General features: G+C 46.2%; 2 long non-coding RNA genes across 5 annotated transcripts; both read right to left on the minus strand.

Moving 5' to 3' along the window:
- Window positions 1-17907: 17907 nt before the first annotated feature.
- Window positions 17908-21028, minus strand: LOC122229897. 2 transcript variants are annotated; one of them, XR_006207172.1, is made up of 3 exons: window positions 20875-21028; window positions 18579-18724; window positions 17908-18346 (listed from the first exon to the last, which is right to left on the minus strand). It is a non-coding gene; the product is annotated as an uncharacterized LOC122229897 (long non-coding RNA). The 2 variants fall into 2 exon arrangements; XR_006207171.1 differs by having other exon boundaries at window positions 20868-21028.
- Window positions 21029-22330: 1302 nt separating this feature from the next.
- Window positions 22331-57694, minus strand: LOC122229898. 3 transcript variants are annotated; one of them, XR_006207175.1, is made up of 7 exons: window positions 57612-57694; window positions 44000-44171; window positions 41056-41131; window positions 40026-40154; window positions 32818-32894; window positions 27261-27365; window positions 22331-22496 (listed from the first exon to the last, which is right to left on the minus strand). It is a non-coding gene; the product is annotated as an uncharacterized LOC122229898 (long non-coding RNA). The 3 variants fall into 3 exon arrangements; XR_006207173.1 differs by lacking the exon at window positions 41056-41131; XR_006207174.1 differs by lacking the exons at window positions 41056-41131; window positions 44000-44171.
- Between the last annotated feature and the right edge of the window lie 14395 nt (window positions 57695-72089).

Here is a 72089-nt window from a genome sequence, read left to right on the forward strand (position 1 = left end):
CCAACTATCATCTGAGCATTCAGCAAGTCATAATCTTTTTGTTCACAGAGGATCTTCCCCAATGTTGAAGGCTGCTGATTGATCAGAATGGTGGTCGCTGAAGGTTGGGGTGGATGTGGCAGTATCTTAAAACAAGACAAAATGAAAAAAAAAAAAGGATGCCTGGGTGGCTCAGTCAGTTGAACACCCAACTCTTGATTTCAGCTCAGGTCATGATCCCATGGTCCTGGGATTGAGCCCAGCGTCAGGCTCTGTACTGAGCATAGAACCTGCTTAAGATTCTCTCTCTCTCTCTCTCTCTCTCTCTCTCTCTCCCTCTGTCCCTCTTCCTTGCTGTTGCTCTCTCTCTCTCTCTCTCAAAATAAATAAATAAAAGTAAACAAGACAGCAATGAAGTTTGCCCACCAATTGACTCTTCCTTTCACAAATGATCTCTCTGTAGCATGCACTGTTTTATAGCATGTGGCCCACAGAACTACTTTCAAAATTGGAGTCAAGCCTCTCAAACCCTGCTGCTGCTTTATCAACTCAGTTTATGCCCTATCCTAAATCCTTTGTTATCATTTCAACAATCTTCACAGCGTCTTCCCCAAGAGTAGTCTCCATCTCAAGACACCACTTTCTTTGGTCATCCATAAGAAGCGACTCCTCACGTGGTCAAGTTCTATCATAAGACGGCAAAAATTCAGTCCCATATTTAGGCTCAGCTTCTGATTCTAGTTCTCTTGCTATTTCCACCACAGTTGCAGGGACGTCCCCCACTGACATCTTCTGTGAGGGTAGGAAATCAACTTCCTCCAAATTCCTGTTAAGGTTGATACTTGACCTCTTCTCATGAATCACAAATGTTTTTAGTGGTATCTAAATTGGCGAATCCTTTCCAGAAGGTTTTCAATTATGATCCATCAGATCATATCTATGATCCATCACTGGATCACATGGATAAATAGTGATCCATCACTATTTATGGCAGCTATCACCTTATAAAATGTGTTTCTTAAATAATAAAACTTGGAAGTGAAATTTACTCCTTGCTCCGTGGGCTGCAGAATGGATATTGTATCAGCTGACATGAAAACATGCGTCTTGCTATACATCCCCATCCGAGCTCTTAGGTGACCAGGGGCATTGCCAATGAGCAATAGGTCTCAACAATAGGCTTAAAATATTCAGTAAACCATGCTGTAAACTGATGAGCTGTCATCCAGGCTTTGTTGTTCCATTTATAGAACAGGAGAGTGGATTTGGCATAAAGTTTTAAGGGCCCTGGGATTTTTGGTGTGGTCAACGTGCATCGGTCTCAACTTGAAGTCACCAGCTGCATTAGCTCCCAATGAGAGTCAGTCTGGCTTTGAAGCCTTAAAGCCAAGTATTGACTTCTCCTCTCCAGCTATGAAAGTCTTAGATGGCTCTTCCAGTAGAAGGCTATTTTGTCCACATTGAAAATCTGTTGCTTATTCCACCCACCCCTGTGAATATTCTCAGCTAGAAATTCTGGATAACCTGCCATAGCTTCTACATTCACACTTGCTGCTTCACCTTGCACTGTTGTGTTATGGACACAGCCGCTTTCCTAACATGTCAGAAGCCAACCTCTGCAAGCTTCCAACTTTTCTTCTGCAGCTTTCTCACCTCTCTGAGATGTCATAAAATTGAAGAAAGTCGGGGCCTTTCTCTGGTTTAAGCTCTGGCTTAAGGGAATGTTGTAGCTGGTTTGACCTTCCTCACTGAGCTCAATCATTTTTAGCTATGATTTGAAGCGAGAGATGTGACTCTTCCTTTCACTTGATCACTTAGGGGCCATTGCAGGGTCATTAATTGGCCTAATTCCAATAGAGTTGTGTCTCAGGGCAGAGGGAAGCTTAAGGAGAGGGAGAGGGGTGGGGAATGGCTGGCTGGGGGAATCAGGACACACACAACATTAAATATTCCATTCAGTGTCTTATACGGCGGGGGTCTGTGGTGCTCCTGGACAATTACCATAGTAACATCAGTGGTCACGGATCACGATAATGAATATAATAATGATGAAAAAGTTTGAAATAATGCAAGAATTACCACAGAGACACAAAGTGAGCAAATGCTTTTGGGAATAATGGCACCAACAGACTTGCTCAGTGCAGCGTTGCCACAAACCCTCATTTTGTAAAAAATGCAACGACTGCAATAAAATGAAGCTCGATAAAGTGAGGTATGCTGCACGCACATGATACTGTTTAGCGACCCGTGATTTACAAAACACTTCCCATGCTCCATCTCTAGATTTTATGGCAGAATCCATTTCAACAATGCAACAGGTATGCACACACGATGCTGTGCAGTGATTTATAGTTTACAAAACACTTCCCCATATGCCGTCTAGCATTTATAGCAGCCAACTTATAGTTGACTCACTTCAAAAATGCTGATCATTACAACCTCTCCTCTCTTTTGTAGATGTTGCTCCTGAAAATGTTCTCCCCTTTCCATATTTGCACAGGGAGTTTGAGTGCAGCTTCGTTAAGAAGCTAACCATGTGACATTTCATTGTGCAAGGTTCCGATCATCACTTGAGGCTATCAGGATTCTAACAGACATCCCTTCTTTCTCTCCTGCATGAACTTGAATCACCACAAGACAGCAGAGTCCTATAGTTATGACTGGGCAATGGAATTGGAAACACTGGGTTCAAATTTTGGCTCCCCTCCCTTTATGATCGTGGACATATTTCAGTTCTTTGCCCGAGTTTCCTTATAGAAGAATGGGTTCATTATAAGACCCATCCATCATGGGAACTGACTGAGATCATCCTGTACAATGCTTAGCATGAAGCCTGGCAGATGGCTAGAACGTGTTACTTGTCCTTACTCTTGTTGCTGGTGGTGATATTTTGGATGTCATTGGTTTCAGTTCCCAGAGGACTGGTTGAGAATATTGAGGACAGCACATCAAGAGAAAATTTCCCCATGGAGACATTGATTCCTTTACCAGTCATTAACCATAAAGAGTAACTTCCCTAACTTATTTGTAAATGACCTATCTCTTTATATTTCTCTCATCTACAAGCTTAGTATAATGTCTTCTTCCTCACCCTCTTGAAAAATTTCACATTGTTTTGTTTCCATCACAAACTCACAACCTACTAATGAAATCCTGAAATAAAGCTGTCCTACAAGTTGTTTTCTTTTATCATGACAATCAAAATGGAGCTTCAGTCAGTAATCAATTATTTGGTTCAAAATGTCTTTGTCAAAACGTGAACATGTGAATGAGTGAAGGGAAAATGAACTCATTCTTCGATCTAACTGCCATTCATCTTCACACGCATTGAGCGCGTTCTTCCTGGTTGGAATGATGACTTAAAAATCCTTGGGGCGCCTGGGTGGCTCCGTCGGTTGAGCCTCCGACTTTGGCTCAGGTCATGATCTCACGGTCCGTGATTTCAAGCCCCGCGTCGGGCTCTGTGCTGACAGCTCAGAGTGTGTTCGCAGTGGACAGAACACAATGAAGCAGGGACAGCTCGCTCTGCACCGAAGATGTTGACCATCCTAATTCCAGAAAACTCTCAAAGCTCTGACACAGCTGCCATTAGGCACCGCATTTACCCAGAAAGGACAGGGGGGATTGTGACCCTAAAGTTGAACTAGACGTGTTATCCCTTTACTTTACCAGAAGTGCTGACGTCTCACTGGTCGGCTCCACACGGCCGACGGGTCAACAGCGTCTAGACTGAATGACGTAAATAACTGTAGCCAAATTAGCTGGGAAGTCTGCTTCAGAACACAGACTTCAGTGTTGACTTCGTTTGCACTCGTGTTGCCATCATTTCTTACGACGGTTCCTCCCCAGCACCTCAAGCCTGGAGGTCGTCTCAGCTCCCCAATGCTGTTGCTCCAGAGTGTCCCTCTGTCCCCCAGCATGTCCTTTAACTTGCCTTGTCATTAGATGTCTTACTGAAGTGTCCTCAGTTGCCCTGCCTGAGCACATCATCTGCTCCCTTCTAGGACTCTGACTGACACAGCTTCCCCATCTCTTTCTTCTAATAACACAGAATAAAGAGGAATAAGAAAATAATTGTAAGGCACGGAAACACTCCGTTTCATTAGGAGCCTCACTAAGTGGATGACTCACTAAACATGATGATAATCGTTATGAGGAGGGCCTATTGAGTGGTGGCTTAGTTATGCCACTTAGACTACCGCCTGTAAAAAGCACCTACTGGAAATAATAGGAAGCGTTCTTTCGCGGTGCAAATGAGTTCCAGGAATTTGAGGCAGATGTTTTAAATCAGGTAATTGTATTCAAGAGTGAGAGAGAGAAAGCCTGAGACCTTTAATAAGTGCTGTGGAAAATGGATGCGGAGGCAGATATTATGGGTGTCTAAAAGTAAACCTGTGTGCCCATAAAGTCTGTTTCGTTTAGTTAACGGTGATGTTTCCGTGTTGGTTCCGAACGCACCGTGCTAGCATGAGACGCTGGGGGAGGCTACAACTGGGTGAGTGATCTCCAGGGGAAACACTCTACCCTGCCTTGGCAACTTCTCTGTAAGCCTAAAACTCCTTCAAATTTTAAAGATTTACTTGTAATGAGAAAACCAAGTCTGCGGTAAAACTTACAATTTTAACAATTTTTCTCATAAATCATTTAACTCACACTCACATGTTGATGTCTAAGAAAACAGTCTTCTGAACAAAATTGAATTTAAGAAAGGTCATTCTTTTTTTAATGTTTATTTATTTATTGAGAGAGAGAGAGAGGCACAGAGGATTCCAAGCAGGCTCTGTGCTATCAGCACAGGGACAGGGCTCGATACAGGACTCGACCTCACGAATCAGGAGATCATGACCTTAGCCAAGATCAAGAGTCAGACCCTTAACCGACTGAGCCACCCAGGTGCCCCCGGAAAGGTCTTTTTTTTTTTTAATTTTTTTAACGTTTATTTATTTTTGAGACAGAGAGAGACAGAGCATGAACGGGGGAGGGGCAGAGAGAGAGGGAGACACAGAATCGGAAGCAGGCTCCAGGCTCTGAGCCATCAGCCCAGAGCCCGACACGGGGCTCGAACTCACGGACCGCGAGATGGTGACCCGAGCTGAAGTCGGATGCTCCCCAGGCGCCCCGGAAAGGTCTTTCTTAAGAGCATGCTTCTTATACACATCCATCAATCTTTTTTTTTTTTCTTGCTTTACTTTTAGGCTGCTTTTTAGGTTTTAAACACATATTACTCTTATAAGAAAACAATGATGTTAGAGCTTATGATAAAATTCACCTCAGTTGTAGATTAAAAAATCCTACCAGCTTCTCATGGATCAGTGAGGGTCCATCGCTGGGCACACCTCCACACCCACCTGCTCCGTCAGTCCTATCATTATGGTCTCATACAACCACATCAGAAGTCATCTCCCCCTTCTCTCTCCAACAGAGGAAGCAGAATGCAACTCCTTCCTTCCTTTTAAAAAACCCAAAACAGCACAACCAGTTGAACATACAAAGATATAGGACGGGGCTCTTCCAATAGCGAGAGGAAGCTCGAGCATCACGCGTGCTTTCCCGCTGGCCACGGGCAGCGGTCATCATTGGCCTTCGCTCGATAATTCCAGCCCTCTGATTCCTGTGTGAGAGATTGACCGCACTTTCTTGCCTCCTCTTGAAGCTACGTGTGGTCACGTGACTTCAAAAGCCACGTGTCACTTTCAGATAGAGGCTTTAAGAACCCGTGTTCTTTTTCCGGCTTGAGCTACTATGGAAGCACAGAGCTGGAGCTGTGGCGGCCAGCATGTCCCAGTGAAACCAGTGTGCACAGAGGCCCCAGATAAATTGCAACGGACACACAGTGGAAGCAAGAATGAGCCTTTGTGGTTTCAGTCCCTGAGATCTTGGGGTTATTTGTTCCTGCAGCTTTGCCTACCCTATCCTGGCTGATATATCTCTAAGGCTGGTCTATCACCCAGCAGGTGGCAGCGTGTTTTAAAGAGAAGCAAAACCTTCGGTCGAAGATGGTCACCGAAGAAATCTCAGGCTTCTAGCGTGTGAGATGCAAAGTCTGAAAACTGTCTGAATTATTCCTAAGAGGCATGAAGGAAGAAACGACCAACTCTTTGGAGACCAGTGCCCGGCAAGAACAGCATGGGAATGGGAGAGGACCACCATCACAGTGCCTGTGGTCAAGAGGCGTGAGGCAGAGCTGGAATAAACGGAAGTTTCTCCACCATGCTATTCGTGGATAACCTGGGAATCCCTGCACCGAAAGTGACAGCAGGCACAAAGAGAGAGTTTGGATCGTGGGAATCCCTTTGAGAGCTGCCTTTTCTTCCACATATATACAAGTCATACCCCAGATGCTTCCAAAGTCAGCCCGTGCATATGGTTGGCACCCTTCTCATACTCCGTACTCCACCTGGAGTCCTTTCATGACCTCCCCAAATGCTTCGGCATATTCCTGGCGGCCACCCGGGGAGGCTGAGTGTGTCTACATATGGCGGATGGTGAAGATAATGACTTTTACCGATCTTAGACTGAACACCTAGTGGGTAAGCGTTGTCTCGTGTTCAGCATACAGAGGATCTAGTAAATGTTATCGAACGACTAGCACAAAGTGCTTCAGTTAAGGATTTCAGGTGAGATGTAGAGTGGAATTGTGGGGTTTTTTTTCCTCCGAGCTCACTAATGCAGCCTGTGACATGGGTGGCTCCAGCTAGAAAGTCGGAAATCATATGCGTTAACGAACGGAGGTAGGAAACCTGAAATATTAGGTTGAATCATACGAGACGGCCAATGTGCATCATTTCTAACCCATATAAATGACAACAACTTTTACCACTCAACCTTATGCTTGATCAAAATGATTCGCCCAGTGGATCTGGAAACCATACCTGATGACTCCTGATCTACCAGTTGCCGCCATAACTAATGCTCAGTAGAGGTCTCTAGGGGCTGCCCGAGACATGCACTATGGGAGAAGATGAACCTATGGCCCCATCTCCAGCATCTGTGGGCCTCACGGAGACGTCGTCTGAGGTTTTCCATCCCTCCCGCAGCTGCTAACCAGGCTTCTGCCCGTGAAAAGTAGCTCTTCCCCCAGGAAGACTGGGAACCCTGCAATGTACATAAGGCATGAGGAAGTCTATAGTAAGCAAGAAACACACTGGTTAGCTCCAGAGTGTGGGGAATGGGTAGAAAAGCAGACCGCGGGGCTCACAGCCAACATTGCAGAGTGCCGGCCAGCTGCTGTACCAATGCTAACGATCATCCACCAGCAACCCTGTGAAATGGATACCGCTATCACCATCATCCCATTTGACAGATGAGAAAACTGAGGCACCGAGAGATGAAACGGCGGTAAAGCCAGGAGCAGGGAGCTCAGCTCTAAGACACCCTCTCCTCACTTCTGGGCTATAAAGGAGGATCATGCCCAGTACCTGAGGGTGGGCTATGTGTCTCTCCCAAGGCAAAATAAAATAAGACCGAAATCAAAGAAACGTTTTTCAGTTGCTAAAAATAGCATATGCCATCTTACTTAGCTGCTCTGAAAGAACAGGAGTTCATTAATTTCCATTGTAGCCAGAACATAGTGTTCGCTTTTAAGGTACCTCTTTGACAGTCTCCGAATGTGTTATATTCAAACATCTGTAGAAAAGCCTCTCTGGCCATTTTGGAATCCAGCTTTCTCCCCACAGTTCGCAGCGGTTTCCCCTCCTGTTTTCCCTTGCACGAGAACGGAATCCCAGGGTCGGACCCTCATTGTTATGTCTCAATTCCCAGGCAACCTGTCACGCGCATTGTTTCTCATCCCACCACCGGAGTAGAGGCAGTAGGTCCTTCTGGCAGTTCATCTTGCGCAAAAGGGCAACTGGTTTACGATCTGGAACGAAATTGTCCAGCTTCAATCTTACGATCAGTCAAATGATGACGAAGTAGTTTCCGCTTTGCATTTTAAAAGGGAATCGTTGGCTGCTTCGTCCGGCCTCACCTCCCTCCACTTCTCCACGTGAAATTGCCTGGAGCCCCAGTCCGTAAATCCCGACTCCCAAACCACAGCCTGCTTCCCGGGTCCTGAACCCCTCCCGCCACCCCCGTGCAGCCCTGCCTCGACCCTAGTGCATCCCTGAGTCGTATATCTGAATGCCTACCGCGATTATCGCCTACGTTCCTGCCTGTGTCTGTGTGTGTCTGTGTTCTTCACAACCCTGAACTGAAGCCTTGTGCTCGTTTACCCTTTTCTGAGTTCCTAGGGCGAAACCTTTGGATTAGGCCATAGCCCTAACCCCCCTGGGGTTTTACCCATTCACTTCTGGATCCTCAGCACCTACAACAGGTTCCCAGGATTGGAAGTTACAATTGCATTCCTCAAATGCTGCGAGGAAATCCAAGTTTGAACATTCAAAACGCATTTGAAGTTCAATCAAGGAGCACTTTTCCGAGGACAGGAGTTAGGGTGGCAGAGAAGTATGGGGACCCTGAGCTTGTCCCGTCCCTGAAATGCAGCTCGACCAGCATCAGATCGTTTCGAACACCTAGGAAATTTACCTGAGAGTTAACGCAGCAGTCTGCGGGACTCGAGCCACAGAACTCGGCAGGTATGCGGTGCGGAGAGGCGAATTGGGGGACAGCAAAGCCGCAGAGCTGCAGAGGGTAGGGGACCGTGTCCACGGAGAGAGGACAGAGAGAGAAAGAGACAGGAGGAGAGGGCGGCACGTCGGGATCATGCATGAAAAGCACGCACCCCAATGTTTATAGCAGTGCTACTGACAACAGCCAAATTGTGGAAAGAGCCCAAATGCCCACTGACAGATGGATGGATAAAAAAGATGTGGTATATATACAATGGAACATTATTCAGCAGTCAAAAAGAATGAAATCTTGTCATTTGCAGCAATGTGGATGGACCTAGAGGGGATTATACTGAACGAAATACGTCAGTCAGAGAAAGACAGACATCATATGATTTCACTCATGTGTGGAATGTAAGAAACACAACAGATGAACACGGGGGAAGGGAAGGAAAATAAGATAAAAACAGAGAGGGAGGCAAACCATCAGAGACTCTTAAATACAGAGAACAAACTGAGGGTGGGTGGAGGGGTGTTGGGTGGGGAGATGGGCTAAATGGGCGATGGGCATTGAAGAGGGCACTTGTCGGGATGAGCATTGGGTGTTGTATACAAGTGATGAATCACTTACATGCATAGGTAAGGGATGAATCACTAAACTCAACTCTTGAAATCATTATTACATGATATGTTAACTAACTTAGATTTAAATAAAATTTTTAACATTTTCAAAAATTTTAAAGGAGCACTTTTCCTAAAGTAAATATCTCTTCCTAATTACACATTCTTAGATAAAGAAGTTTTTCCAGACCTGTCCATTTTCTATTTTCTTGTAGATATTTTTTGCTTTATTGTCCACAGAGTGAGATTGAACCACCCACAAGAGGCAATTATAAATAACAATCAAAAAACAAAAAGACAAAAGAAAAAAAGAAAAAAACAGAGTGGGAAGGAAGTGAAAGTACAAGACAGAAATGGAAGGAAATGATGGTGCTCTCTCCTTGGACAATCCAGAAAACCCGCCACGAAAGAAAACGCAAATGGTTTTCCACCTTGTGGTTCAGAAACGCCTGTATGCGTTTGCTCACTGAACTGATTCGGTGTTTTTCTTCCTGTGATTTGGAAATCAAACCAGGAAAGCAACTTTATCCTCTCAATTTACTAATGTTGCTTCTTCACCACCATTTACAGTGAACCCAGCAAACAGATTAATTCCGTCATTTCATAGTAGACGGGCAGCAGCCATCCTTTGACTAGGACGCCAGCCATTTTCCTCAGTTGTGTAAACAACACCCAGCAACTGGCCTGTGAGCCCAGACCTCCTCTCTCCACTGCTTCGTCTCTGGATTTCACTCGCCCACCTTGTCTCTAGCGTACGATAAAAGCTCGGGTCATTTCATCTGCCTCCTCTCTTCCAAGGGCAATGGCAGAGTCACCACCTACACTGAGGCTGCCTCATCCAGGGTGTCACCGTCCCCTGCGGGATTACTGCCACAGCCTCCTAAACGGTCTTCCTGCTCCCACCTTGTCCTGAGCACCAGTGAGCAACCGACTGTATCCCACACAAAATAGAGCATCCTTTTGAAACCCGGCTCATACCTGTTACTTCTTGACCCCAATTCTCCGCAGCTCCCCATTTCACTCAGAGGAAAAGCCATCACCCACCCACTCCCCACCAGCCCCTCTGGTCTTGCCGCCCCGGCGCGTGCCCGCCACACTTGCTCCTCAGGGCTATTGTACTTGCTCATCCCTTTGTCTAGAACATTCTTTTGGGGGGTTTTTTAGAACAATCTTCCAGACGTCTGTCTGACTCTCTTCTGCATTTCCTTCAGGTCTTTATTCAAATTATGCCTTTTCCCAGGGAAGCCTTCCCTGGTCATCATATTTAAAATCGCAGTCTCTCCCCAGACCCCAACAACCCTACCTATTACATATTCCAGCTTGGGTTCCTCTCCCCACTGGCTTGTAAGATAGATGAGTGCGGGACTTTTTTCTGTTTTGTTTATTACCATGCCCCAGTGCCTGACTCTTGGTAGACAGTCAATATTTGTTAAATGAATGAATTATATGAATGAATGCATGTTGGCTGCCTACATGGATAACAACCATAATAGCTCCTGAATGGCTTTTCTAGAACCGTGGAAGAGGACATGTCCTCATTTCTCTCGGGCATATACCTAGGAGTGGAATTATTGGATCATATGATAATTCTATGCTTAACCTTTTGAAGAACTTCTAGACTGTTTTCTGAAGCAGCTGTACTGTTTTATATTCCCACCAGTGACCTCTGAGGATCCAAATTTACCTACAGCCTTGCCAATATTTGTTACCATCTGTCTCTTTTCTTATAATCATCCTAGTGGGTATGACGTCATATCTCATTGTGGTTTTGATTTGCATTTACCTACGAACAGACATCTGCCAGGCGGACATCAAGGGGACATAGAAACATAATTGGGACAGCTTTGAGGATCCTGGGCTCACCTCCCACAGACTTTTGGCCAGAGGGAAATGCGAGGCGAAGCTGACCGTGGAGGGGTCAGAATATAGCCCCTGGTTCTCTTCCCTGGCATCCTGAAAAATCACCAGTGAAACATAAAGGAGACCCAACCAGCGTGGCAGGGCCCTATCTCTGTTCTTTGAGGCCCCATCTCCTGCTGCTGATTGCTTAAGGGCCTTCCAAGGAATAGCTCCTATTTGGATGATGGGAAGAGTAAAAATTTTATTGGAGACATCATCTTACAAATATCTTGAAGATCTCTCAGCCTACGAAAGTCCAGTCTGTCAGTTGTGTTTGGCCTGGCCAATCTTGCCAATTGGTTGGAGGTTATCTTCAATGAACATTGAGCACCCGATCCGGGCCTTCAAAATTAAGCCCATAAGAGACTGAAAATTAAAACTGCTGGGGTTAATATCCCAATTGGGCCCCCATGCTGCAGGGCATTATAGCCTCCCTTGCCCAACAATTGCTTAACTATTGAAAAGAGCCAGCAGGATTACCTATAACCTCTGTTGGCTAAAGAAAACTTGGTCTTTTCCTTCCTGGTTGATAGATATTTAGTGTCTTTCTGCTCCACTGAAGCTAGACCTTGGGGAAGGACCATCCAGCCAAGATGGTAAACTGACTGTCCCAAGGGGAGCTTTCCGGATCTCCCTGAATGAGTAGATGCTTCTATAACAGGCAATGGCAGATCCCTCCCAACCCTGTCTCAGCCTCCCCGCTGTCCTCTACAAAAGGACAGGAACTGAGAAAAGAGAGTGAACCGTAAGAATGAGAATGAGCATTACGGTCTTATTTGACACTTGTTCTGGAGATCAGTTCAACCTGTGAGCCAGACCAGGATGACGATGCTCCCGGATCCTTGTAACTCTGTCTGTCCCTTCATTTTCCTAATCATTACACCCCACTGTGTTTCTGTTTCACTGTTCCCGGGCCAGCGTCTTCTCTCCATAGTGAGCTTGGAAACTCTTCAGGTTTTCCCTATCATCCAGACGTCTTGTCGTTCCCTGTTTTTTCCCTCAGAGTGCCCACCAGACCCAGCGCCAGCTTCCCGGTGGGTGTTCAGCGGACCCTTGGTGAATTAAACCTACCAGTGCCATCCACCTTCCCCTGCACACCTCTACTCCTTCAAACCCACCCACGACGTGTTGTAGAAATATGTAGGAAAATATGTAGAGCTAGGGGCAGCCTCTTTTCAAATGAAGCATATGAAATGAATGGGGAGCAGAGGTCGTGGATTATTCCACGTTGGATGGACAACAACCTGGTTTGCACTAAGCTCTGGCCCTGGAATCTTTTCCATGTGGCCATTTTCTAGACACCTCTAAGCATCCCTTTGCTCAGACAACAACGCAAGATAAGTTTCCGTCTTCTTGTTTTAAAGAAATGGATCTGAAATTCACAGAAGCCACATTCTCATCTCAAAAAACAGCTTAATTTGAGGCTGGCACAGGTTTGTAGCCTCCCCATTTCAGGCCTAGATCCCTGCACCCCACTATTGTAAAATATTTTATTTAAAACAAAAATAGTTCTATTATGCTTTTCAAAAGTCTAGCTCGGTAATCAACAACAACAAAACCGCTCAAAGATGAGTAAAAGACTAAATAAACATCTTTCCAAAGAAGCTATACAAATGGCCAATGAGCACCTGAAAAGATGCTCAACAATACTCATCACCAAGGAAATACAAATGAGAACCATAATGGGTTATCACCTCACCTATTAGGATGGCTACTATTACAAAACAGAAAATAACAAGTGTTGACAAGGACATGGGAAGACTAGAACGCTTACGCACTGTTGGTGGGAATGTAAAATGGTGCAACCACTATGGAAAACAGTATGGCAACAGTATGGCTGCAAAAAATTAAAAATAGTCACGTTAAAGTTGTATTTTTATTTTTGATAAATGGAATTGCTTGATCTTAGGGCAATACCGTACAGTCAAGCAATTCCATTTCTGGGTCGATACCCAAAATATTTGAAAGCAGTGTCTCAAATAGATATTTGTGCACCCATGTTTTTAGAAGAATTATTGACAACAGCAAAAATGTGGAAGCCACCCAAGTGCCCCTCAACAGATGAACGGACACGCCAAATGTGGTATACACGTACGATGAAATATTATTCGGCCTTTAAAAGGAAGGAAATTCTGACATATGCTAAGATATGGATGAGCCTTGAAGACATTATGTTCAGTGAAATAAGCCAGTCCCCAAAAGACACATACTGATGATTCCACTTATATGAGTTACCTAGAGTAGTCAGGACCATAAAGAAGAAATTATAATAGCAGTTGCCAGGGGCTTGGGAGAGGGGAACTGGGGTAGTTAGTGTTTAGTAGGTATGGAGTTTTAATTTCACAAGAGGAAAAAATTCCCAAGATGGATGGTGGTGAATGGAAGTATTCAGCACTATTGAAGAGTAACTTAAAAATGGTTTAGATGGCAAATTTCATGTTATATGTATTTTACCACGCATAAAAAGAGAACTGTAACTTGGTCTTCAAAGCTGTCTCTTTCCTGTTCACACGGAAACCCCTTTAGATCGGCATTCTGTTAGCAGACCCATGGAGTGAACTCAGTAAATATGTTGAACACGTAAAAGCTGCTGGAGATCCTGAGTGATTCACAAATTATTCACGACAGGCAAGCACAGTGCCCCGTGTGCCCGTGACAGTGGGCTGGGCCCCGGCAGGTCAGATGAAGCAGCTGTCTTCATGATTTACTTTTGTCCTTCACCATCCTTCAAATGTATTCTCCTTCTCTAGTGGATATTCTCCCCCTTATTTCCCATGTTTTCCTTCTTGGGGAATTAAATTGCACTCAGGTCCTTGAATCGACCACCTGTCAGGTCATAAACATTTTTAATTTCTCAGCCAGGTATACTATTGCTGAGAGCCTGTTTTAAACAGACATTCAGTCTGGGTCTGGGCAAGAGGCTGCTGGTGGTTTCCATGGAGCCGGCGGTGTTCTGGACCCCAGAGGCCACGGGAGCCATTTTGTTTTACACTCAGTCAAATCCCTCAGCAGAAAATAAGCAGGCCCTTCACCCTGGCCATCCCTGCCCTACGCAGCGGTCCTGTGTCCCCAAGTTCAGAGCAGGGTATGTGTGCAAAGGAGTAGAAGTCAACTGGAAGGGGAAGCCAACTGCAGCTCCATTTGAAGGAGTGGTTTCCCAAGTGGAAGTTCATGTTAGGGTGGCCTCAGCTTATCACTCAGAAAATCCGTGGTCCCATGACTGAAGCAAATAAACTGCATCCCGCTTGTGAGTTGGACATCAGTTCGGCCATTGTGCAAAGAAGATTGGAGTTGGCTCTTTTTGTCACTTCTCTGGGGAGATGTTAGGGTGAGCAGCATTTTCGAACCACAGTTCTATTGTTTCTGAATCAGGACTATACGCATGGTTACGGTAGAAGAAGGCTCGCCGGTTATAAGCTACGTCCTGAAGACTGGTTCACCGTGCACCAGTGTTTTTCTGAACCTACCCAGTGTTCCCAAGCTGGCTCTTTGATGATCCCATAAGCCTCTTACACCTCAAGCAACGTGTTTCAGTAAGAATGCTTTCTCCCATCTACAAACTGTAACTCTCTCTCTCTCTCTCTCTCTCTCTCTCTCTCTCCAGCCTGCCAGTAAATTGCCTGTTGTATTCAGCTTTGATAATAACTTGTTCTTGATGCGAGGTTCTCTCCATGACACGTTGAGCACCAACAAGAGTGTATACAGGACAACCACTGAGCCCCAGCGTGGCTAGTCCCTGGATGCGATGTTTCAGACCACAGAATGGGTGGTTTCACCACATCTGACTTTGAACTGCGGGCTGTGTGTTCTGCAAGAGGCAAAATTCAAAACTTTTGATACAGGTGCAAAAGCAATTAAGTGGAGGAAGGATAGTCTTTTCAACAAATATGCTACAACAACTTGGGTTCAATGGACAAGGGAAAATGAACCCCAACTAAAGTTCACGCCACATGCAAAACCTAACCCAAAGGGAACATAGGTTTAAAGGTAAAACGTGAAACTAGAAAACGTTTAGAGGATAAGAGTAGAAAATCTCCATGACCTAAGGATATGCAAAGAGTTCTAGACATGATGTCAAAAACACAATGCAAAAGAGAACAAATCAATAAAATAATCTCATTAAAATTCCAACTTTCTTCTCTGTGAAAGTCCCCATTAAAATGATGACAAGACAAGCTGAAGTCTGTGAGAAAAACATCCACAAACCACACATCCGACAAAGGGCCCATGTTTAGAATATATAAAGAACTCTCAAAAGTCAACAGTAACAAAGCGAACAATCCAATTGGAAAATAAGCAGAAGACATGAAGAGACATTTCACCAAAGAGACCATAGAGATGGCAAATAAGCACAGGACAAAATGTTCAATATCATTAGCTCGCAGGGGAATTCAAATTAGACCAGGACGAGGTATCACCACACACCTGCCAGCATGGCCAAAAGAAAAAGTAGTGACAATACCAGGTGCTGGTGAGGATACGGAGAAACTGGGTATATCATACAGTGCAAGTGAGCATATTAAATGGTGCAACCATTCTGGAACATAATCTGGCAGTTTATTCAAGAATCTGAATGTACGCTTCTCCGACAACCCAGCAGTAGAACCCCTGGACGTTGAAACCAGAGAAACGAAGAGTTGCATCCACACAAAAGCTGGCTGTACTTGAATTTTCATAGCAGTTGTATTTATAGTAGCCCCAAACTGGAAACCGCCAAAATGTCCCTGAATAAGTGAATGGTTGAACAGACTGGTAGGTCCATCCACAGCATGGAGTACTCGTCAACAATTAAAAGGCGTGAAATGTGCATACAGGCAACAACTTGGAAGGATCTCAAGGGTGGGATGCTGAGTGAACACGGCCAATCTCAAGAGGTCATATGCCGTATGGTTTCGTTTGGGTAACATGCTTGAAATGACAAAATCACAGAGGTGGAGAATAGACTAGTGTTTGCAGGGGTTATGGAGGGGGGAGGGGAATGAGGTGTAACAATAAAGGGATAGCATGAGGGAGATCTCTGGGTGGATGGAACAATTTTGTATCTTGATTGAGGTGGCGGCCACAGGAACCTACACATGTGATAAAACAGCAAAGGACTGCACACGCACAGTACCGATGTCAGTTTCCTGGATTTGATATAGGACAACAGTTATGTAAAATGTCAGCATTGGGGGAAATTGGATGAACGTTATATGGAATCTGTCTTCACTGTCTTTGCAAATTCCAGTGGACCTATAGTTATTTTAGGGACGCCTGGTGGCTCAGTCATTTGGGTGTCCAACTTCGGCTCGCGTCATGATCTCGTGGTTCGTGAGTTCGAGCCCCATGCGGGGCTCTGTGCTGACAGCTCAGAGCCTGGAGCCTGTTTCGGATTCTGTGTGCCCCTCTCTCTCTTCCCCTCCCCCACTCGCGCTGTCTCTCTCAAATAAATGAATGAAGGAATAAATAAATAAATAAATAACATCAAAAAATTTTTTGAAGAATATAATTATTTTAAAAATAAAATCTTAAAAATAAGTAGGTCCAACCTCACTATTTAGTAAATCTCGAAGCCTCAGGGACCTCTGAAAACAGGCAGGAGCGTACAAGGAATACGTCAATACTTACCTTGCCTTAAGAGAACATTGGGATGTCAAAATGTAGGAACTCTTCTGCTTGGAGTCACGCAAATTCTGAAAACACTGTCCTGCTCCACTAAAGAATGACTGAGAATGTAAAGTTTTGATTTATGGTGTTCATAAATCCAGCTCTTATGTTCATAGCTGTGAGCTGCAAGCTTCCATAGGGTTGCTGCAGTCTGCCATGACCCTATCTGAGTTTCCAGCACCTGTATGGCAATGGAGGGGAGATAACCTGGCCAGGTAGAGCTGCGTCCTCAACAGGGACATGGGAAGCGGTGAGTCAGCTGGAGAGCGGAGCTCCCATCACTGAGGGCGTTGGAGCCAAAGCTCCCGGGAAAGGAGAGAAATGGAGACAACTGAATTTATCAGACTTCTTCTCAAAATGACTGACATGCATGGCTGAAAGGGGTCCTCACCCAGGTGTTGAGGGTGTCGTCCCAACCTCACACCATACCTCAAAATAAATTCCTGGTCAAAAAGAGTCAATAATGAAAAGCCTGGGGGGAACAAATGTACCTGATCTTGTGATAAAAAAGTGAACTTCTGAGCTTAAAAAAATGATGAGAGATGTCAAATTAAAAAATATATATATATATCTTGAGGCACCTGGGTGGCTCAGTCAGTTAAGCATCCAACTTCAACTCAGGTCATGATCTCGTGGTTCATGAATTTAAGCCCCGCGTCGGGCTCTGTGCTGACAGCTCAAGAGCCTGGAGCCTGCTTCACACTGTGTCTCCCTCTCTCTCTGCCCCTCCCCTGCTCACGCTCTATCTCTGTCTCTCTCTCAAAAATAAACACTAAAACATTTTTAATTACCTCATGAGAGTTTGAAATGTCCCTATGTCCAAAAATAAGCAAAATGTTAAAGGACAAGATGCGTATCAGAAATATCACAGGTAAAATAGTGATACTTTGAATCCATGACATGTTTACAACCCGGTGCAAAATGGGCAAGAACAGAATCAGAACTAGAAACATACGTGAGTAATTAGCCTGAAATGCTTTGTGCCTCACTCAAATTGAAACATCATTATTCATCTATCAAACTAGCAAAGTTTCCTTCAATAATAATTTTGACTTGGTGAAGTCGTGGTAGAGTAGACATGCTTTTACATGGAAGCTTCTCCCTTCCAGGGGAACCAAAACAAATGCATTGACCAATAGAATTGTTTCAAAGAGAATTTTTGTAATTTTACGTTTGGAAGAAACACAACGGCATTTTTCCATCATGTGTGGCACGTGGTGATGCCACCCCCAGTTGAGGATGTCAAGACAGGCTCATCTCATTGCAAGGACAGCATGGTTTGAATCCTAACAGGCAGGGTTTCCTTGGGCGCTAAGTTGACCTGGCGGGTAATTGCATCAATAAGTTCACTGTTCTGGATCTAGTTTTCAGAAATCTGGAAAGGTTCTTTGCCTGGAAAAGAGCAGATCCTGGGCACGTTGGGGAAATGGTCTTCCACTCAGTGCATAAATTTTCACTCTAATGAACCTTCAAAATCAAATAGAAAAATTTCAACCTCACAGCAGAAGCTCATAAATTTATTCATCCTCCAAAGACTTTGTTAACAAATGTTCGGAGAAGTGATGCTCTTGGTCATCAAAGCGACTTTTAGTTTACAATCTGTCTGCTGGGTTTCCATTCTTATTCTGATTGCCTTAGGAACGTCATTAACCCTGACATAGGAGATAAATACAAAGGCAAAAACAGGGTTGAGAATGTGAGAATGCAGAGGCACAGAGGAATAGAACTGGTTAAAACAGAGAAAGCAATGAGAAAATGACAAATTGTACTTGGATGGAATCGTAGGCAGACTTTCTAAATAGACCCCCCAAAGTTATCTTATCTCACTTCCCAGAATCTGTGAATATGACAAGATGACCCCATCATAACATCATGCCATATTACCTGGCACAGCTGAGCTTACAATTGGGGGCGGAGGTGAGGGCAGTGTAACCCCGTGAGCCCTTAAAAGTAGTGAGTTTTCTCTGGCTGGTGGCAGAAGGCAGAAGGGCTCAATAATCATTGCCGTCTTGAAGGTGGAGGAAGGTTACCTGAAAAGAAATGCAGGTGGCCTGTAGGAGCTAAGGACAGTCACCGTCCAACAGCCCGCAAGGAAATGGTGACCCCAATCCCATAGTCCCAAGGAACTGAATTCTGCCAATAACCTGAAGGCAATTGTCCCCATCCCCATAGTCAGTTTTTAAAAGCTTTCCATTTACTAGGTAGAGGAGATCTTAATATTGATGGTGGGACCACAATGTATACATCCTTTGTCAGAAGCATTGGACAGTTGGGACACCTGGGTGGCTCAGTTGGTTAAGCGTCTGACTTCAGCTCAGGTCATGATCCCACAGTTTAAGTTTGAGCCCCACATCGGGCTCTGTGCTGACAGCTCAGAACCTGAAGCCTGCTTTGGATTCTGTGTCTCCCTCTCTCTTTGCCCCTCGTCTGCTCGTGCTCTCTCTCTCTCTCTCTCTCTCTCTCTCAAAAATAAATAAATGTTAAAAAAAGAAGAACCATTGGGCAGTAAGTTTTAAGGTCTTTGACCTACCAATTCAATGGGAAAATATTTAAATTCAATATAGGAAAATACTTAAATTCAAGGCTCATCAGAAAGTTATTTTAAGAAGTCAAAAAAATTAATTGACACATCTATCAATAAATCACTAGTCACATATGTCTATAGCCTTGCTTCTCAAAGTGTGGTCCATGGACCAGCTTCAGGATCATGTGGAAGCTGCATAAAGAACCTGCAGCCCCAGACAAAAACTAGTGAATCAGCATGTCTGTGTTAATCAGATCCGAAAGGCGTGTAGCCACACGCAAGTTTGAGAGGCACTAACCCATAGACTAATCTATAGGCAATGGAAATCGGGCTGATTTTTGTTAACACGTCATGAAAAAATTGGTTTATTTGAGGAATGCCAATTTGGTTTAACAATTGAATGTCAACTAATGTAATCAACTACATTAATAATTTAAAAAATACAATCATCTCAACAGATGCAGAAAAAATGTTCAATGCATGTAATACCAGTTTGTTTAAAAAAAAACATAGCAAATTAGAAAAAGAAGAAGGCATCTGCTTTTCCGATAAAGTGTATCTGTGAAACCCCTAATATTAAAACACTGTACGCCTTGCTCTGGGATCCAGATAAAAACAAGTGGACACAATTTCTATTTAGTGATTTCAGTCACAGTTTCTACTCACCAATGGGGATATTATGCATTATATCAAAGCAAGAGAAAAAAATGAAACTTTAAGAATGGTATAATGAGAAACAAAATCCTCAATAACCACAGATAATAAGATAATATAAGTAAAAAATCCAAATAAGTCTACAGACAATTTAATAGAATTAGTAATACTTTAAAAATGTGTTGGAGAGGGGTGCCTGGGTGGCTCAGTTGGCTGAGCGTCTGACTTCGGTTCAGGTTGTGATTTTATGGCTGTGAGTTTGAGCCCCGCATTAGGCTCTGTGCTGACAGCTCGGAGCCTGGAGCCTGAGAGGGAATTCTGTGTCTCCCTCTCTCTCTGCCCCTCCTCCACTCAAACTTGGTCTCTCTCAAAGAGACCTCTCTCTCTCTCTCTCTCTCCCTCTCTCTCTCTCTCTCTCTCTCTCTCAAAAATATATAAACATTAAAAAAATTGTTTTTTAAATGTGTTGGAAATACATATATATGTGTGTGTTCATATATGTGTTTATACAAATATATGCGTGTATATATATTTCTATATATAGTGTAGATATATAGATACCCATAATATTTCTATATACCAGTGACAAAGAGTTTCAAAATAAAATTTAAATAAATTATCAACTAAAAAAATCAAGTATCCAGAAATCTGCCAAAAAATATGCAAAACCTCTATAGGCTGAACCAATGGAAAACTCTAAAAATTCCAGAAAGACACAGACACCATCCATGGCTATTGATTCACATCAGAGGAGGCAGAAAGAGGGAGAGTAGGGAGCTTAAAATACAGCCACCTATCCATGCAAAAACAAATGCAATTGGACCCTGCCACGGAAACACAACGAAGGTTCTCCATATCGTCCGGATGTTACCTCCTCTACCTCTGGCCGTTCTTGGTTTTGTTGGTTTGCTTGGTGGTATAATTGCTTGATCTTCTAGTTTTAAAATGTGTCTTCATTGTCAGGAAGACAGAAGATAAAGAATGGGCTAACTTACTATCTACCTTCTTGGTCGGTGTGCTTCGCAAGGTGAATGTGCGATGGAGAGCAGCTGACGTCGTTGACGACCCCCCCTCCGTTCAGCTCTTTGCGGGCCCTATCACAATGGAGTTCAAGTGATCTTGTGATGTCGTATCGTCCTTGAATCGGAACAGTTCTGGAGGCGAGAAGTCAAAATCAAAGTGTCAGCAGGGTTAGTTGCGCCTGAGAGTGGAAGAGAGCATTGTTCCTTCCTCTCTCCTGACTCCTGGGGGTTTAGTGGCAATCCTTGGCATCCAGTGGTTTGTAGAAGCATCACCCCAACCTCCGCCTGCATCCTCACATGGCACCGTGTGCTTCCAATCATGCTCGTTTGCAAAAGATATCCGATGACATCAAAAAATTCTCAGAACGTAATACTAAATTTAAAAATAAGCATACAAAACGGTTGTAAGATCCCAATTTTATGAAAATAATGATGTGTATGCATGTTTAAAATATGAAAGTATGAGCCACCAACTGGGTGGCCCAGTTGGTTAAGTGTCCGACTTCGGCCCAGGTCATGATCTCACGGTTCGTGAGTTCAAGCCCTGCATCGGGCTCTGTGCTGACAGCTCAGAGCCTGGAGCTTACTTCGGATTCTCTGTGCCCCTCTCTCTCTGCCCCTCCCCTGCTCATGCCCTGTCTCTCTCTGTCTCAAAAATAATAAAAATATTTTTTTAAAAAATAATAAAATAAAATATGAAAGTACAATAAAAAACAGAGCTCATGCGTGATTTTTTTTACACTTTTTCTAATTTTCACTGAGAGCAAATATTATTTTTACAATATGAAAGTAAACAAACATAATCAACGAAGGAAGAGTGGACAGAAATCTTTTATTTAATTTTTTTTAACTTTTTTTTAAATTTTTTTTATTTTTGAGACAGAGAGAGACAGAGCATGAACAGGGGAGGGGCAGAGAGAGAGGGAGACACAGAATCGGAAGCAGGCTCCAGGCTCTGAGCCGTCAGCCCAGAGCCCGACGCGGGGCTCGAACTCACGGACCGCGAGATCGTGACCTGAGCTGAAGTCGGACACTCAACCGACTGAGCCACCCAGGCACCCCCAGAAATCTTTTAAGTAAGAGGCTCTGGTATGTGTGAGGGATATAAAGAGGTTTCTCACTTCATAACAACAACCACAACAATGAGCGTGTGCTATGAGCCATGTGATGCTCTAAGAACTCTGTGTGTATCACTCGGCAAGGTCCTACGAGGCCAACACCTCTTTTATGCCCATTTCACGGATGACGAAAGAGCTAGATAGTCAGCAGGTCCAGGCTGGTTCAAGGGTTAAGGTAACACCCTCAAGTTCTGTCTACTTGCTCACCTGTCTGGTTCAATTCAGTTTTTCAAACATGGGTGGATGCCAGCACAGTTTCATTTTGTTTGGGAATGGGGAAGGGAAGGACCCGGCGGGTTAGCATTGTTACCTGTTAATTTCCATGGGATCCAATAAATACTTCATCTGTGTTTTTCACTTTTCAATCTTAAAAAGCCTTTTGTTTACTGCTGCTTTGCTGTTGTTTCACACGAAAAAAATCACGATGGGTACCATCAAGCAGGGGTTTCAACTCCACTCCAGCCCACGGCCTTCCCAGCCCTTCCTGTGAAAGAAGGCAATGGAGTGGCGGGAAAAACCAGCGCTAGTCCTGGAACAGGGCTCCCGTCCACTGCAGCCCCGTGGGGAGACCTTACTCTACATTTGCTCCATCTATAAAGTGAGACATCTGTGTATACCTCCACCAACTCCTTTCTGAAAGCCATGGCTGGTGAGTGGTAAAGTTGAGCTGGACCTCTAGCTCTCAACTTTAAATCAGACTAGAATGCAAGCTTGTTCTTCCTTCTGTGAAGGACAAGACCACAGTGTTTCTTTCCACATTGTGCCATAACAGGGCCTGTTCACCAATTAGGATTCCTAAATCAGCTGTCCTTTTGGTCACTCCCTGAAGCCTCGCATAAAGAGCCTACTGATGGCTTGGTGTCTGTGTGCACCTGCACCTTTTGGAGGAACCATGAGTTCTGGAACACTCTGCAGATGTCCACTGCAGTCACCTCTCCTCCCAGATTTCTTTGTGGCCTTTAGACTCAGTGCAGAAACCCAAACACCAGACTTGCTGCCACCACTCATGATTCCTTCTTTTACTTATTGCAAAATATAGACCATAACCCATGAAGTGAAAGTTGCAGTTGTTGGGCAAAGTCTTTAGAATCTCAAGTCACCCTTAGAGTCTGCTGCTTTCTCTAAACCCAAGAGGGCAATCAACAGAAAGATATCGGCTGATGGCAACTCAGGGGCTTCTGGCCAGACCCCAGACCCAACCTCATGGGGTAAAGAAGTGAGGGAAACATGGAGTAAGAGTGAGGCAGAGAGTGTCACAGGAGGGGAGAGTGACTTTCCAGTTGTGTTGGGTCCCAGAACCAGGCACGGCAAGTGATATATGGGATTTCTATGGAAGATTGAAGGAGAAACTGTCTGGCTTGCCAGCATAGACCTCCCTGAAAAAGCCATGCTAAGTATAGTGAGTAGAATTGTGTCCCCAAAAAAGATTATGTTCAAGTCCTAACTCCTGGTACCTATGAATGTGACCTTATTTGGAAGAAGGGTCTTTGCCGGTATAATCAAGTTAAGGTGAGGTCAAACATCCCATGCGCATGGATTAGAAGAATAAATATCATTAAAATGTCCACACTACCCAAAGAAATCTACACATTCAATGAAATCTCCATCAAAATAGCACCAGCATTCTCACAGAGCTAGAGCAAACGATTCTAAAATTTGTATGGAACCAGATAAGACCCCAAATAGCCAAAGTAATGTTGAAAAAGAAAACCAAAGCTGGACACATCATAATTCCGGACTCCAAGTTATATTACAAAGCTGTAATCATCAAGACAGTATGGCACTGGTTCAAAAACAGACACATAGATCAATGGAACAGAATAGAGGACCCAGAAACAGACCCACAAATTTATGGCCAACTAATCTTTGATGAAGCAGGAAAGACTATTCAATGGAAAAAAGACAGTCTCTAAAGCAAATGGTGTTGGGAAAGCTGGACACCACATGCAGAAGAATGAACCTGGGCCACTTTCTTATACCATACACAAAATTAAACTCAAAATGGATGAAAGACCTAAATGTGAGACAGGAAACCATCAAAATCCTAGAGGAGAAAACAGGCAACAACCTCTTTGACCTCAGCTGCAGCAACTTCTTACTAAGCATGTCTCCAGAGGCAAGAGAAACAAAAGCAAACTTGAACTACTGGGACCTCATCAAAATAAAGAACTTCTGCACAGTGAAGGAAACAATCAACAGAACTAAAAGGCAAGTGATGGAATGAGAGAAGATATTTTCAACCGACAAATCAGATAAAGCGTTAGTACCCAAAATCTGTAAAGAACTTATCAAACTCAAAACCCAAAAAACAAACAACCCAGTTAGGAAATGGACAGAAAATATGAATAGACACTTTTCCAAAGAAGACATTCCGATGGCTACAGACACAGGAGAAGACGCTCAACATTACCCATCTTCAGGGAAATATAAATTAAACAATGAGATACCACCTCACACCTCTCAGAATGGCTAAAATTAACAGCTCAGGAAACAACAGACGTTGATAAGGATTCAGAGAAAGGGAACCCTCTTGCACTGCTGGTGGGAATGCAAGCTGGTGCAACCACTCTGGAGAACAGTATGGAGGGTCCTCAAAAAATTAAAAATAGAACTACCCTACGAGCCAGCAATTGCACTACTAGGCATTTATCCACGGGATACAGGTGCGCTGTTTCGAAAGGACACATGCACCCCCATGTTTATAGCAGCGCTATCGACAATAGCCAAAGTATGGAAAGAACCCAAACGTCCATCGACTGATGAATGGATAAAAAAGATGTGATATACGTACAATGGAATGTTTCTCAGCGATCAGGAAGAATGAAATCTTGCCATTTGTGACAACGTGGATGGAACTAGAATGTATTATGCGAAGTGAAATAAGTCAGAGAAAGACAGACATCATATGATTTCACTCATATGTGGAATTTAAGAAACTCAACAAGTGGACCTAGGGGAAGGGAAGGGAAAAGTAAGATCAAAACAGACAGGGAGGCAAACCATAAGAGCCTCTTAAATACAGAGAACAAACTCAGGGTTGCTGGAGGGGTGTTAGGTGGGGAGATGGGCTAAATGATGACGGGCATTAAGGAGAGCACTTGTTGGGATGAGCACTGGGCATCGTATGTAAATGATGAATCACTGGACTCTCCTCCTGAAACCATTATTACCCTATATGTTAACTCACTTGGATGTAAATAAATAAAACTTAAAAAAACAAAACAAAACAAAAAAGATGGACTGGGGTGGGCTCTACTCAATTGCCTGGTGTCATTACAAGAAGGAACTTTGGACATAGCGCAGACACCCAAAGGAGGAGACCTCCATGAGAAGACAGAAGTAGATGTTGGGATGATGCATCTTCAAGCCAAGGAATTCCAAAGATTGCTGGTAAGCACCAGAAGCTGAGAGAGGCATGGAAATGGGTTCTCCCTCAGAACCTCCAAAACAGCCCACCTGCTGACTCTGATTTTGGACTTCTAGCCTCCCAAACTGTCAGAGAATACATCTCTACTCCTTTAGCCACCCATCTTGTGGTAACTTGTTCAGCAGTTCTAGGAAACTAAGACACTGAGAGTGAAGTCCACTCTAGCAGCCACCTTCCGGCCCAGGGATCGTGCCTGTCCTGTTGGCGATAAGCCAAGGTGTCCCTGTGCCTTTTTGCTTAAAGATCATTACATCTGGACAGCTCAATCGTTGTCAAAGTCTTAGTCCAGAGCCAGCAAACTGAAAGTATCCACACACACACCCATCCCTACCCTGACTGTAAAAAACTCTACAGCCAAACCTTCTTTTGTTATTATTAGTATTGTAGAGAAAGAACACGCACATGTGTGAGTGGGGAGAGGGAGGGAGATAGAGGGTGAAAGAGAGAGAATCCTAAGCAGGCTCCATGCACAGGGTAGAGTCCTACACGGGGCTTGGTCCCATGATCCTGGGATCGTGATCTGATCTGAAATCAAGAGTTGGATGCTCAACCATCTGAGCCACCCAGGCACCCCCTATAGCCAAACCTTCTAAGGCAGAGGGCTGGGATCCTATGTTGAGAGAACTTTCAAGATCAGAATTCCCAACCATCCTTAAAGATTCTTTCCAGTCGTTTCCAGAGAAACATTGTCCTTCAGGCAAGTTCTTCCTTAAACCCATCACTCACACCCATCTTCCTTGCAGAGGCACAGGAGACAGCGGAAGGTAGAAGGAAGCCGTTTCTCCTCCAGCTCCAACAAGCTCTGACCTCCTGAGCCATACTGAACATCCCTTCCTTCAAGGTGGCTAAAGTCCCTGAAGCTACTGGCTTTCCAGACCCCCTTTTAAATTCACCTCATTTGCTGAGACCCAGCATAAAGCAAAAGGGGATCATAAGATGAGATAATTTGCAAAGGACTTCAAGAGGAGAAAATGATTTTGTTTTAGAGCTAGCCATCAGATTCATTGTTTACATCGGCAGCTCTTTTTTCCACAGGGTAAAGAGAAAGCTGAGAAATACTGAGCTGGAATATAGATGTTGGAATTGAGCTGTTTGTATTAGGCTCAGTTTGTTGGGGGCGGGGGAGAAAAAGGAGATGCTGACGGCTTCTTGGCGATGCTCCTTGTTTTCCAGTAAAGGCGAAATGGGGTGGCCCGCCTTACGACTCAGTGATATTCAGAACCCAATCCTAAAAAAGTGCATCCAAACTCCTTCCCCCGTTCTGGTCCCAGATGAGCTATTTTGCAACCTAAAACCTGGTACTTTGGTCGTATGCTTTTAAGAATTCTCATAGTATTTGACACAGTGATAACTAGACGTCTGTCTCTTCTCTTAACTTCAACTAAGGCTAACTGAGTTGGAAACAACATGCTCCATGGTGAGGAGAATGATTTGTTTTGGACTGAGATTTAGAGAAATGGCAGGTCATGGGGGAACGTGTTGTGCCACGTCATGAAAACCAAAACAGAGTGAATCTAAGAATACCATTTTCGTTCTAGACCCCATGAACTTTATCTAAACCAGGTCTTGGCAAACATTTTCTGTAAAGGCCAAATAGTAAATATTTTAAGACTTGCAACCACGTGATCACTGTAGCAACAGTTCAGCTCTGCCACTGTGGCCAGAAAAGAGCCATAGATGACAACCTTTACAAGGAAGGTGCTGGAATGAGAATCACCAGTGCAGGAATGAGATGACTGCAGAGCCAAACGATCTGATGGAGAATAACGAGTTCACCTATGGAGAGTGATTAAACACTCAGTGAGTGTTTGCTTCTCTTACCTTGGCCAATAAGGTTAGTAATATGGCTGCCTTACAACGTCCAATCTTCGGAAAACACTATTCCTAACCAGTTTTCGGTCACAACGCAATGGCCCGGTGAAGATACTTGAAGACAAACAATAGAAGCGATTGTTTATTTTTCTCATATTTCGTCCCTCCAATCAGTTCAGCAAATTTAGTTCTATCATCTGTGATAGGCTGAGTATTAAAAAAAAGAAGTTGGTATAGTATCCCACAAATAGATATGATGATACAACTTTGGATAATAAGCTAAGCATTGAGAGTTTCTTTTCTTTTCTTCTTGGTTTTCCCTCACTGTAAAGAGCAATGATTTAGGTGAAAGGATATCATGCAATAATTTGAGAAATTGGAAAGTGTCACCTTGTTGCCCAAACAGTGCTTCATACTATATGATGTACTTATAGATGATTGCAACCTAATGTGGTCTTTTATGTGATGGTAATCAATCTAGAAACTATTAGCATGTAACATTTTTATTGATGAATCATAATCTCAACTGAAAGAGGCTAACTCTTCAGCTCTTGGAACTCATGAGTCTTTATAGACGGCTCAGAATGTTAAGTAGAATTCTAACAATTATGGAGGAGAGCCAAAAACAAATCAAAGGAACCATTTACTGCTTAATGTATTTATCCAACCCTTCTACCAGAAATATTTTCAGTTTTGAGAGGAAAACGTCCTTTGGCATTAACTAAATACCTGCATTCATTTAAAACATTCTACTAAGAATAAATCACATTATACAACCATTAAAGGACTAGATCGATACATTATGGTTAGTGGTTGGGCTTGATGTAATAAAGCATTTTAGTACATTTGACTATAGACACATAAAACTATTCAAATGATGAGAAATTTAATTATATAACCAGTACTCAATGCTTCTGCACCCTCTGGAAGACAAGGCACCCATGGTCACTTTGGCAGTAAGAGGCAGGCACCAGCTCTCAGAAGTTTTGGTCTAGAACCGGCATTCATTACTTCATCTTGCAACTTATCGGTCAGGAGCTCTGTCCAAGTGAGCACATGGACAGTTGGTGGGTAATAATTACAAAATGTGATGCTGTAGAAACCAGTTAGAACTGCAAAAGACGTTTAGCAGGTGAATTTGAGTCTGGGTTATTGGAGAGAGATCAAGGAGAAACCAGTTAAAGGGGAAGAGAAAGAAATCCATTAAAGGGGAGGGAGAGGGAGGGAAAGAGTGAGGGACAGAGGGAGGGAGAAAAAGGAAGAGGGAAAGAAAAGGGGACAAGAAACGAAGAGGGAGTGGGTGGGAAAGGTAGAGGGGGAGGGTGGGGGGAGAGGGGAGGGAGAGAGGGAGAGAGGGAGACGATACCCAAGCTAAAGCCCCAAACCTGACCACCAGCCTGAATTTCATTTGGGAGACAGGCTTAACAGTAGCAATGAGAATTATAAAACAAAACCTACAGGTCTTGGGAGCTTCCAGACACAATATGAAGCATCCGAGAATACATTTTAAATTAAGTTGCATCCGCAGAATTATGTTTTTCAGAAAAGGGGGACGATAGTCTGTTCTCTTCTGGTCTGTCCAAATTACAGTCAGTGTACTATATTCAGATCTAAGTAACAAGGGGAAACAAAACTGGGAAATTCTAGAATATATGCAAACTGGATACATCAGGCCACAGCACTGCCCTTCTCTTTGGTGGCTTGGAATACAGGGAGTGTGTGAGAGTGTGTGCATGTGAGACAGCGTGTGTGCGTGTGTGTGTGTGTGTGTGTGTGTGTGTGTGTATCCTAGGTTACCCGTGTCTTTGTTTTAGTTCAGCAGAGGAGACGTGAAACCTTCCCTACTCTTCCCCCGTGAGAAACACAGCCATCACCAAGGGGAACATAAACCTAGCGATTTGTGTGGGCTGCTGATCGTAGTCAGAGAGCAGGGAATCCCTCACATATCCTTCAACGATAGCACCATTCTCAGTGCCTACATAAATAATCTATTGGGTGAACCATTTGGTTCTGATAGAAAGACATATGTCTCTCTCACGCAGTAACGGTATTTTAACTGCTAGAAGTTAGTCCCGGTTTAGTGGACTGACCTTAGCTGCAGGCAGAAAGCAGCTGTCATGAGAGCAAGTAGATCCTTGGCTTGGTTTTGCAAGCTCGGAGCCCAGAAGGCTTGCAACCAGCCTGGACGTTTTCCAGAGGAGCGACTGCCTTGCCACTCACTGTCTCCATCAATATCGTATTCTTCTGTCAGATTAACTATTGCTCATGTAATTTTCAACGTAATACAAGTTAAATCGGAAGGGGTAATCAAATTCAGTATCGTCGAGCCACGGACAGAAGGCAGTACATTTTCTAAAAGTGACTAAAAACATAGACTTTATTGGAAGACCACATATGTCACCGTTGAGATCGACTATACGTGGAACTGATGTTGATCGCCTGCACAGCAGTCCTTTCTGTGTCCCTTCCCCTTGTTGGCGGGTGCTGCCTCCAGCAAAGAGGCTACAAGTGCCAGAGACACCTTCTCGGCCAGGATTGGGTTTATAATCCAGGTGCTCTCAAGGAGAGCTAAGGGAAATTCTGCAGGAGAGGATTTTAGGGGGGAAAAAATTCCCCCATGAAGAGAAAACGAAGTAGAAGGGCTACTATACTCTACTGTTACGTTCTTAGTATTTGTTTTTATTCATTTTATCCTAAGTGCACACAGAAGATGTTCTGGGTCAGACTCAGGTTTCTTAAGAAACACTTCGTAGTGGGGGGCGCCTGGGTGGCGCAGTCGGTTAAGTGTCCGACTTCAGCCAGGTCACGATCTCGCGGTCCGTGAGTTCGAGCCCCGCGTCAGGCTCTGGGCTGATGGCTCGGAGCCTGGAGCCTGTTTCCGATTCTGTGTCTCCCTCTCTGTCTGCCCCTCCCCCGTTCATGCTCTGTCTCTCTCTGTCCCAAAAATAAATAAAAAATGTTGAAAAAAAATTTAAAAAAAAAAAAAAGAAACACTTCGTAGTAAAGAATACATGTCTGCCCCTGCCTCAGTGCTGAGCCAAGATGCAGCACGGTGACCGTCTATGGGGAAGCTTTCCTGCACTCACGGCCTGATAGCCCATAGAAGGGGCACAACGAGAAAGGATTTTTCCCTGTTAATGAAGAAAAGGAGGCAGCTCCGCCTCCTTAAATGATCCCTCCAACTCCAGCCCTTGGTAGATAAATAAAATCTCTCCCAGAAGCCAGATAACCCCAGGCGTGTCCCTGCATTTAAGACCTTGGGGGTGTTCCAGGGCTCCTTCCCCTTGGAATATAAAACCTAGGCAGGTGGCATCTCCAGTCTTCCTAGTACCCAGGGAGGGCTTACCCTAGACTCCTACTCTGGGCTGTAACCACTGGGGTGTTTGAGGAGAAGAAAAGTTTGAAAATCCCTTTGAGTTTTTTTCATTTTCTTTTTGTGTTTTCATCAGATGATCACATGTACCTACAAGGTCAATCAGAGCCGCTATGTGCTGTTATTCCACAGCCGCGTGCTGTTTGTAGCAGCCAAAAGCTGGAAACAACTCAAATATCCATCAACAGTAAGATGTATGAAGTTGGTATATTTATACAGGGGAATGATACACAGCAACGAGAATGGAGTGTGGATGATCTCACATATCTGATGCTGAACAACATATATGTTGAAGCCAGATGGAAAAGGGTACATTTCTTGTAATGATATCCAAATGAGGGCCAAATTAGAAAAAAAAAAGATTTATTAATTAAAGATACTGGGTTTCAAGGTGTCGGGTAAGTATTGGCTGAGAAAGGCGGGAAGGTTGCTTCTGAATGCTAGAAAGACTGTCCATTTTTTCTTTCTTATTTCTTTTTTTTACCACGGTTAGAACACGTAATACGAGCTCTCCTCTCTTAACAAAGTTTTCAGTGCACACCGTATGCGGTTACGGGGAGGCACCGTGTGGTACAGCCGATCTCTTACTCATCTTGCTGAACAGAAACTTTGTACCCGTTGAACCCTAACTCCCGTTTTCTCCTCCCAGAAAACCCTGGTAGCCACCATTCTGCTCTGTTTTCTGGGGGTATGACCACCTTAGATACTTCACGTGCGTGGAATCGTGTAATATTTGTCCTTCTGTGGCTGGCTTATTTCACTTTATATAATGTCCTTAAGGTTCATCCACGTTGCAGCAGATGGCAGGATTTCCTTCCTTTTTAAGGCTGAAGAACACTTTATCGTAGGCCTCGACCACATTGTCCTTATCTGTTCATCTATCAACAGCCATTAGCCAGATGGTTGTAGAACCCATTGTCCAAATTTGTGAAGAGTCTTAGGAGGTCAGACTTTACATAGGAGCACTGAGAAATCCAGGGGAGTTTTACTTCCCTACACATATCTTCCTACTTTTAGACATTATTTGAGGATGTGCTATGCAGACTCCAACAGCTGTCTGGCAACCACAGTGGGGAACATTCTTGGCACTCCGGGCTTCCACTGTCACAGATGGTAAATGTCATTTCTTGAAGGCACTTTGAGTCGAATGTGTGTTATCCACAGCCAAAAAGTGTCCTGATTCATATAAAAATTACAGGAGAAGGTCTTCTCTTTCTTCTCTTTCTGCCTTAGGTTGTTGGTGTTGTTGCCAGTGAGTGCTCAGGGAGTCATTCACAAATCACTTGATCCCTGTGGAAAACATCCCTAAAAGTGGACCCCAGAAATCTGGGGACTTAAGGAGAGTCTGGCATCATAGGAGGCTAAAGACCAGAGATGAATGGGAGCATTCTGTGATGGTGGTCAGATTCATGACCTTTTGAGGCCCCTGAGGCCAGCAAGGGAAGCTGAGAATTGAGCTCCGCCCCTGCCCCCACGTAGCCAACACCCAATTCAAGATCAACCCTCAGCAGATCCCAACTGGCCACACCTTTCCTCAGACTTGACCTGAGAACACAATAAACATATGGTGACAGGTGCCTCTGCCCACCTCAGTCCTTCAGTCCTAGGCATAGATGCTGGGATGGGCTGACAGCAAAGCATGCAGGAATCCTAAGGACATCGGGACCACTTTAAGGTGCCATTTGATTCCATTTGCTTTTTAAGAAGGTGACACTCTCTACAGGAAAAGATCCAAGGAAGGCAAAAGTAGATTCCTTCACATTTCTGATATTTCCTATGAGGTGTCTCATACCCGGCCAAAGTGTTCAGGTAGAAAACGGACCTAAGAAGCCATCCAAGGTCTTAACTTTTCATTAGAAACTAATTTGGGGGCACGTCAACTGCCAACTCTCTAGAAAGACTGCCAGAATTTTCCGTTGATCAAGCAAAGCCAAGTTTATTACCAAGTGCAGTGAGGAAGGGCGCCATCTTGACAGAGTAAAATGTGTCTCAGAAGGGCGAGATCACACTGAATATTTATAGGGTTTCAGAGTCTGGACTCCAGAGGTTTCAAGCATGTCTTCCTATGCAGGGATTTAACTGGGATTGGGCCAAGTTCACAGTATATTCGTTTAGGATTGGAAGCACAGCTCAACCAGGGTTTCAAAGCAAGTCTCAATAGGCAAACTGTGGGATGATAAACCAGTAACTTACCCTGCTAGATGATCCAACACCCAGAAAGGGGGCTGCTTGAGGTATCTGGTGTTTGGATAAATTGATCTGGGAAATTCCTGAAACAAATAACAAGGTTATTTACTGGTATAGGTTTCTCCCACTGAGAAAGAATTTCCTAGAAGAAAAATAAGGTATGTTGATATAACCATCCCTAGATACCCCTCTTGATGGTTAAGTTATGTGATGTAGAAGGTCTCCATTCTCAGGTGTCTGACACATTCTGCTCATGAAACTCTACACCGTGTGATGTTTGTTCTCATGCAGACATACCATGGGGCACCGTAGGTTATTAGCCTAGAAAGTTCCCCTTTGGTGTGTCGTAACTGCATCCTCACCCTAAAAGGAGTGTTATCAGGGATGTGAAGTCCACAGGCTTTTGATCCAAAAAGATAGAGGCTCTCCTTGCTTGTTTGGGGGATTTGAATCAAGAGAAGCTAACTTGCTCAGTCCTCGTACTCTATGAAGGAGGTACTGTCACTGGGAAAGAGGAAAGCGTCCTGACCCTCCTCTGCTCTTAGTCTAGGTCTGTCCTACACTGAGCATGTCATACATGCCAACCTGGGCGCTTGGGAACCGTTCATACATCTCGGAGAGAAAGGCTTCCCTCCTAAACTTTTGCATTCTGAGGCGAACCCCGAAGGGCAGAAACTTCCTAAAAGCAGCCTTGCATCACAAAGACATCACAATACTGCTACAAATCAAAAATTCCTTTCAGCGGTATTTAATATTGTCCATGAGCTTTCTGGTTCCCCTCCAAGAGAAGCTCATCTGTCTCTCCATCTTGCAGAAGAAGAGTATCCTATCGTGCTTTAGCATCTAGGCCCGCTGTTCTGGACTCCTGGGTTGAGTCTCCTGGGCAGCCCTTGTCTCACTATGTGTCTGTAGTACTTCTGCTTCCTAACCACGTGGCTGTCTGGTTATTTTTGCCTGTGGCACTTTGAATCGCTTTCATCTCCACTGCCCATATCTCTGCACGAGTACTAGGGTAGAGGACGTGGTCCCGGGTTCCATCCACCATTCTCTTGTAAGACCCTCCCACCTACCATTACCACGTGAAGCTTCCAAATTTCTTCAGGGACACCAGCCTGCCTCTGGAATGTCCTAGAAGAAAATCATAATTCTGAGTTTCTACTGCCTTTTCTTGGGTCTTGAAGAAAACTGGTATTGGCTTTGGCTGCATTGATCCAACCTCTGAGAATGGCCGTGGGCCATCCTTGACTCACTGTCCAAGGGGGACTTTGGCCATCCCTGAAGACCAATTCTGTACCTGTTACTTCAGATGTTTCCAGGGGTTCCTCCACCTCCAGGGCCACTTTTTATAATAGTGGTGAAGTCGAATTCCAAGTAGGATGCTGCTATGGGCTAAACTGTGCCTTCCCCAACTCATACATTGAAGCCCTTAACCCTTAGTGCCTCAGGATGTGACTGCATTGGGACATCAGAATTTTAAGCAGTAATTAAGTCAAAACGAGGTCGTTAGAGTGGCTCCTATTCTTACATGACTGGTATTTTCATAAGAGGCGATTAGAACACGGATATGCACACACACTGAACAAGAGCTACATGAGGGCATAGTGAGATGGGTGGCCAGCCACAAGCCAGGAAGAGAAGCCTCAGAAGAAACCCGCTGAGACCTTGACCTCAGAAATCCAACCCTTAGAACTATTCTGTCACCAAGCGGACTTTGACCCACTCGTAATTTTATTGAACATGTAGTCTGCCCTTACCTTCTCTAGAAATTATTCTCTTGAATGAGAGTAAGGATATCTATCATTTCAAATGAGCAAAGGAAGCTTTAAGCTATGTTTTCACGTAGTGTCTATCACAATAATGCTGGGCAGATTGATAAGGTGGGGGCGGGTGCCCTTGCAAACGAAAAAAAGAAAAAATTCCAAGAGGAAAAGCTTACTATTTCCCCAAGCAGGTGGAGTCTGAAGAGAAAGAAAGACTAGAAGCTCTGACTTATTCCAGAATACATAGTCATTGCCTTAGGCAACCCCGAAGGCAGCCACAGGAACTTCACCCACCCCATAAACAACTATATAGTAAGGAACTGCCCCAAGCCTCTGCCCGAGGAATTGTGCCAGATAACAGAGAAAAGATTGCATCTAAATAAAATGCTAATCACGAGGAGAAATGAACGCTACATTGTCTAAACCCACAAAACGGTAGTAATGAGTTGTGCAAATACTAGCTAGCAAACATCCAGCTACAGGGTAGGAAGCTGTCGGCCAAGTTAATTCAGGTTATGTTTTATGGTGCCATATATCTGGAAACGATTCTTAGGGGTTATGTTCTGAGGCAAATAATTTAGAAGGTTGTAAGACTGGAATGGACCCAACAGTCGTTGTGTGATTAGTCTTCCCATTACAGGTAGGTAATATTTGTGGCATCTGTGAACTGAGTCGGAAGGCCAGGCGCTCCTGGCTGCCTGCCTACATTGCACTCAAGGTAATGAGGACTTGATGGCAAGGGAAAACCTGGTCAGGAAAGACAGTATTCCTTAGAGAGTGGAATACAGAAGGTACTGAGACAGTGGCCAACCCATTTGTGTATAATGAGGCCATCCTGGTAAATACACTAAAATACACCAAATACACAATTGCTTTCGTTCTTATGTCTTCACGGCAATTTAAGGAGATGTTTCCGTTCTTTACCTTGAGAGGATAAACTATTACTTTAATACGCATGCGTCAGTTGTTTATCACTGTGGAACAAATGGCCACAAACTTCACGGCTTTAAACAACTCACATTTACTATCTCACAGTTTTGGTGGGTCTGGATTTCAGGCATAGCTCAGCCTGGTCCTCTGCTCATAGTCTCGCCAGGCTGAAATGGCTGGGCTACATTCTCATCTGGAGGCTTGACTGGGAAGAATCCACTCCCAAGTTCACACAGGCTGTTGGCAAAATGTATCTCCTGGTGGTCGTATGACTGAGCTCCCCAATTCCTTGACGGATGTCGGCCAGAGGCAAATCTCAGTGCCCAGAGGCCTCCAACAGCTCCCAGCCACATGGCTTTCTCCATGGACTCTCTCACAAATGGCACCTTACGTCTTCAGAGCCAGCAAGGGGAGTCTCCCTTTCCATCAGAAAGGGCCTCATCCCTTTTTTCAAGGTTTTCACTGACTGTCAGGTCCACCAACAATAATTTCCCTTTTGATTAACTCATAATCAACTTCTTTGGGATCCTGATGGCTTCTGAAAAATACATTGACCTTCGCCATATTCTAGAAGTTGTAGGGTCTGTTTCTACTCAAGGGGAGGGGATTATAAAAAGGGCATTGATAGCAGAAGGTAGGTCACTGGGGTTCACCTTAGGGTCTGTCCACCACCACACAGTTTAGTATTTTGTTTCTAAAGTTAGTACTACATACTAGTATTTCTACTGAATTCTTATGAATGTTGAGTGTAACAACTTTCAATGTATTGTATCCCCTCGCTATCCTTCATACGTGTGGGTAGACCATTCATGTATTCTTTAGATGCTGAAGGGGACAGAGAGGGGAAAGGGGAGGGGTTGAGTAGAGGTGTAATGCAGGGTCTGACTCCATGTTTGGTGTCTGACCACTGACGGATTTCAAGCCCCACCACACCCTCTTCCCCTCCTGCCCCACATCTGGGTGGTTAAAGAAGTATAAGTGCTCCTATCATTAGCACCAATGGGAAGTGCAAACCATTCAAGATCTAACCCATGTACAGCCCCTCCCACCATGAATGCCCTAAAAGTTCTGTGTGCTTTCTCAAGCCATTATCAGACCTGTGTAGGAGCCTGTCCCGCACTCCCAGAAAGCCTCGCTGTATGAGTACTAAACTCTTCACACCCTCTTGGCATGTGGCCTCATCAGTCTCAACATCCAAACCACATTGTGGAGGCAAGGTCCAACCTGTTCATGTAAGGTAACCACACAAAGGGAGTTTGCTTTGTACCTGTTGAATCCTGACCACCCTCCCCCCCAAATACTACTAAAACAATCTGCTAACAAGACAAGGCTGAGTTTATTGCTTTCCAGCATCACAGTGGAATCTGAGTAGAACTTAGCAGAGGAGAGGACAAGGTCAAGGATATTGATGAGGTTTAGGGTTTTGTTGAACAGATATCTTTCAAAGCAGGGGAATGTTAATTAAGACAAGGCAAACGGTCATTGTATCAAGATTGGACGGCCCGGCAAAGGGAAGATTTCAAAGGCAGGGTTTCATAAAGTCACGGAGAGTAAAGAGTTGTTTGATGCTATCTATAAAAAGTCTAACAGTTTTAGGGAGCCCAGGTGGCTCAGTCGGTTAAGCATCCAACTTCGGCTCAGGTCATGATCTCATGGTTTATGAGTTTGAGCCCCACTTTGGGCTCTTTGCTGTCAACACAGAGCCCACTTCAGATCCTCTGTCCCCTCTCTTTATGACCCTCCCCTGCGTGCAAGCACTCTCACTCATTCTCTCTCCCTCTCTCTCTCTCTCTCTCTCTCTAAAAAATAAATAAACGTTAAAAAAAAATTTAAGGCTAGATTCATTTGGGGCTGGCTTTTGGAATTGAGGAAGTTAACAGAATCTGAATTTAGGAAAGATGGTCTTCTCCTGGCTCAAAATACATTGTTGTTGTTGTCGTTGTTGTTGTGTGTATGAATATTTAAAAAAATCAGTGCTAATAGTGTTAATATTCATAATAAGAGTTAATATCTGGGAGACTCTAATGGTCTGGGATCTCTTTTCTTCTTTGTTATTATTAACATCCATTCAGCACCCTCAGGGAAATGATCAGACTCAGACCTCCTGTGCCATCGCTGGGGGAATAGGACTTAATGCCATTCCTCTTTGGTTGTAAATCCAGCTTTTAAAAACAGAACATCAGGGACACTCTGCCCGTAAACAATCCCAAATACTGTGAGATCATCGCCTAAGCCAAAAAAAATGAATATTAACGAGACTGTGTTCTTCCCATTATCAATCCTACAATGTGTCCCATCAAGTCCTCTGTGGCCTATGGCGAGTTTTACCTCCACAGAGCTAGGATTTATCACAGTATCAGCTTCCCATTGACGTGCACTGAACAACTTTGGAGTAATAACATCTTAGCATAGGATGGTTCAAGGAGAGGACTCTCACCTCACAGAACACTGCATGACCTAGCTCCTTAGCTGCCTTCCCAGGCCACATCATAAACCACCTCCCTTCACCTACTAGGTTTCAAGAATACCAACCTTATGGCTTTTCAGACCAGCCAGGGAGTCCGCATGTACTGTTCGTCTTCTTTCCTTAACTGCACCTGCTCTGACTCCTTCTTGACCTTCAGATGTCACTTAAGTTTCCTGGCCAACTGGTGCAGAGTGGCCACCACAGTCATTCTCCACGATGTCACTCTGCCTCAGTTCTTGCAGACGTCGCTCTCAATAGCTTCCTTATTGCTTCACTGATCCACTGGTCGTCTGTCTCCTTCCATCCTCCCACTAGAAGGTCCATGACAGCAAGGACCACACGTGTCTGGTTCTTTGCTGAATCCCAGCGCCTACAGCAGCATATGACTCTTGGAAGGGGCTCCACATTTGCGTTGAACGAATGAGTGGGTGGTGGGATGGTGGAATCCTCTCCTCTCAAAAAAAAAAATAAATAATAATAATAATAACCTATTTTCCTTTGCTTTGCTTCATTTAGTTTTCCAGATATGAGAAAGCCCTGGTTAAAGATATCACTGCCGAAGTCTGACAACCATTCCTGAGATATCTAGTTAGTTCTTTCGAAAAACGCTTACTTCTTTGGTGAATTAATTATGCATCTTGACTGTTTTAGTAATTCGATTTCCTTAGCTGTACACGTTTCCACTTATTGACTCTGTTGTCTCTCTCATACACTGTTACTACTCAAATATTTTGGAGAAAAGAGAAAGGATGGAGTGAACCTTGACAGTGACCACCACAGTCATACCCCGACAAACCAGCCTTCAGGTTTATTTGACACTCTACCTGCCACCAATCCACACTAGAAAGGGCCTGGATGTTTCTCTCAACTTCTATGGAAGCAGAGGCATGATCTTACCCTGCCCTGTGGCATCCCTGTTCAGTCTTAACCTATCTGCTGTTAGTCTTTTAGGGAGTATAGAGTAGGTAGGAAAGGGTAGCATGATTCTAGTCCATCATTAAGAAAACCAGTCCAATAAAACCTGAGATCGATCTCAAGAATTTGATAAAGTTTAATAAGCTAAGTAAAGATTTTAGGCTGGAGGGACTTATCCTGTCCCTGAAATTAAGTCACAAACATTGCTGCCCACTCTACCTATAAATTATGTTGCCCAGAGAAACTGCCCCAGAAAACTGAAGGAGAGCTTGTTTTGAGATGTCCATAACGTGATTGTTTATTGGATATCGGTTTGGGCATCAACACAGAAAAAACAAATTAGCTGGGAGTTCAGCCATCTGCAAGCTAGAAGGCCAGGAAAGCTGGCGGTATAGTTCCAGTGCAAGCACGAAGGTTCTGAGAAGGAGCAGAGCTGACAGTTTAGGTCCTGGTCCAACGGGGAAGGGGAAGATGATGTTCCAGCTCAGCAGTCGACAGAGAGACCGAATTCCTCCTTCTCTGCCTTTTTGTTCTACTTGGGTCCACAGTGGAATAGACAAGGCTCACTCACCCTGGGGCAGACAATCTGCTTTACTCTGTCTGCCCATTCAGTGCTCCTCTCTCCCAGACACACCCAGAAGGCATTTCTAACCAGCTCTCTGGGCATCCCATGGTTCGGTCAAGTTGACACATAAAATTAGTCACCGGTGTCCAAGCAGATTTTCCTGTGGTGATCTCGGTGCTGTAAAAACCATGTCCTGGGAATCCTTCCGTGTAACCATGGAACGAAAGGTGCTCCTTCTAAGAACTGACTCAGGTTAGTGTGTGGGCAGGCCCTGAGGGTGAGGGACAGGGGCGCTCATTGGAGGACTGAGATCCCTGTCCTCACCTCCGCTTGGATGCTTAAAATCACAGGTACTCCTTGAGGTCAACACATTTACTTCCCGGAGCCGTTGTGAAAATACCAATACATTTTTACATGAGAGGAAGTTTAATCTTACAGGGGAACCAGTGGATTTAAACTGCAGGATTAAGTTCTTCCTGGCCCAGCTGTGTGGCCGTGTGCAAGCATCTCACCTCCCTGGAACCTCATCCATGGCCCGAGGGTTCTGTACCGAAGTCAGGACAGCAAGTATACTTACTTGCTAAGATCAGATCAGCTCGGACAGGTAAGTCCAAACTCCTTCGAGCACTGTATTGGGAGGAATTAATTCTAAGGCCATGCCCAGAGCAGAGCTGGCCCACGATCAGCGTTTTTGTCCTATTCAGGCCTGTGATGGAGATAGAAATGGGGAAAAACAAGTGAGTGAGTGAGTGAGTGAGTGAGCGAGTGACGTCGCCAGAAAATGGAGAAAACGCAGGCGGTGGTGAAAGCTCAGCCCAAATGGTCATCTGTGGATGACTCCTAATGATTCCTTGTGTTCCGTCGTCTCTTGGGTGTTCTATTCATTGCTTGGAAAGACCCAGGCTCTGAGAGAATGACAAATAGGGTAGGGCCATGGAAAAAGCTGGAAAGGATACAGGAAGTTCTGGAGAAGCAGCTCCTTCACCTGAATGGCCCTGTGGACTGGAAGGGGCCGGGACAGCATCGTCCTGAGGCACAGGTTCTGCTGTCCCCATTTATAAGCAAGGGCTGTGTCACAGAGCGCTTGGACGACGTGCCAGTAAGTCGGGCAGCCAGCAGGTGCAAAGCAGACCCAGAAGCAGGTGGGCAGGCTGGCTCCGGCCCCACACGCGTGGCATTGTCTCCCAAGAAGCGTGAGACCCTCACTCAGCAGAGAAGACACTGAAAACGCTATTGCACAAAACCAAAAGGACAGCAAAGAACCTCGCTTCCAACTGGGCAAAGGTGTGAGTGACTTCTCCCTCCTGTTACCAGCTTGGCAGGGGAACGTGAGAGAAAACTCCTGAATCGTGCTTTGTCAAAGAAAGGGAAGAACGACATTCTGGAGAGGAGGTAACAAGGATGTAAGCCGTCTCCGAGTGATGGGTGTGGCAAATAGCCTGTGTCCCGCCATAATCTGTGATGACCAATAGTGGTGGGACAGAGGACGTTACCAGGCCAGGAAGCTTTGCTACCTGTGAACCTAACTCTGGTTCTGCCACCTCCATACTAACAAGTAAAATTCCGGTCTGTAGCGGGAGGCTGGTGGGGGGCCGGGGGGGGAGCACCTGCACTGTGGGGCACATGGCCCTGGCCTCTGTTTCCCTCTGGCAGTCTTTTGTCATTCTGGGACGTGTCCAACATCTGAAACAAAATAGGTATTTCATGAAAGAAAATTCCCTATTTTTTGTTAATGTTTTTATTTAATTTTGAGAGAGAGAGAGAGAGAGACAGAGCATGAGTGGGGGAGGGGCAGAGAGAGAGAGAGAGAGAGAGAGACAGAATCTGAAGCAGGCTCCAGGCTCTGAGCTGTCAGCACAGAGCCGGATGAGGGACTCGAACCCACAAGCTGTGAGATCATGACCTGAGCCGAAGTCGGACACTTCACCGACTGAGCCACCCAGGCCCCCCGAAAATTCTCTATTTTAAGTTAAGGAAACGGAAGCTCCAAAGAGTGCATTTGCAGCCCTTGGAGATGCCCTGCTCACCTCCTACTGCTGGGACTGTAACTAGCCAGGTCCTCGGGATTGCACTGAGATCCATCACTGAGCCATGTTTTCACGGCTTCCCCGGGCTGCTCCCAGCCAACGGCCCAGGCAGGCTTGCTCCTGAGGACACAGGGCGCCCCCAAATCCCCGCCGAACCTTCCAGAAACTAGCAACAGGCGGTCCAGCCTTCCCTGCTTTCCTCTCACACAGTAGCTTCCCCTAATAAGTGCCTGTTTAATCCCATCCTGCCACAAGCTTCTCAGACGACCCAGACAATATACGACTTGGCGTGATGTGCCAGGAGATCCTTGCTCAAATTCCCTTTATAGTCCAAAGCTCCCTAATCTTTGCTGCACAATTAGACATCGTCTTCCTCTCTCTTTTGGGGAACTGCCGTAACCAGCAAACTGTCAGAGTCGTACGTCAATGGCCCCGAGAAATGTGAGTCCTTTCTTCAGGAGAGAGTTTTCACACTCTGCTAACACAAAAAGCGCATAATGCTTCAGCGATGCTTAACAAAGAAGGGGCTGACTCTTCCCTCATTACTAAAGAGCATCCCCTGGAAGACAGAAAACTGCAGTGGAGCCAGCTCGAGGGAGGAAATGGAGTTACAGAGTCAAGTTCAATGCCGTAGCCCAAAGGTAGGTCAAAAACAGAATCGGGACATCTCTGTAGATAGGCAAAGCCATCCACACCCACTTTCCCCAAATGGTAGGAGGGCTGTCCATTCGGAGGCTTGGAAAAACCATCTCTCCCGCAGAGATGTGTGCTTCTGAATGCCACGTCCTACCATTTGGATTAGAGGACATTCTCAGGGCTTCTCGGACTCCTGGTGTCCTGAAAATTCCACCAAGGTATTTTATTTATTTATCTATATATATTTTTCAACATTTTTATATTTATTTTTGAGAGACAGAGCGTGAGCAGGGGAGGGGCAGAGAGAGAGGGAGACACAGAATCCGAAGCAGGCTCCAGGCTCCGAGCTGTCAGCACAGAGCCCGACGTGGGGCTCGAACCCACCTACTGTGAGATCATGACCTGGGCCACAGTCGGACGCTCAACGGACTGAGCCACCCAGGCACCCCTCCACCAAGGTGTTTTAAAAACCTTAGAATTAAAAACAATCAGGTCCAGCCCAGAAGAAGTGTGTCACCCCTAATCTTTGTCCAGCACGAAAGCACGAGTCTGAGGTCCCCGAGCTACACCTTAGCAGACACCGTGGGAACAAAGGGCTGATCGTGGAGGGTGGTCCAGGACGGCCAGGTCACATCGAAGGGCTTTTCCAAGTTCAGGGAGCACCGCAGAAGTAAACACAGATTAAAAACCGTTTCTCCCTGCCTGGCTAGCTCAGTCGGTAGAGCAGGAGACTCTTATGACTATCTCTCTCCGAAAGTTCTACCAGTCCTGTGCTCAAGCCGGCTGCTCCGCCCCCAGACCGAGCGAACGCCCGCAGGTCACTCGCACTGCAACTCTCGAATGGGGACATACGGCGGACGCCCGGATTCCCCCATCTAACTGTCTACGTGGCTTAAGGAAAATGAAGAATGCGCCTCATAATCTCGGCAATGAGGTTTGTTATTTGTTTGAGGTTATTTATTTGTTGCCCACCCAAGCTTCCAATTCAATCATTAATAGTAATTCTGCCCGAAGCCTACAGCGTCTGCACCAATGGCCAGGATACAGCCTCATTAATATTCTTTTTTTTTTTTTTTTTTTTTTGGCTGAGGTGGTGATCAGTATTTGCCATTGTTCATGGACAGAGCGTTGCGGTTCTGTTTTGAAAAGCTGGAATTACAACCCAAGGAGAAGGGCATTAATTCCTATTCCCCTAGCAACAGCACGGGACGCCTGAGTCTGATAATTTCTCGGAGGCGCTAAACTGATGGTAATAATAAAAAAGGAAAAAAGAAAGCCCAGACCGTTAGAGCCTCCTAGACATCAAGTCTTATTATGAGTATTAACAGTAGCACCTTCACACTGACTTTTTAGTATTTGTACACACAACAACAACAACAGCAACAACATAATATCTTGAGCCAGGAGAAGACAATCTTTCCTACATTCAGATTCGGCTAAGCTCCTGAATTCCAAAATGCAGCCCAGAATGAATCTAGCCTTAAATTTCTTTTTTTTAATGTTTACTTATTCTTGAAAGAGAGAGAGAGAGAGAGAGCACTGGCACACAGGGGAGGGGCAGAGACAGAGGGGAGCAGAGGATCCAAAGTGGGTTCTGACAGCACAGAGCCCAATGAGGGACACAAACCCACAAACCGCGAGATCATGACCTGAGCCAAAGTTCTCAGGATGCTTAACTGACTGAGCCACCCGAGAGCCCTAGCCTTAAATTTCTTAATCCCCTTCACAGCCACCCTTGGTTCCTTCAATCCTTCCCCACCTAAAATAAACCAAAAACAATGTTCCTTTGCCACGAAACACAACCAAGTGAGCGTGCCTCGGAAAATAACGGCCAGGAGTTTCCAGTGCTGTTTCTGCAGCTCCCCGACTTCTGTCACACAGAACCCACCTCTTAGATCGGCCTCCTGTTCCAGTCGATTCTATTCGCCCTGATTCTAACCCAGGCCTTAGGTGGGTTCTGGGCCATGCTCAGGACACCTCTCCTGCAGGAAGACTCTCGGAGAACGGCCCCTCTGGCAGACTGGTCACGTGGATGATGGAGTTCATCACCTAGTCTCCTCCTGTAGCACAAGTGATGAATGAGCCTCTCAAGCAAGCTGGGTGTAAGGTCACAGAACAAATCACGGAGTCATGGACATTGGAGTCAAGGGGACCGCGGTTCCTGCCCTGCCTTCACCATCTACTGCGTGACTGTGGGCGAGTTGTTCGGCCTCTCTGAGCCTCATTTTCCCCATCTCTTCAGTGAGGGTACTACTCCTGCCTACCTTGGGACATTGCTGTCGAGAATACATGAGAACATTTAGCAGAATGACTGGCACAGAAGTGCTGTAATAACAGTATTGTAGTTGATTTTCGATCTTCTCTGCTTGGGGTGAGGACAAAGGCACAGAGGCAGAGGATGTCCTACATAAAAGTACGATCAGCAGGAGCAGTGTGTTCAACAACCGAAGCCCTCATCGATGATAAAGTATCTACTGATTGAGTGACAATCGATTGTTGGAAGTCCAAGAAGCCATTGCAAGCCACCGTCCTTGAAAGTTTAATTCCTGGCTGCTCAGACGGCCTCACGGGCTCCAGGAGAAGGGCAGGGGACGGTAATCCACAAAAGTGGCTGCTCAGAGTTTCTACCGAGAAAGACGTTGAGGTTGAGTTGGGGTGACATCACCATTTAGCAACGTCACCCAGCTGAACAGGGAGTGTCGTGATACCAACTTGTCATCCCCTCCCGAGACGGCCCAGAAGTTCAAACAAGCTACACAAACACGTGATGTTTGGAAATGTAATAGTCTGATCGGCAAACAGTCAGCTCAGCACCGTCAGCCAATACAGGCAATACTGAAAAGCTGTAGCTATCTCTTAATACCAAACAAACAAACAAACAAACAGAAAACAAAAAGCAGGGGCGCCTGGGTGGCTCCGTCGGTTAAGCGTCTGACTCTTGACTTTGGCTCAGGTCATGATCTCACAGTTCGCGGGACGGAGCCCCACATCAGGCTCTGCTCTGACAGCACAGAGCCTGCTTGGGGTGCTCTCTCTCTCTCTGTCTCTCTCTCCTTCCACCCCTTCCCGGCTCTTACGCACACGTGCACGTGCTCTGTCTCTCAAAAAACAAAAACAAAACCATACAAAAAAACTACACAACAAATGCTGAAGACATTGGCTCGTGGCTTTGCAGTGACACACTGAGAAGGCAAAGTGGTGGAGACACCAGTGTGTGTTAGTTTGCCAACCCCCCAGGGGGGAGTGGAGCCCAGTGGCTGGGCAGTTGAGTCAGCTGCAGTCCCAGGATGGCTCACGTCGGAATTGCGGAGCAGGCCTGGGAAGTTCTATTGCTTCTAGAGCCAGAGGGTGTGTGCCTACCCCCGTGAATCCTGCCCACCCCTCAGGTGAGCTAACGGCCGACTGATTTCACCGTGTCCCCTCGTATCAGTCAAGTGTACCATTGGAAGCAGCCCTCTACTCCATCCTTGGAAGCCACCCATCGTGGGCCCGCCAGCCCTGGCCTCAGAACTGGCCCCGAGGGCCCCTTCTCAGCCACGCTGCTCCCTGACAGCTCTCTGATCCTTTGGTGCATGAACCTGAATACACTGCATCCAAAGTAGTGCACCGCCCCCTTCTGCCTGGTTTCCCCAGACTCTTACCGGACCCTGCCAGTCCTGTGCATTCTCTGGGTCCAATCTCTGGCTCGCCTGCGGTCTTCTTATTATAATAGCAGAATCTACTTCATAGGGTTTTTGTGAGTCTCAAATAAGACTGAAATGTAAAGAGCTTAACACAGAGCTGTTATAGCTTTTCCAGCCCAGCTCTTCAGACTTGTCCAACGCAGCCCCAAGGGTCCCCCAATAAACTCAGGTGCCATCCACGTTGGGGACAATGGTGTGGAGAGCCGCGAGATGCAGGATGTCCTCCCAAATTCTTGCTACGAATGACTTAGCTCCTGCTCAGACGTTTAGTGTCGGGGAAGTCACCTAGCACAGTGACGTGTGGATCTTCCTGTCCCCGCCATTCAATAAAGTACTAATTGATCGGCTACTTTGTGCTCAGGCAATGTGGGAGGAAGACAAAAGTCGGTGCCAGGGTGGACCCTCAGGAAACTAAACATTTCAGGCAGGCCTCTGGAACACACTTTAGCGAAGACAATGGGAGAAAAACACCACTTCCAAGAAAAAGATGGCTGTGACGCTTCAAGCATATTCCCAACATCAGCGTTTGACGTGAGCACAACTGCGTTTGAAAACTGAACGGCATTCAGGTGAAGACGTTTAACACAGACTTATGTTCTGCAGAATAACCACTTTCCTGGCACCGCGTCAGTGTGAATAATAGGCAGCACATCGTTTTATGCTGCAGTGGAATTCTGGACACCCAAGGAAGCATTTTGAACTAAGTGTCATATTCAGTCAACCCCAAAAAGGGTTCTTGAGCTGTGAGGATAAATGGGTGGCAATTAAGTAAATAGGAAGAATAAGGTATTTGGATTTTTACTGCCTATACTATAGAAAAGTCCATCAAGCTTACCTCTGTCACCAGTGTTTGAGAATAATATGAATGAGTAACAATAATAGAAGAAAATAAAAATTAATTCTCTTTTACGGCGAAACAGGAGTTACTATAATTCAAAGCATCTTATGTGCCTCCCTCACTTTTCCTTTCTTCTTACGATCCGTCTTCTTACCCATGGGGTGTTTTTTTAAGCTTATTTATTTGTTTCGAGAGAGAGAGAGAGTGGGAGAGGGGCAGAGAGAGAGAGAGAGGGAGAGAGAGAATCCCAAGCAGGCTCCATACTGGGTACGCAAAGCCCAACGTGGGGCTCGAACTCACGAAACATGAGATCGTGACCCGAGCTGAAATCAAGAGTCGGACTCAACCGACTGAGCGCCTCTCCAGGGGAGTTTTTAATTAACTTGTGGCACGTTTTCTCCAAATCAATCCACTGACTTATTTATGTACGCCTTATGTCGAATTTGTCCTGGAAGACAGAACGCGTGTGGGTCCACCATTTCACTGCATCGCGGAGCTCACGAAACTGATGTGAGATTTGCAATCGTTTTCCACAAAACAACAGAATCTCCAGTTTCATTAGTATCCACTTACAATAGGCTCCATTTCTTATCCTATGTGACCGGATTCTCCATAAACCCACCACGAGTGGAGGTCTCTGTGCCCGGAGGTCTCCTACACACCCAGGCAGATGAGAGCACGCTCATGGGAGCTTGCTGGTGGGGTGGGAGCTTGCTGGGAGGAAGACATCCCAGCAGACAGTCGAGTCGTAGTGTTCTCATGGAGGCTGTGGCTGGGGAACAGGCTAGAAATTCTCTCAGGGGCAGCCCCCGCACCTCCCTGCTGACGCTTCTCCCGCCGTTCACTGCGGAGGGCGATCTCAAGACTCACCAGCAACAGGTCAAGTAAAAGTACACTTTTCCAAGCCCTTCTGTGTTTCCCATGAGCCAAGTTTCACGGCCATTTTTGAACAGAGGCAGACGTTCCTGGCAGTAAAGAACTTTGAGCTTACACACCAGCTTTCTTCTTACCTTTTTTAGACTCTCAAATGAATAAACGTAGATGCAGGGAGCCAGGAGGCAAACAAGAGAGCAGGGCAAAAGAGGGAAATATCAGAAGAACAGAAAGGAGAGAAGGAGAAAAGAATGGAGGGAAGGAGAGGATCCCGGAAGAGAGGAGACCTTGACAAGAGTCATGGCCCTGGTCCCACATAACATGGCGCAGGGTCCCCACGCGTGTGTGTGCACAAGAGTGTGTGTGTGTGCATGTGCACAACGTCAGCTACTTAAACTGTGACCACCTTCCACTTCTCACTTCCTGACCTCAGGGAAGCGGCCGTTTTTAACCCCACAGCGAGGAAGCTTCACAGAGGCTTCTAACCTCGTAGCCTTGATGAGTGTGGCTTTGGGGAAGGAAAACCAGTCCGTTTCCACAGTTACACAAAAGGCACTTTTCAATGCATCGTTCCTTTGAAAGCTTGGCCAAACAACCACTGTTGCCTACCACGCAGAATAGATCCATTCCGCTCTGATGACAAATATCCCTCGCCATTGCGTATATATGTCTATACGCGTATATTCACCACGTCAAATGCTGTGTATTTACATGCAGGTGTAATATACTATGTGTCTGTGTGAATATACACCTATTTACAGTTAGCGCTCACTGAGCACTCACAGCGGGTCTGAACAATCTCGTGCTTTTCTACCTGTCGTCTCATTCAGTGCTCGCAACCACCTTGTGAAAAGGGTGCCGTGACAATCACCCAGGTACGGGAGGGGGAAACTGGGATGTAGTCTCAGTTCTTCGCCTGAGGTTGCAAGACAGCTGAGCGGTTGACGGCCCCGCGTTGACCTCACCGCGTGTGTCCCCGTCTCCTGCGTGCGGTCTTGACCCACGGATATCCTTCCTGCTCGCGGAAGCAACGACCGGGCCGCAACCTGCTGTGGATCGTGCCCACCCCCCTTATCAGTTTTTTAAAAACGAATGAGTTTAAATTATGCCCGGAGGACGCGTGGGAATCCGTCTCTGTTTCATCAAGCTGTGACTCCCCCCCTCCATCCTCCTTCACCGACCTGGAGCTCCAGAGCCATCTCGAGGAGGGTTCCCATTCACCGCAGCAGGTGACAGTCCCCCCACCCCACCCCCGCAAGGCTGTAAACGGCAGCAAGGGGCAGCCTCAAAAAGCGCGTGCTGCCTCTGAGTTTCCTGAAGTGTCACAACAAGCTTTGTCCTGCAGAAGCCAGGAGACGCTCACGCAGCCTCCGGCACGTGAAATCCGTGACACTGAAGTCCCCGCACAGCTTGCTTTCTCGGGCTGAGAAAGCCTGGGCCGGGCATTCCAACCTTCCTGGGCTCCTACAAAGACAAAGCACAACCCAGCACCACCTGAAGGAGAGCAGTCTCCAACCTGACCCACGTTCTCTTCCTCAGAGAACGCAAGGAGCCCTTTTTTTTCGTCTTCTGGAACCTTCCTACTGGTTTCCACGGTGGCGACACCAGTTTGCGTTCCCCCAGTGGCGCACGAGGGACCCTTTTTTCTCCGCATCCCCGCCCGCGCTCGTTATTTCTTGCCTTTTGGATTTCAGCCATTCGGACAGGCGTGCCGTGGTATCTCCCTGCGGTTTTGGTTTGCATTTCCCTGATGATGAGTGAAAACGAGCGTCTCTCCACGTGACGGTATTGCCGCAGCCCTGTCTGGTGACAGAGGGTAGCTACCCTCGTGGTGAGCATAGCATCGCCTGTAGAGTTGGTGAGTCATTGTGTGGGCCAACTGCACTCACGTTAAAAAAAAGAAAAGCCCGTGGGATCTTCCAGGCCCAACCCCAGCTCTCTGCCTGACCGTCCTCCAGCCAAGACACGGGTCTTCTCCTGCCTTTGGACCCCAAATTAGCCTGAAACGATGCCACGGGTTTCCTGGGCCTCCAGCCTGCCAGCTGCCCATCTGGGACTTCCCAGAAGTCCCGTCGGTTCTGCTTCTCCAAAGCGCCTGATGGACGCAAGGTGGTGGCCGGTGGGCCTCAGCGGGAAAGCTGCCGCCCTCACAACTCACTTGGGGCACAGCCGCGCGTTGTGGGTTTCGGGAGGGCGCCGCAGTCACGGCCAGAGCCCTCCGCCGAGACCTGCTCGCGGGGGGTCCTCGGTTAAGGAGCTTTTGTCCACCCCGACTGAGTAACTTTCAGCTCCTAACCTTTCCCACTTCCTGCCCTCTGGCCCCCACATCCACAAAGAGGCGGCATCCCATCGTTCGGAGCTCCTCAGCAGCGAGACTGTTGTCCCCATGCACCTGACCCTTACCTGCTGCCGTTCCTTGGAGGAACGGAATGCCGGGGAGTCAGCACCTCCTTTTCGCCTCTTGCGTGGACCGTTCCGGTAAGAGAACCACACTGGCTTGTCACCATCAGTTCAGCTCATGGTCCTAATTGCCCACCTCGACGCCTGGCACCCCATCAGATGCTTTAGGGATGACGCGCTTCTCCGTGCTCAGCCTGGCGTCCTGACTTGAGTGTGACCCTGGAAAGGACGTGACTGCAGCCTGTTTTAGGACGCCTTCCACTGTAGTAATGACTTGGCATCTTCATGTGGTATAATAATGCATGAAGTACTTACGTGTGGGGAGGCAGTGACCCCTTATTGGACAATCTCAATCTTCCAGCCAGCTCAGATACAAGAAAAGCCAGATTTATCGGCACTAACCGCCCCTCTTGTCCCCCGTGCGGCCAGCCCCAGCGAGGCCTACAAATGCAAATTACAGCCACAAAAGGGAAATGTGTGTCCTCCTTTTCCCCTTGTCCCTCCAAACCACGGTCAGCTTTTCTGTCCCCGGCTCATCCCTGCAGAGGCCTCTTTTCCACCTGGGCTTTACGACGGCCTGACGCTCCTTACTCGGGCCCTTCATTTGCTCAACACTACAGGGCACCTTCCTGAACTTTTTAAAACCTTTATTTCACAATAATTGTAAATTCACAAACATATTTGCAAGTATTCTTGCAAATTCAGAGTGCTCCCTTGGGCCCTTTACTCAGATTCATCCATTGTTAATATTTGCTTCATCATGTTCTTTCAAAGTCTCAGTAAATGACTTTGGACACACACAAACCTACATACAATTTATTTTCTCTGGATCTTTTGCCTCTTTGCCTAGTAACATTTCAGTGTGATTTCCTATGAATAAGGGTATTCTCTTTAAAAAAAAAAAAACCACAGTGGGGCGCCTGGGTGGCTTGGTCGGTTAAGCATCCGACTTCGGCTCAGGTCATGATCTCACGGCCGGTGAGTTCGAGCCCCGCGTCGGGCTCTGTGCTGACTGCTCAGAGCCTGCAGCCTGTTTCCAATTCTGTGTCTCCCTCTCTCTCTGCCCCTCCCCTGTTCATGCTCTGTCTCTCTCTGTCTCAAAAATAAATAAACATTAAAAAAAAATTTTTTTTAAACCACAGTATAGTTATTGATTCGGGAAAATTAACGTCGGTAAAACACTTTTATCTAAATTTAGACCATAGTTCAATGTGAACAGTCACATAAAAATTCCGTGTGCCATTTTCCCTCTGGCATCGGGCCCAGTTTGGGATCATGCGTTCATTTATTTGTCACATCTCTTGACTTTGTCACTTCGAACACTTCCTTGGCCTCTCTCTCCCTCATAACGCTCCCATCTGGGGAGAACGTAGGTCATGCATTTTTGAATGAATTGCTCAAAATGGGTCTCTCTGATGTTTCCTCGTGATCGGACTTAGGTAGTACGTCCCCGGCTGGAATTCTACGCGGTGGTGATTTGTCCTTCTCAGGGGGTCACATCTAGAGGCACAGAATGGCCAATGCTACTCATTGGGTATGTTCGTTTGGGTCGGCCAGACAAGGAGCTGTCCGGCATCTCTCTCCATTGTGTGGTGCCATTAATGACAGCATCCTCTTTCAAAAGGGACCTCAGAAGATAAATTATGTAATCACCTCTTCTTAAATCTCTATTTTTCAAATAAATACTTGAGTACTTATTCTGGGCCCACGGCATCTTTTTCTGGATGGAAATTACCATTTTTTCCCAAATACACGGATGATCCATCTTCTTTATGAAAAAGAAATCAGAAAATACAGAGGCGTAATGAAGAAAACGAAACCTCATGCTCGCCGCCATTCATTAGCTCGTCTGCACATAACAATAACTGCTGTGGCCTCGGAACCCTCTCCCGTCCATTTTCCCATTTAATTTCCATCCGACACCGTAACACAGCTGAGCAGAGGTTTAACATCTGAAGATACTGAAGCTAAGGGACACGCGGCCTGGATATTGTGCCGCGAAATTCCATTTTCTCTCCAAGATGTCACGCTGCCCGGGAGACAGCCGGGAAGAAAAATAGAGTCACAGTTGTTGCAGAATAATGGCTAATAGGATGGGGGTTGCTGCTAGGTGTGTGGCTTTGAAGCTCTGTGCACTCTCAGGCCGTGGGCACTAGTGGGGAACATGGCGCTCGAGGACGATAAACGATTGTCCGATAACCGCCTCGCGGCTCACGAGGGTCGGATTCGGTGTCCCAACCTGTTCCTGGGCTCATGACCGCTGTGAGCTAACCACCTTACAAAATCAAAAATCAACCCGATCGAGGTATAGTTTACATACAGTCAAACGCACCCAGGTCAAGTGCGCAGTTCCGTGAATTGTATACACAGCGCAACCATCACCGCAGCCAAGACCCTGAACATTTCTATCACCTCTGGAAGTTTCCCGGTGTTCTTTTACAGCCAGCCTTCACTTCAACACTGTCCCAGGCGGCCGCCCCTCTGCTTTCCACCACGGTACCTTGGTTTTGCCTTTTTAATTTTTTTAAGTTTACTTACTTATTTTGAGAAAGAGAGAGAGAGAGAGCTGACACGTGCATGATCAGGGAAGGGGCAGAGAGAACGAGGGAGAGAGAATCTTAAGCTGGCTCCATGCTGTCAGCGCACAGCCGGATGTGGGGCTCAATCTTATGACATCATGATCTGAGCTGAAATCAAGAGTCAGACACTTAACGGACTGACCCACCTAGGCACCCCAGTTTTGCCTTTTTCAGAATGTTGTGTAAAATGGAACGTTTTCCTTTTGAATAAAACGGGGTGGAATTTTACCCAAGCCCCGGGCTCGCAGAAAACAGCAAGGGTTCAGGGAACTCCCTGCCCTTTTGTGTTCTGGAAAACAGCTTAGTGCAAAGAACACCCCTCCTCGTATGACTTAGAGAGATGCCCCCTTGTTTAGGTAAGACAGGGCCCGACACAGACCCTGCGAATTTCCTTTTCTTTTTTAAATGATTAGCCGAACTGCTTGGTCCCACTAACGGATCAAAACAAAATGCTTGTTAATCAAACCTGGGTTAAGAGTGTCTTTTTGCCCGGGATGTGAACTCTGTCCACCCCCCTCAGCCTGACCCAGAAGACAGCCCCCTCCCAGATACACAGCCCGGACTACGTTGTCGCCCCTAAGCACAGGCTGACCTCAGGGTAAAACCTTCTCCCTCTGCTATCCAGCCACCCCTCCCCCACACCAGCTTCTTTCGGGCTTTGTTCACTCCTCCCGATCAAGAAGAATCCTGCATGCTTACCCTTTGACACCCTCACTGATCTTAGGGTCGGAACGGTCTCCCTGCGGCACAAGCCACCCCCCCTTTGCAATATTCTCTTGAATATATTCTCTCCGGATTTGACATGTGCCTGGCTTCACTTGGTGAGCATACTGTTTTTAAGATTCAACTGCACTTTTCTATGTGTCAACAGTCTGTTTCTTTTGCACGGCTGAGTAATATTCCACTCTGTGAACACACAAGCTAGCCATCTATTCCCCACCTGATGGCCGTTGGAGTCATTTCTTGGGTTTGGGCTGCAATGAACATTCTCGAGCAAGTCCTTGTGTGGACGTGTGCTTCCCCTGCTCCGGGGAAATACGTAGGGGTGTGACTGCACGATACGCTTTAAGATCAAAACATCCTCTCCTTGGATACAGCATTCCCCCCCCCACCCCCGGTGAGACAGGTGGAGAATGGCATTTTTCTGATTAAAAAGCTTCCAGAAGCGAGACGCGGCACGGTTTCCTCGTTCGCGTTTTACTTGTGCACGAGCACATGTGACGCTTCCGTTAAAAACACCAGCTTCACATCAAATGCCCCCATTACCACTTAGCTCGACATTGAGCGCCATGGCAAAGAAGTTGGGACACGCGCATGCGAGTTCTGAGCAATGCATATGTCCCTTCTGCTGACGGATTGTTACAATTCGCCCGTTTTCAATGTTTCACTCACAATGTTATAAACATCATGTCCTTTTCTCCGTACATCTGCTGCTTCCCCGTCACATCTCTCCCCAGCAGAGCCGGGTTTATTGTGTTCATAAATAAGACATGGTAAACATTCCTTCTTTTTAAGAAAACAAAGGCACATTGCCTTTCATTCCATCACATTAAGTTCTTATTCCAGCAGCTAAAATTACATAAGACAATCCCAGCGAAGAAGAAGGAAATCAGCCTTAAAAAAAAAACATTTGACCAGGGAGGGGGAAGAATAAATGAGGTTGCAATGCACGATTTCCCTTGTGAAATGTTCATTTCTGCCTAGAGTGGCTTCTGCTCAGATGCCCACTTCCTTCTCCTGCCTGTGACCTGGGCAGAGGCTGAGGACCGGGGCTTGGATGCAGCCTGGGGACGTGCAGGGACATAGGACACCGGCCAGCCTGTGGGGACAGCTGGCACCAGGTCTCACTCCATGGTCTGTGGTTCTGGGAAAGAACTTGCCACATTCCCTCGGACTCTGAACATCGCCACCTACGCGGATCAAAACGCTGTCCGACTTCCTGGCTTTCCAACCCAGTCGCCCAGTTTGCTGCTTGTCAGAAGCACTGGCGGTGGCCATCAACAATTTGCAGCCTTTAAATGTTTACAACTCTGCTGTTCTGGAACACAGGCTCACCTGAAAGAGGTGGATTTTTAACGGAAGCCCACCTTCTCAGGTTAATGAAGTAATACGGCTCCGCTCTGTAATTAATGCCATTGAACCGCCGCATAAGCGTCCCGCCATGTCCTCATCGGGGCAGCGCGAGTTATGTGCGCTTCAGATTTATAGAACAGAACCGCTAGCTTCACATCAAGATGTTCCAGAAGCCCGAATACATCCACGCCGGGTTCAACGTCTGTGTGGGGCTTGTTTGGGTTTGTTTTTGCTGGTGGGGCGATTTCCTTCTTTCCTTGCCTCCCACAACAAAGCAGTCGATTTCTTTGCTTTGATTTTTCAGCCGGAGCAGTCCAAATTGCAGCCACTTTTTGTGGGTCCCTTAACCGCCCTGTGCTTTTCAACCTGTCTCTGGGGTTTCATAACATGTGGCCGAATATTGTAAAAATGGAGGCCTGCTAGTCTCTGGCCACGCTGCCTCTTTCCAGGTGACACAAACACATCCCAAGCCCCCACCCCAAACGCAAGCAGACGTGGCTCAGATTCAGGACAGGGGACCCTCCTCCACTACGCAGAGCCAATTCCTTCTCTCCAAAGAGTCATGCTGTTCAGGTAGTAAGATTGCCAGATTTACCAAATAAAATTTAGTTAATTTTTTTTTTTAATGTTTACTTATTTACTTTTGAGAGAGGGAGAGGGAGAGAGAGAGCGAGCACACGCAAGGGAGGGGCAGAGAGAGAGGAAGACACAGAATCCGAAGCAGGCTCCAGGCTCTGAGCTGTCAGCGGGGCTCGAACTCACTAACTGGGAGACTGCTAAGGGAGCATAAGGCAGGCTGCCACGGTGTTGCAAACACCGCCCCCACCCCCAGGTGGGATGCCCGTGACATTCCTCAGGCACCCCTGGCTGCCCAGGAACAAAGGAAAGGGGAAAACAAAGGGTCAACCGACAGAGGTCACAGACAGGAGTCTCCATCAGCTTGTAAATATCTTAGTAAATTATAAGAAAAAAACAATCTTATCAACAGCCTCATCTCCAGAAACCCATGGACTCGGGTTCCCTGGAGCCCCAAGGTCACCCTCCCTCCACAGTGCTGTGGGGAACAAAGGCAGAAGGAAATGGCAGGTAAGATATTTTCCTTATAACCTGCAGCCCATTGACAGACTCTTGAGGCAAATCCAGAGTAGAACGTTTCTGCCTTCCCAATGTTAATGCCTTACTAGAGGAAGAATAGCCTTGGCTTGACCATAGCAAGGCCTCAAGTGACTTAGGAGTCCTCTTTAGCACATGAAAGTCCTTCTGGAGGCCTCCTTCTTGCCTTTACCTCCCCCCAACTCCCTAGTATATAAGCAGTCGCTCTGCACAACCCCAGTGCAGCTCTTTCTGCCCACGGGTCCTGTCCCCGTGCTTTAATAAAAATTCCCCTTTTTGCACTGAAGTCGTCTTCAAGAATTCTTTCTTGGCCGTCAGCTCCAAATCCCAACCGATTTCCCAACCCCATCAAGATCGTGACCTGAGCCGAGTCAGACACTTGACCCACTGAGACACCCAGGTGCCCCAGTTAAATTTAACCCAGATAGCAGCAACAACAACAACAAAAATTTAGTGTAAGTGGGCCCAAATATTGCATGAGACCTACTGATGCTGAAAAAGTTACTTGTTTATCTGAAATGTTAATGTAACTGGGCATCCCCGTATTTCATTGCCTCTACCAGGCAGAGATGCACACATATATCCGGGGAGTTCCGTGGCGGTCTGTGGTCAGCCTTTGAGTTAAGTGTTTAAATGGACATAAGTAATAATGATGAGGTTTTGGGGGTGATGGTGGGGGTTCGGAGCTGATGGCCAAGAAAGAATTCTTGAAGACGTCTTTGGTGCAAAAAGGTGAATTTGTTAAAGCTCAGGGACAGGACCCGTGGGCAGAAAGAGCTACACTGGGGTTGTGCACAGTGACTGATTATATACTAGGGAGTTGGGGGAGGTTAAGTCAAAAAGGAGGCCTCGAGAAAGACTTTGATCTGCTAAAGAAGAGCCTAAGTTACCCGCAGCCTTGCTATGGTCAAACTAAGGTTGTTTTCCCTCTACTAAATCATCAACATTAGGACAGCAGGGGGTTCCTGGAGAAAATCCTACTCTGGATTTGCCTCAAGTGCTGTCAGTGGGCTGCAGGTTATAAGGAAATGAAATCTTACCTGCCATTTCCTTCTGCCTTTGTTCCCCACATCACTGTGGAGGGGAGGGTGATGTTGGGGCTCCAGGAAGCTGAGTCTATGGGTTTCTGGAGATTAGGCTGTTGATAAGATTGTCTTTTCCATGTAATTTACTAAGATATTTGCAAACTGATGGAGACTTCTGTCCTGTATGACTGTGATCTCTACCAGTTAACCATTTGTTTCCTTTCCTTTGTCCTTGGGCAGCCAGGGGTGCCTGAAGAATATCACACAGATCCCCCCCTGGGTGGGGGCAGGGGCGGGGGCGGGGGCCAGCAGGTGCTAGTTTGTATTTTGCCCTCAGCCTGCCTTATGCTCCCTCCTCAACAATGATCAGAAATGTAACTTGATTGAGTCCTTGTTTTTTTACGGGTTGGATCCTATGCTAATTACTTTCCTTGACTTGAATCCTTCAAGCTGAGAGCCCTCTTAGGAAGCAGGTCGTAGGGTTATCACCAGGCCACAGAGGAGGAAAAAAGAAAAGCCTGGAGGGGTAAAGTCCTTCGCCCTGGGCTCTGACCTATCTCCCAAGCCCGTGCATTTCACGTGTAGGTGACTCTTGCCCTCTGTACACATTACTCCTTCCCCTGAAGTCATGGCCATTGAGTTTGACGGGGAATCAGAGACACACACACCACCCAGCCTCTGTGATTATTTATCACTCAGTGAAGACGTAAGCACACCAAGTTGCAGGGGTGATAATTTGCATTTCTAACCCACTCCTGCTGGCTAGATGCCAATGCTGCGCTTCCCTTTGAAAACCGCAGGTTTAGGGCACAGGCTCTGCCACCAGCCGCCCTGGATTCGTATCTCAGCCCAGCCGCCTAGCAGCCCTACAACCCTGCACACGCAACTCAACCTCTCTGTGCCTCAGTTTCCTCACCTGCCACGAATACAGAAGAATAAAACGGCATCGCGGACAGATGCGCCGTTCCGTGAGATACTACATGTTAAATGCTTAGCGCCATAACGGGTACTCACAAAATGTCAGCTCTCATTGTTATTACCATTATTTGATCATTAGAAGAGAATTTTGCTAAGGTTCTGACCTCCAAGAAAGAATTCTTTGGTGCCAAAAGGAAGGCAGGGGTGCCTGGAGAAATGTTCTACTCTGCATTTGCCTCGAGTATTTGTCAGTGGGCTGCAGGTTATAAGGAAATTTAATTTTACCTGCCATTTCCTTCCGCCTTTGTTCCCCACATCACTATGGAGAGGAGGGTGATATTAGGGGCTCCAGGAAACTGAGTTTATGGGTTTCTGGAGATTAGGCTCTTGATAAGACGGCCTTTTCCATGTAATTTACTAAGATATTTGCAAACTGCCCTGTATGGCTGTGATCTCTATCAAGTGGCCCTTTGTTTTCTTTCCTTTCCTTTGTCCTAGAGCTGGGTCCTAGATTCTTCTCCATTATATACTAGCACCTTGGGCCAGTCCCTCTACTTTGCTAAACTTCTGTTCTCTGAAATGCAAATTGGAGGGGCGCTTGGTGGCTCAGCAGGTTAAGCGTCAGACTTTGACTTAGGTCATGATCTTGAGGTTTGTGAGTTTGGGTTTGTGAGTTTGAGTCCCGCCAGCACAGATCCTGCTTCAGATCCTCTGTCACCCCCTCTCTCTGCCCCTCTCTGCTCGTGCACCCAAATGCTCTCTCTCCCTCTCTCAAAAATAAACATTTTTTTAATCCCCCACCTCTCTCTGCCCCTTAGGGCCCCCAAGCCCTGAAGGTTTCAGTTTTCTGCTTTACTCGGAGGACTAATCTTACTGAGTTCAAGAGCTTGTGTAAAACTACAGTAACCAAAACGGGATGATATTGGTGTACAATTAGGCACATAAAACAACACAGCAGAACAGAGTCCAAAATTAGACCCACACATAAGTGGACAACTGATTTTTGACAAAGGGGTGAAGACCATTGGGTGAAGAAAGGATACCCTTTTCACCAATTGGTGCCGAACCATCAGGTCTCCATATGCAAAAACAGAAAATGCAATTTGCACCTTGTGCCACACACAAAAATGAACCTAAAATAGATCTCAGACCGACATGCATAATCCAGATCTTTGTGACTAAGGCAAAGATTTTCTTACACAAAACAACACAAAAGGACAAATTCATCATTGTACTTCATCAAAATAAACGCTTCTGGCAACAACCAGTTTGTCCTTTGGAGATCAACAAAAATACTTTTACTATGAGTACGCCCCAAATACTGCATGCATATACATATATAAAAAATTTCTTGTTTCTCTGAACAAAATGACTTGATTGTCTCTTCCCACCTGTCCACTAAGATGCATAAGAGACTTAGAATCTCAGAGAGCATTTGTTACCGTAGACTTTATTTTTTTATTTAAATTTTAGTTAGTTAACATGCAGTACAATGTTGGTTTCAAGAGTAGAATTCAGAGACTCATCACTTACATACAACACCTAGTGCTCATCACAAGTGCCCTGCTTAATGCCCATCACCTATCTAGCCCATCGTCCATCCCACTCCATCAACCCTTAGTTTGTTCTCTATTCTTAAAAGTCTCCTGTGGTTTGTTTCCCTCTCTTCTCTTCCCCCTACCTCCCATATAGTTCATCTGTTTTGTTCCTTACATTCCACATATGAGTGAAATCATAGGGTATTTTTCTTTCTCTGACTGACTTACTTAGCTTGGCATAATACCCTTTACCTCCATCCATATCACTGCAAATGGCAAGATTTCATTCTTTTTGATCACTGAGTATTATTCCATTGTGTGTGTGTATATATGTGTGTGTGTGTGTGTGTGTGTGTGTGTATGTATGTGTATTTATACACATACATATATACATTTATACATATATACACATATATATATGTGTATATAAATACACATACATACACACACACCACATCTTCTTTATCCATTCATCAGTTGATGAACATTTGGGATCTCTACATAGTTTGACTATTGTTGATAATGCTGCTATAAACATTGAGGTGCGTGTACCCCTTTGAATCTGTATTTTTATATCCTTTGGGTAAATACCTAATAGTGCACTTGCTAGATCGTAGGGTAGTTCTATTTTTAGTTTTCTGAGGAACCTCCATACTGTTTTCCAGAGTGGCTGCACCAGTTTGCATTCCCACCATCAGTGTAAGAGGGTTCCCGTTTCTCCACATCCTGGCCAACACTTGTTTCTTGTGTTCTTAATTTTAGCCATTCTGACAGGTGTGAGGTGGGATCTCATTGTGGTTTTCATTTGTATCTCCCTGATGATGCAGGATATTGAGCATCTTTTCATGTGTCTGTTAGCCATCTGGATGTCTTTGGAAAAGTATCTATTCATGTCTTCTGCCCATTTCTTAACTGGGTTGTTTGTTGTTTGTTTTTTGGGTGTTGAGTTTGATAAGTTCTTTACAGATTTTGGATACCACCCCTTCATCAGATACGTCATTTGCAAATATCTTCTCCCATTCCACAGGCCGCCTTTTAGTTTTGTTGATTGTTTCCTTCTCTGTGCAGAAGGTTTTTATCTTGATGAGGTCCCAACAGTTCATGTTTGCTTTTGTTGCCCTTGCCTTTGGCGACGTGTCTAGTAAGAAGTTACTCTGGCTAAGGCCAAAAGGGTCATGGCCTATGTCCTCCTCTAGGATTTTGATGGTTTTCTGTCTCATATGGATCTTTCTGTCTTAAATGGATCTTTCATCCATTTAAAATTTATTTTTGTGTATGGTGTAAGAAAGCGGTCCAGTTTCATTCATTGCATATTGCCGTCTGGTTTTCCTAACACCATCTGGGTTTTCTCTTCTGTTCCATTGATCTATGTGTCTGTTTTTGTGACACTATACTGTCCTGATGACAACAGCTTTGTAACATAGCTCAAAATCTGGAATCGTGATGCCTCCAGTTTTGTTTTCCTCTTTCAGGATTGCTTGGGCTATTTGGTGTCTTTTGTGGTTCCGTATAAATTTTAGGATCGTCTGTTCCAGCCCTGCGGAAAAGTGCTGGTCGTGTTTTGATAGAAATCGCATTAAATGTGTAGACTGCTTTAGGTAGTATAGACATTTCAACAACGTTTGTTCTTCCAGTCCATGAGTGTGGAAGGGTTGCAGTGTGCCGGCTGCAGTGCCCCCGGCCACCACTCACGGATGGGGTTTCCACCGGCAGGGAAGGCCTTCTCTGGATGACCGCAAGTGCTGGGAAATCTTCCCCGGGGAGCTGGGCTTCTGCTCAGACCAGGAAGGCAGTGCTGTCTAAGCTTTCTGAAATGGGGGTTGTCGCAGCAAACGTATCACCACATTCGCCACCCCGTTCCAATTCCACGACTCTGCGACCCACCCCCCCACCGTCCCCACACGGGTGCCTCTGTTCACAGCACAGACCACGGCTTCGCCAGGGACGGGCCCACCAGCCACCCGTGTGGGAAGCACAGACTCATGTCTGAGCGGTGACACCCCACAGCCGAGGACGTGCTCACGGATGCACAACCCGGGTCTTGCTCTGGGTCTGCCGGAGGTAGAGAACCAGAATTTTGTCAGCACTTCCTAAATCCCCGTGGCCCAGAGGCCCAGTTCACGAGCTACACTTTCTTCACGGAGCACCATCTAGGGGGACGTGGAGCCCAAGGACTCAGCCGGTGGTTCTGCTGAAAGGGGTGACTTACAGCCCTGGACTTACACCTCGCCACCCCGTCTTCTCAGAGAACCTGCTCGTAACAGCCTGTGCATCCGGGCCCGGCAGGGAGGTGAGGGAGAAAGCACTGAAATGATTTTCTACAAATTAATTTTCCTGCCAAGGCAGCAAGCTGTTTGGGCCCAGATGGGTGGGCTTTCTTTCAGCATCTGAGAAGTTCTACTGAAAAATAAATATGTACATTCACATCTATTCACTGAGCTCCCTGTGGGAACTCCTAAACTATCACACTACCAGGCAGGAAGAAAGAATCCAGAAACAAGGTCCCCACTCTGGTTCTCAGTGACAAGCTCATAGAGCCGCAGATGCTAGAAATCACGTCCATTTCACTGATGGCGAAACAGAGGCCCAGAGGCGAGCTAACTTTCTTGAGACCTCACAGTTGGTCACTGGCCAACTCGTTCCCTGATTTTCACACCACCGTAAGGTCTGGCCAGCCCAACACGGGCTGGGCGCCTTGGCCTTTGCAGGCCGTAGGCTGGGTTTCTTCTCACGGCCCATAGAGACGCGGAACTGAAACGTTCTCTTCTCCGAACAAACCCCCCACACCACGTTCTAACCTCGTTCTCACGTCACCCAAGTTTTCCAGGTCTTCTGGGATTCCTGAGAGATAGGGATGACAGACTTAGCTAATAAAAATACGGGGCAGGGGCACCTGGGTGGCTCAGTCGGTAAGCGTCTGACTTCAGCTCAGACCATGATCTCACGGTTCGTGAGTTCGAGCCCCACATCGGGCTCTGTGCTGACAGCTCAGAGCCTGGAGCCCGCTTCGGATTCTGTGTCTCCCTCTCTCTCTGCCCCTCCCCCACTGATGCTCTGTCTCTCTCTCTCTCTCTCAAAAATAAATAAACACTAAAAATAAATTGCTGATCGAAATTTTTGACAGCTTTATTGAGGTACAATTGATATAAAAAAACACTGCACATATTTAACGTACTCAGCCTGATGAGTTTGGACATCTGCACCCCCACGATACCATCACAATTGAGGTAGTAAACATATCCGTCACCTCCCAAAGTTTCCTTGTGTCCCTTTGCTTGTTTGAAATTTATTATAGCAATGTATATTATCGAAAGCCTTGGCTTGTTTTCACTGTATCTATTCACATCTTTCCCAGACACGGTATGGGATGGAAGGCCACGATTACAGATGCACTCTCTTGGCCACCCTGGACGGCCACAGCCGCGATACAGTGAATTATGATCACTCCCAAAGGCAAGACAAAGTCACTGGTACTTAAGAAAGCTCCTCAGCAGTCAAGACAGAAGCAGCCTTTAATGAATGAAAAGTACTGGAAGGCAGAGGATGGGGGGAGCCTGTGGATAAGGGCCAGGGGACACTCAGGGAAGCGCACGGGGTGTCTCTCTGATCTGGACTCTCGTGCCAACGGAGAGAGAAATGAGCCGGAGCCTTACGTCAACACGGGCTGGGCTCCTTGGCCTTTGCAGGCCGTAGGCTGGGTTTCTTCTCACGGCCCGTAGAGACGCAGAACTGAAATGTTCTCTTCTCCGAACAAACCCCCCACACCACGTTCTAACCTCGTTCTCACTTCACCCAAGTTTTCCAGGTCTTCTAAACTGGACTTATGCCAAGGCTCCTGGACAACCAACACGGTAGAGCATCAGTGAGGCACCAAGCCCCCGCCCAGACCCGAAGCACACAGAGTCCCGTTACTCACAGGTTTCGGTATTCGCAAATTCACCTACCCCATTAAATTTATCTGCGGCCACAAAACCAACGCCGTGGCGTTTAGTAGCAATTTGTGGGCGTGCACAGAGCGGGGACAAATTTGACTCGCCCGGTACTCGTGTTCCCAGCTGGGGCTGAACAAGGAAATACTCTGCCTTCTCGCTTCCGCTCTCACACCGCAGACAAGTGTCCTTCTCCTCGTCTGTTCAGTGCCAACCCCGCCGTTTTGCACTTTTATGCTTTTTATTGGTGATTTTGCGGTTTAAAATGGCTCCGCGTGACGTGTGGTGCTGAAGTGCTGTGTGGATCCCTGAGTACAAGAAGGCCATATGTGCCTGCGGAAGAAAATATGTGTGTTAAGTAAGCTTCCCTCAGGCAAAAGTGATAGTGCCATTGGCCATGAGCTCCACGCTAAAGAATCAACAATATGTATTAAATAAGGTGTCTTTAAACAGACACATGGGGCCCCTGGGTGGCTCAGTCAGTGAAGCATCTGATTCTTGATTTCAGTTCAGCTCATGGTCTCACAGTTTATGAGATCGAGCCCCGTGTCAGGCCCTACGCTCAGTGTGGAGCCTGCTCGGAATTCTCTCTCTCCCTCCCCCACTCTCTGCCCCTCCCCCACTCGTGCACATGCTCTCTCTCTCTCTCTCTCTCTGTCTCTCAAAATAAATAAACGTAAAGATAAATAAATAAATAAATACACAGACACACACATAAAACAAGGTTAGGTATTGATCTGTCGATGAAGAGGTTGTGACCAAAGTCTCCCGGGAACCTAGCCCATAATGTCTTCTGGAAGCAAAGATGGATTCGTTATTCACGAATTCAGTGTTTGCGGCAACTTTAGAGAACACAACTACCGTGCGTGAGAATTGGTTGCACCAGGAGAGACTTGGGCTGGGCCATCAAGTCCACGTAGGAGAACACGCAGGGTGGGGAAGAAGCAAAGCTCCCATGGCCTTGAGCCATGGCCCGTCTCCCCTTGGTCCGCAGCCCTCACACCCATTGACATAACGCACTGCGGACATTTTCTAACAGACTCCATATTTTAGAGCAGGTGCGGATTTAGAGCAAAAATGAGCAGAAGAGACAGAGACTTCCCACATAGCCCCTGCTCTCACACATGCACAGCCTTCCCCATTATCCACACCCCCACCAGTGTGGTATGCCTCTTACAACCGATGAACCCACATGGACAAGGCAGCACCCAAAGTCCGTAGTTTACATTATAGCTCACTATGGGTGTCGCGCGTTCTGTGGGTTTGGATACACGTGTGATGATGTGCGTCTACTCTTGTAATATCATACAGGATAGTGTCGCTGCCCTAAAAATCCTCTGTGCTCTGAGTACTCAACCCTCTCTCCATCTATCAGCCCCTGGCAACCACTGATTTTTTGACTGTCTCCATAGTTTTGCCCTTTCCACACTCTCACGTAGTGGGGGTCCTACAACAGACAGCCTTTCAGACTGTCTTCTTTCATTCAGTAACATACATAACTGCGTACATTTTAGAAATATCAATGTTGGGGCGCCTGGGTGGCTCAGTCGGTTGAGCTGCCGACGTCGACTCAGGTCATGATCTCACGGTTTGTGAGTTCGAGCCCCACGTCAGGCTCTGTGCTGACAGCTCAGAGCCTGGAGCCTGCTTCTGATTCTGTGTCTCCTTCTCTCTCTGCCCCTCCCCTGCTCATGCTCTGTCTCTCTCTCTGTCTCAGAAATAAATAAACATTAAAAAAAAAAAAAGAAATATCAATGTTTACACTCAACGTTTTCTGGGCACTAGCCAGGTGAATCAGTGGTGACTTCTCACTGACCACTGGAGATCTTGGGCTCACAACTGATAATATGCAGTGATGGAAAACAGCAAATGAACCCCATCACGGGCTCTCACTCTGATAAGTGCTGTATAAGCTATTTTTCTAAAGCAGCTTGAGGATGATAATTCCAAAAAAAAAAAAAAAACCAGGAGATTTAGAGTTTTCGGGATTGCTGGGTGTTTTTCATAGATTTGGGGAAGAGGTGGATAGTATTTAAAACATATTATTTTCTTGCTGTTTGCAGTTAAGCCTTCCCTGGAAATCTTCAACAACACTGCGGGGTTCTTTGGAGCACATTTTCCTCCCCCCCCCCCACCCCCAGCCCGCCCCAGCAAGACCGGGGCTACCCTTGGCCGTCAGTGCCCAATGCTCCTCTCAACAAGCAAGCTCCACGTCTCTAAGTGCACCATGTGGAACACGACAGAAGGATCGAAAGTAGAAAATGTTTACGTTAGGACCGTATACACCTGAAAGGCCGTGTCATGTATTCCAGGCCCTTCAGATGTTAATTCCTCATGCTGCCTCGTGATTCTGAGTAACGCTGGGGGTAGCAGGCCGTCTTCGGTGTTCTGGAAGACTGAGCCCCGCCGTCCATCAAAGTCCTCTGGGTCAGAGCTGCTACTCAGATTTTGTCTGCCTCGTAATATGCTTCCAGGACCTCAAGGCCAACTCACTTCATGATTATTAATCATTAGCCCCTTTGTTTTGAAGCTTGAAGGCTCAGGAACACATTCTTGGGGATGTTTGCAGGGGCACACGGTGGCAACAGAGACACCGTCCTTGACCAAACTTTAGTCAGGCTTCCCTGAGCCCTCTTAGCAACTAGGCACAGCCTTCCTGAGCCCGGTGTTAGCAAAGAATCCTGGTGTCCTGTGGCCAGGTCTTAATTTATAAAGGCACTGAATGATGACAAGGAGAGGTCAGTGCCCTAGAAAGAAAAGCTGAATGTTATTCACAGTTCCCGTAGAAACAAGAGGGATGGCTTGCTACATAGGGTCACAGGAGGCCCAGCAAGTTTGGGTCAGGAAGCGGAAGCAGGAGTGAGGGGAAGACCTTGACCACAGACTTTCTCAGGGTCTCTGCAAGGAAGGCAGGGCAAGGCACAGTAACAGTTTAGGATTAATTAGTCTGAATAACTTCAGCAGGCTTTGGATAGATCGGTGGTCTCCAATCGCCAGGTACCTGGCCTTGGGCTGATTTAGAGCAGGGAAGTATTGGGTGGCTGGGTGAGAGTTGGATAAGAAGGGGGGGGGGTTGGGGAGCACGGCTTTGGACCACGTATCTGCTCATGAAAGTCAAGTTCCAGGCTTGCAGCCCACCTCCCCCAACAATTAGCTGAGCCTGGGAGACACAGTCTCTCCCCAGGACTGTAAAATCCCTGAGCTATGTCAAAACATCGTAAGATACCTACGAAAATTAGAGACATAATTAATGCACCTGCTATGTCAGTTTACTGAATCCCCTACCCTTGATATCTGATCAAATTCCTCATCTCTCCCCCTTGATGTCTAAATTCTTGTCCTGCCTTTCCCAAGAGTCTCCCTCCCCAGGACGGCTCCCCTGGCAATTTTCCATCCACTGACCCCGTCACTCTGCTCATCAGTCATGTCCCAAGTGTCTTTGCTGTATTTGGAACTGGGTTCAGTCTCTCTCCCCCATTGCCATAGTCTTGAATAAAATCTCCTTTACCATTTTAACAAGTCTCAAAATAATGTCTCTTTAACAGTAGCCAAACTTTAGCTCAGTGGTTGGTCCCCTCCCCACTGTTCTTACCCTCATGGGTTATGGACAGGGAAGACATCTGTCAAAGCCCTGTGCCAATATCAGACAGAAGAATCTGTACCAGATGTTTCTGGCCTCTCAGGTAGAGATTTTATTAATTCAAACATATCTTATTCAATTTGAAAGTTTTTTTAAGGCTTGGGTGGGGGGGGAGGAGAAAAGAACGCTTGTTTTCTATCTAGAAGTGATTTGTTTTTATACAACCAACGGCAAAAATCAGTAATCTAAGAATTTAGAAATCCAACATGGAGATGAGAAATATTCTGCAAAGATGAATAATACAGTTATCAAGAGCAGTGGCTCCCGGAGAATACGAAGGAAGGACATTGTTTCGATTAAAGCAATCACCATCACATTGAAGCAGCCCCCAAATTCCAGAACTGCTCAGAGAATGTATAAAAATATCACCAGGTGTAGATGCTGTCAGTGCCGTGCCCGGACGGATCCCTGTCATGCAGTCAGTGCACACGTCCCTCGGGTGCGGACCAGTAAGTGTCCACAGCTCCCCTTCTCTGGAGGGTCGACACAGGCCACCCTCCCCTCCCCAGCCTGCAGCTGATGATTGACTGACACCAGGATCAGGAGCCACCGTCTCTCCAGGAGGCGGGGCTGATTCTATGGTGTGATCTCACTGCAGGAATGAGGCCAAAGCAGGCCTGCAGCTGAGCCTACTCCCTTCCTCAGTGTCTCTCGCCTGTCCTGTCCTGCTTCCTTCTCCTGAGAACAAGACCTCTACGGACCAGGGCTCCTGAAGCCCAGCCCATCCCAAAGGCATAAGAAGCCACCCGCCTCCCCGCTCGGGCAAGGTGCTCTGAGGGCTCCCTGCCTGCCTATAATTGCCCCCCCGAGGGGTGTGGGTGGGGGGGGGGGGGAGGCACCACCCTCTCTGTGCCTGCAAGGACCAGAGGTCGCAGGCTATAACGAGTGTTAGGGGCTCAAGCCAGTTCTCTGAGATCCCAGTGCTGGAAGAAGGGGTCCCGCTGTCCCCCAGTGCTGGGATTTCCTCCCCTGCCACCAGAAGGTTAAAGGAGGCAGTCAGTGTGCATGGATGAGCCACTGCATTTCTTTGCGCCCAGCCACCAACTGGGTGTCAATACCGGAAGCTACAGTGACAGAGGGACCACATCTTTTCTCTTGGGGGGGTGGGGGGGGAAGAGCGCAGTGGGGGAGGGGCAGGGAGAGGGTGGCAGAGGATCCCAAGGGGGCTCTGTGCTGACAGCCTGACAGCAGGGAGCCAGAGACGGGGCTCGAACTCACAAATCGTGAGACCACGACCTGAGCCGAAGTCGGATGCTCAACCGACTGGGCCACCCGCGCGCCCTCTGAGCACCACATCTTTAATTCACAACCTCAAGACGCACCTGTGCCTCCTCCACCGACTCTCCCTCCGACCCTGGCCCAGACCTCCAGCAGGGAAGCTGGAGGAGGCTGCTTCACCCCTATTTACTGCTCCCTCCTCTGGCTTGAGGCTTTGCTCCCTGTGCTATCCCGAAAGGGGCAGAGAGAAAGAGAGCCTGTGGTAACCATGGTTACCCAGAAGGAAGCCGGCACAGCCTCACCTATTAAAGACATCGTTCCACAGGTTGCTGCGCTCGTGACGGTCTGTGGTCTCAGGTACTTGGCAATCCTGCAGCCTTCTCTTGCTTCCCCTGTAAGGCCCCACCCCGAACCCAGTAAATCAGAAACTCTGCGAGCGGACCCAGCAATCTGTCTTGATGAGACTTGCAGACCATTCTGATGGCCATTAGAGACGATAGCCACTGGATTACAAGATAAGCAATTATAATATCCCCATCTCTTGCCGGCCATCAGAGGCTTGTCACATTGATCAATGAGGAGAGTCCTTGAAAAGGAGAATTACAGCCGAAGAAGATGAGAAGAGAGCGAGGAAAACTCATTTGCTCACTTTCTCTTCGAGGCCAGCCACCCTCTCGCATGTTAAGTAGACAAGAGTACCAGCCGCCATTTCCTTCTTGCATTTTTGGATTGATCAAGATTCTTGATAACCAAGGACACTGGATTCTAATAGAAGGGATCTCCAATGTTCTCCCTGGGTCTCCTGACCACAGAAAACATCAGAGTTTGTGCCGAAAATAGTAGATCCATCAGAACACCCCAGAGACGCAAGCAAAAGCAATCGGGACCAATTACAAATAAGGTCACAGATCACAAAGAAATGGCATCAACCCTGGGCATCCCCATTGCAACATCTTGGAAAAAAGCATATGAATAAGGTATCTCGGGATTCCGGTCAAAGAAGAACCAGGGGGATTAGGGATAGTCCTCGCCACGGGAGAACCAGAAGAACTAGAATCTTCCAGCTCCCCAGGGCCGGGGTGCAAGATGCAGGAAGTTGTAGGAAACAATTTAAAAGACCAGAATCCACCCAAATGGCCCCACAGCTATTAAAGGAACTGAATTTTAGGTTTTAAATCTCCCTACAGAAAAATCCTCCAGGCCCAGATGGCTTTACTAGTAAATTCTATCAAACATTTAAGGAATAAGGAATGCCAATTCTACACAAACTCTTCCAGAAAATTGAAGAGAAGAGAACTCTTCCCAGCTCAGTTTTGGAGGCCAGCATTGCCCTGATATTAAAACCAGACAAGAACATCACAAGGAAAGAAAACTTATAGACCAATATCCCTCATAAATAAGTTTTTTTTAACTTAGCAAATCAAATTCAATAATATATAAAATGGGTAACACATCATAATGAAGTGGGGTTCATCCCTAGAATGTATATTGATTTGATACTCAAAAAACAATGCAATTCACCATATTAACCAACTAAAAAAAGAAAGAAAAGAAAGACCATATGACCATCTCAATAGATGCAGAATGCATTTAACCAACTCCAACATCCATTCCTGATTTAAAAAAAAATAAAAACTCTTGCAATCTAGGAACAGAAGAAACCTTGTTCCATCTGATAAAAGAATGTACCAAAAAAAAACCCCACAGTGAACATTACACTTAACAGTGAAAGTCAGGATGCTTTTACCCCTACGATCAGGAATGAGACAAGGGTGTCCACTCTCAACATTCATAGTTGACCTTGGACTCGAGGCTCTGGCCAGTGCAGTCAGGCAAGAGGAGACAAGAGACATTTAGTTTGGGGAGGAAGAAGTATAACCGTTTATTCACAAATGACAGGATCATTTGCACAGAAAATCCTATGGAACAGACAAAAAAAGCTGAGAGCTAATAAGTAAATTTAGTAAGACACAAGAGGGGCGCCTGGGTGGCTCAGTCGGTTAAGCGTCCGACTTCAGCTCAGGTCACGATCTCGAGGTCCGTGAGTTCCAGCCCCGCATCGGGCTCTGGGCTGATGGCTCAGAGCCTGGAGCCTGTTTCCGGTTCTGTGTCTCCCTCTCTCTCTGCCCCTCCCCCGTTCACGCTCTGTCTCTCTCTGTCTCAAAAATAAATAAACATTAAAGACACAAGAAGCCAACTGCACTTCTATTAGCAATGAACAATAAGAAAAAGTTAGGCATAAATACGACAAAAGATATGAGTAACCTCTACACTGCAAACCATAAAACATTGCTGACATGAAAGACGTAGGGAAGGAGAAAGCTCTTTTATACAATATTATCAAAATGTAAATGTCTCCCAAATTGATCTGTAGAGTCAGTGCGATCCCAATCACAATCCCAGAAGCTTTTTTTGCAGCAATTGATAAACGGACCCTGGAATTTGTATGGGAATGTGAAGAACCTAGAACAGACAAAACAACTTGGAATAAGAATAAGACAAGAATAAAGTTGGCCCACGTTACCTGATGTCAAGAAATGCTATAAAACGACAGCAACCCAAACAACATGGTATTGGTGTGAACAGCAAGAAAAACAAAACAGACTAAAGGATCCAGAACGAGACCTTCACGTAAATAGGCGTCTCCCACCACGGAGCAGGTGTTTATTCTGTGCCGCACACTGGGCTAAGTGCTTGAACGTGCTGACAAATTCCCTCTTTTAATCTCAAACAACAACCCCGTGGGTAGGTGCGACTGTGAACCACATTTCAAACATGAGTGTCCTGGAATCAGAGATGTGAACGCACTTGCCTGACTCACCCCAACTACAGTGGTGGAGAGTGGATGTGATTATAAGATCGATGTTCTTAACCACCTGCGGAAGGAGTGGACCGCATTCGATGACCAACTCAGTGACCGTGGCAGATGCCCATCTGATTAGGCCCTTGCTTCCGTCTTACATTGTTGGAGTCATTTACTCATGTGCAGGTAGGCGATACCTATTCTCAAATACCGGGCAGGTGAGCACCCACTTTCCCCTTGGCCTACACGTAGCCCCGTTGCAGAATTGGATCTGAAAATCCACCCAGCTGCTTTCGTGTCTTGGGTGTTTACCTTGCTGGCCTCCTACCGGCTTCGGGGATCTTACTTCCAACAGAAGTGTAGCCAGCCTCCCCCAGGAGCTTCTTCCCCTTTTTGGCCTTAGCTGCTGGGTGCCTCGTACACACTCCTAGTACACAACAAAGGTGTCGGGCCCAACGCCAGGGGCACTGAAGTTGCCTTCAAAAAAGGCCTGTTTTGCTGCCCTTCTCAACAAACTGGTAACCCAGCCAGGAGCTTGTAACACAGAGGACTTAAGACTGACCACGATTTTTCTCTCACACCTTACCTCAGTGCGTAGAATGCCTAATCGCTTCTAGGCTGAATTATTCCACTGGCACTTATGATTCCCCTTCTGTCTCCTGAACAAAAGCCCTGCTCTAGTTGGAATTTTTGAAGCAGGAACAATGATTTTCTATGAGCCATTTCAGTTCAAAATCCACATACTGTCTGAGGGAGTTCTCTGCAGAAGACCCAAAGACACCTGCTATGGTAAAAATACTTTCCAGAATCTTGGCTCTAAAGGCAGATCCATGTTATGCAAAGATATTGAACAGCATGAATAAAATAAAATGTTTACGGAGGAGAAGAGGAAGAGAGGCATCCTATGTTAATATCCTGGTGCTACGTTAGTACCTTGGTCATTTGGAATTATCAGCTTCTGTTCATATATGAGTTACCTCCAGAGAATCAAAACTTCATCTAAAAGAAGACGTGATATGTGTGTGTGTGTGTGTGTGTGTGTGTGTGTGTGTATGTATGTGTGTGTGTGTATGTATATATACATACACACACACACAATGGAGTATTACTCGGAAATCAAAAAGAATGAAATCTTGCCATTTGCAACAATGTGGATGGAACTAGAAGGTATTATGCTAAGCGAAATTAGTCTGTCAGAGAAAGACAAATACCATATGACTTCACTCATATGGGGACTTTAAGATACAAAACAGGTGAACATAAGGGAAGGGAAGCAAAAATAATATAAAAACAGGGAGGGGGACAAAACAGAAGAGACTCTAAATACAGAGAACAAACTGAGCGTTGC

This window comes from Panthera leo, chromosome C2 (genome assembly GCF_018350215.1).
Source record: "Panthera leo isolate Ple1 chromosome C2, P.leo_Ple1_pat1.1, whole genome shotgun sequence".
NCBI lineage: Eukaryota > Metazoa > Chordata > Mammalia > Carnivora > Felidae > Panthera > Panthera leo.